Source organism: Mixophyes fleayi, chromosome 6 (genome assembly GCF_038048845.1).
Source record: "Mixophyes fleayi isolate aMixFle1 chromosome 6, aMixFle1.hap1, whole genome shotgun sequence".
Taxonomy (NCBI): Eukaryota; Metazoa; Chordata; class Amphibia; order Anura; family Limnodynastidae; genus Mixophyes; species Mixophyes fleayi.
Genome location: NC_134407.1, coordinates 168440034 through 168512122, shown reverse-complemented (window position 1 = coordinate 168512122; position 72089 = coordinate 168440034). Strand labels below are relative to the sequence as shown.

Here is a 72089-nt window from a genome sequence, read left to right as displayed (position 1 = left end):
CCTGCCCATCTGACTGCCAAGTAGAGAAGCGTGATTCGTCACTCCACAGGACACGTTTCCACTGCTTCACAGCCCAGTGTAGGTGTGCTTTACACCACTCCATCCGACGCCTGACATTGGTTTTGGTGATGTGAGGCTTGCAAGCAGCTGCTTGACCACTGAAAAACATTCCATTAAGCTCCCACCAAACAATTTTTGTGCTTACATTATTGCCAGTGGAAGTTCGGAACTATTCAGCTATGGAATCAGCAGAACGCTGGCGACTTTTACACACCATGCGCCTTAACAGTTGTTGAACCTGCTCTGTGATTTTAAGTGGTCTTCCGATTCGTGGCTGAGTTGCCGTTGTTCCTAAACGCTTCCACTTTCTAATATTATCACTTACAGTTGACCGGGGAATATCCAGCAGGGATGTAATTTCACAAACCGTCTTATTGCAAAGGTGGTATCCTATCACAGTACCATGCTTGAAGTCATTGCATGTTTATTCTTAAAGTGTTGATCTATCTGCAAAAAAAGGCTTAATTCTAGGAAAATGCACCTTCTAAGGTAAAGATTTTCAACAGTAAAATGTATTGATTTAGGATGTAATCTTTCTCTAGCAGGGTCCTCTTTCCTTTTGTTCTCCTTCTAATATTCTATTGCCTTCTGTACCTCTTGGTCTGCTTCCCTAGCCCTTGTTAAAAGGCAGTACAAATACAGATCACTGCTTCTTCTTCACAGGTCAAAGAGGCATTGCAGTAGCAAATAGCACAGAGCAATGTCACAGTTCCCTGTACACCTCAATATTGCCTTAACACTGATAATCCCACACAGTGGCACTTTGCAATCTTATTCTCCTTCAAGTAACAGTTACTTTCTCCAGGCGATTTGATGAAACACATTCCTTTGTCTGTCTTTCCTCCAATTCGAAACAAATGCAGAAAACATTTTACACCCCGGTTGCTCCCTCTCTTCCTCTTAGGCATACGCATTCAGTCACTTTATTAAAAACTGGCTCCTCAACACACAGTTATAGGGCTTTCCCACACATATAATGGCAAAGCTTTTAGAGCAATTTTCCTCCGTTTTAGACTCTTTTTCACTTCACCCTTGTTACTACATCACAGTCACACAAAACGGTATTATAAAATGTTTTTTAGGTCTCCCCAGCTGTTCCCTACCTGACTAGTAATAAAAATACTCACTCCGAATAGATCAATAGCAAGGTAAACATAGGTTACTTATCCCCACTCCAATATCTCTGCTCAAGATGGCTCTTCTCTGCTCTAGTACTGTTAAGAAATAGTATTTCTAATGTTTGTCTGATATGTCATCTATGTCTTACTGCTGCAACCATGTGTAGGATCAATCCTGTAGTTCAATGATTCAGCTGGTTGCTAGGTAAATAGCAAAAGCTTCTCTTCAGCTCCCAGTTTGACACCGTCAGCTGTGCTATTACTTACCACACCCATAGAGCTAATTATCCTGCAGTTTCCGATTGGTGCTGATTCCATTGTAAACCTCTTCCTGGCAGCATACCAATGCTGGTGATAGTTCCAGTTTCACCTAGTGTGCCTTGTATTTTGACCTTTTCTGTTATCAGTATTTGACCCAGATTGTTTTAAGGATTCTGCTGTCTTCTCCACTCCTGACCCTTGTATTCTGTAATGCTCTTACCTTTCCTTGTTTCAGCGCTGTCTCCTTCATGCTGCGATCTGCACTTCCTGGTAGCGGATCACATGACTCAGCTGTCGAGGTGGTTTTTTTAATCTGCCTCTATATAATCTCGGCACTAACACTTGCTTAATGTCAGTGCAATTTACTTGCTGCGTGTCTGACTCCTCTGTGTTGTTCCTTGTGTTCCTTTCTGCCGGATCTTCTGTGTACCATTTCTGCCTCTGTAATCACACTCTGCTGGATTCCTGTGTATCAAACTTGGCTTGTCTGACTACGTGCTGCTGGATTCCTGCATACTGAACTTGGCCTGTCTGACTATGCACTGCTGGATTCCTGTGTACCAAATTCGGCTTGTCTGACTATGCGCTGTTGGATCCTCCTTTGTACCAAACTTGACTTGTCTGACGATTCTCTGTCTGATGTCCCGTGCATCAAGTCCTAGCCTGTCTGACTATCCACCGGCTGATACTACGTGTACCAAATCCTAGTCTGTCTGACTAGTTGTGGCCTGTTATTCTGTGTACCAGATCCTAGTCTGTCTGACATCTCTGCCTGACTATCCATGTACCAGTTCCTATCTGTCAGATCTCCAGTGATTATTCAGTGTGTTCCTGCCTTCTCTCTATACGATCTCAGCTTTGCCAGGACTTCTTCATCCCCCAACTTGGGCCTTGTGTCACATCCTGAAGCAGTCCAGAGGGCCACGACCTGCGGTTCCTGGCTGCAAAATTCATCCTGCCATGCGGTGGTTCTTGGTGAATACTAGGAAATCCCTTAGCCTCTCTATCTTTGGTCTGCTAATGCTAATTGGGGTTGAGACAGGTACCTTTTGAGTTGTAACAGCTTGTTAATCAGATCAAAATGCATATCTTTGCCTGCCCGGACCTCTGGCTTGCTTAAAGGATTCTGCTGTCTTCTCCTGCTCCAGATCTTGGCTTGTTTATTATTCTGCATTTACCCCTGCCTATCTGGCTCCTGCTGTCAACATCCTGGTTGCTCACTGCCTCTTACTTTGGGCTGTTTACTCCACCAGACCAGTGCCAGATTATTTTGTATCAACCCCTGCCTGCCTGGCTCTGAGTCCTGCTACCAACACTCTAGTTGCTCACTACCTCATAAGATGAGCTGTCTCTTCCACCAGGGAAGTGCCAGAATACTCTGCATTAACCCCTGCCTATCTGGCTCTGATCTGCTGTTAACTCTCTGGTTGCTTGCTACCTCTTACTATGAGCTGTCTACTCCCCCAGGCAAGTGTAAATTATTTAGTCAGGGCAGTTATCAAGGTTATAAACATTTTTAGCAAGGCATTTCATGGTTGAGTTTCAATAGAGTTTTGTACTTTTATGATCTTATGCACTGATGTGCTGGTCTCTGTTTCAATGTTGTAATTAGAGTTACTCAAAAATGTCAAACCTGTTGGAAATTCAATTGAATTTCACTGTTTGGATGTATTGTGAACATAATTGTGTTTGTGTCCATTCCACAATTGACCCACATCTGTTGTATAGTCCTTTACAATTCCACTGTGCTAGTCCAAATGGAAATGACCAATAAGTAATCCAAATAAATGGCTGCAATTTGTTCTAATATATTACATTATTATATACTATATAGTACAATATTATATACTATATAGTAATGAAGTACTAGATACCTCCCAACATTTTTAGTAATAGAATTGGAACACAATGCATTTACAAGAAAGGGGACATCACAATGGATTATGACCATAGGAAAGTGAGGATGTGAACATGCCCCAATGGCTGCTTGGGTACACACCTCTCTTCAGCCGAAAGCTCCCTGTGAATTGCAGTGCACACCAGTGGCAGGAGTATGTGGCACATGTTAACCTCTGCTGTGTAAATCAGTGTTGAATGGGACAGATCACCTAACATTCCGACCATCGGGTGTGATGATTAGAATAGACCCCTCAAATCAGGATAGTAAAGAGGTATGGAACTTTCAGATGAAAGGGTCACCATGCAAGTAGCCAAACAGAAGCAGATAGATAGTACTGCAGGTGTCTCTTTACACCAGGCCTCTACTACTCACAGGTACATTTGGGGAAGTTTGAGAAAACCTGGTGAATTTTGAAACTCTAGTGGCCATCCATAGAGCTGGTTTATGAACCACTTTTAAACTAATTTGAGCATCTCTACTTGTTAATGCTTCTAAGAGTTCAGTTTAACCAAGAAGCTCAGATGAGAGGTGAAAGGTAAAACATGACATAAAGTTGGGATGTTGAATTTATTTATTTTTTACTCCTCCACTTAGCATCTCTCATCCAATATAATATTTTATTCATACTATATATTTATTTTATGGGGCACCTAAATTACAAGGTGACAATGAGCGTCATGTGCATTAACAATTGACTATTATAAATGGCTGACTGGCCTGACACTGGATGTGTGATTCTCATCTATAAACTGACTCTATCATAAAAAAAACTAAGTGATGATAGAGATTACAGTTGTTGAGGGAAAACAAAGTCTTGTCTCAATACCATAATTAGCAACTTAAATGACAGTGAATCAGAAACAAGACTTGAATCATAAAAATAATTCCTTTGTAATGCAGTGTTTTGTCCATTCAGCTTGCCTTTCGGCAGCCTTCTGAACAATCTATTCATGGGGTTTATAAATATCTGATTGTAGTTAGGGTTTTCCGTGTCCTCAAATATGATGTCCAATTTTGCACTAGGAATCACAGAATAGTTGATTTCCCAGGATAAATGGAGATAGATTTACTTCTGTTTCATTTATTTGCCAAAAAGGAAGGCAGGAAAGAAAATGGGAATTAAGGGGCTAATAACTCTTGCATGTAGAAGCAAATGTAGGTGCAGTCATTCAAGGAAGACCCTCAATTCATCCAAATCCTCCCTTTGATTTTGCACCCCCATGCACACCACAAAAGTATCCAAGCTTCAATGTTTGTGGTTTGGAAATTACCCTTTCTTACTTGTTTTGAAAGACATCACTAGATCTACAGGTGGAGCCAAGACCTCTGTGAGCTTCACTATGTAAGATACTGGAAAATGTGTGAAATATATATATATTGTCACATGGCTCACCTAAATTTCCACCCCTAACTCACAATTCATGCAAAATTATATATATATATATATATATATATATATATATATATATATATAAAGATCAGCCACAACTTTAAAATCACCTGTATAATTAAAAAGGGCTGTGAGCCATTGAGGTATGGACTCAACAAGACCTCTGAAGGTGTCCAGTGGTAACTTGTACCAGCTCATTAGCAGAAAATCCTTTAAGTCCTGTTATTTGTAAGGTGGGGCCTCCATTGCTCGGACCTGTTTATCCAGCACATTTCACAAATGCTCGATTGGATTAAGATCTGGGGAATATGGAGGCCAAGTCAACATCTTGAATTCTTTGTCATGTTCCTTGAACCATTCCTAAGCATATCCTGCAGGAAGAGTCAGTACCATCAGGGAATACCGTTGCCATGAAGGGGTGTACTTGGCTTGCAACAAAGTTTAGGTAGGTGATACTTATCAAAGTAACATCCACATGAATGCCAGGACCCAAGGTTTCCCAGCAGAACATTGCCCAGAGCATCACACTGCCTCTGCTGGCTTACCTTCTTCCCATAATGCATCCTGGTGCTATCTCTTTTCCAGGTAAACAATTCCATACACATGATGCAAAAGAAAATGTGACTTTTCAGACCAGGTCACCTTCTTCCATTGCTCCATGGTCCAGTTCTAGCACTCATTGTAGGCACTTTTGGTGGTGGACAGGGGGCACTCTGACCGGTCTGCGGCTACACAGCCCCATACGCATAAAACTGCTAAGTCATAGGCAGCATTAACTTTTTCAGCAGTTTGTTCTACAGTAGCTCCTCTGTGGAATTGGATCACATAGGCTAGCCTTTGCTTCCCATGTGCATCAATGAGCTTTGGTTGTCCTTCCTTGGAACACTTTTGATAGATACTAACCACTACATACTGCTATCCCCCCACAAGAACTGCCGTTTTGGAGATGCTCAGACCAGTGATCCAGCCATCATAATTTGGGCCTTGTAAAAGTCGCTTTCCCATTTTTCTGTTTACAACATATCAACTTCAAGAAATGACTGTTTACTTGCTGCCTAATATATCCCATGCATTGAGAGGTGCCATTGCTATACATACCGCCTGGTTACTGAATGTATGACTCTGCCGCTAGTACCCAGAAGCGACACACAAAAAACCTGTGTGGTGAGAGAGTGACAGTCAGTGACCTGGAAAATGATCTGTGACCTGCTACCACAAGGGGCCAGAGTGCATCATGGCAGAGAGACTATGAGGGAAATGGGACAGATTTGAGGGATAAATAATCTCAGAATAACTGTATAATAGAGCGTAGAGCTGAGTCAGGGGGTAATATTTTAAATTACCTAAAAATATAGCAGTATAACTGAGAGAGCCAGCAGCCACAGACTGGTGACATCTCAAGAGACAAACAGCACCAGATTTGAGAGACAGTATTATATGTGGTAGACTGAGACACCCAGTATCTGTGTGAGTGAACCCAGAGACATCCTGCATGGAGCATAGTGGCAACCAAGTGAGTGATGCTACCCTTGCAGAGCAGAGGTGAGCAGGGTTGAGAGAACACTAGCAAGTAAATCTCAGTGCCCAAAAAATAGAGTGGTGCTACTCACGCAGTGTTGGCCAAAAAAGTTGCATGCTCCCCAGTCTCCTCCCAAGCCCAGTTTTCTCCTGTTTGTTCAGCCCCTTCCTTTTGCCCCATCTTATTATGCCCTCTCAGGTTCATATCAGTTGTCTCACCCCTGCCAGTACCCAATACCCTGACCACATTGACCCTTCACCCCCAAACTCCATTTCAGGTGCACTACTTGCCACCACCTTTCCTGGTTTCCCTTCCACCTAGATGGCCCTGCCCCAGCAGGAACACCATACAGGTGTCCCTTTGCCTATCCAATCTTTAATGGTTGAACCCCTTTGACCAGCTTCAGTTCCCCGCTCTCGGCTGCCACAGGTTTGCCGACCTAGCCCTGTCCTATCTTAATATTACTTTTAAAGCGCAATATGTTCCTGATGTTGATAATAGCATTGCAAATGCATTATCGAGTTTTTACTGGGTTAGGTTTAGAGAATTGGCACCAGTGGTAAAAGACGCAGGTTTGTCATGCTAGTCTTATGTTTGGCAGCTTATCAAGCCAACATTGAAGGTCTGATGTCCCTCAGGAAAGTACTATACTGAAATGTTGTAATACACCCCTTTGATACAAACTACAATTTCTCTTAAATCCTTGAGTGCCACCTCACCTGGGATTTATTTATTGTACTATTCATACAAGTAAAGTACTGAGGAAGGCAACAGGGTAATGTACACATGCCAAGCGTCTGGAATATATATATATATATATATATATATATATATATATATATATATAACATTGTTTATGGATTCTGATCCATGCTGATATTTGATTCCGCCACATTCCAAAGTTGCTCTATTTTATTGAGATCTGGTCAATGTGGAAGCATTTGGAGTACTCTGAACTCACTGTCAGTTGACATGTGCTCTCTCTCTGTGCGTTATCATGCTGGAAGTAGTCATTAGAAGATTGGTAGTCTATGGTCACAAAGGGATGCACATGATTAACAACAATACTCAGGTAGGCTGTGGCATTTAAACTATGCTCAATTGATATTAAGCGGACTAATGTGTACCAAGAAAACATTCCTCACAAAATTCCACCACCACCACCAGTTCTGTACCTTTAACACAAAGTTGAATGGATCCATGGATTCATGTTGTTTATGCAAAATTCTGATGCTACTATCTACATATCACAGCAGCAATTGAGGGAAAAGTGCGTTGGCGTCCTTTGCTCTGTTTCCTCTATTACCCGCTGTATATATTTTTGATCTCACCTAATTCTTTGATCACCACCGAGTTTATTAGGGATCTCTCACATATCTGCGATCTAGGTGATGCTTTTGGGAGGTTATTACTTTGTTAATTTCTATTCTGGCGCCAGCAGCAAAGATATCTGGAGTCTTGCTGTAGACCATCTAAGCTTTCTTTTTGGTACCATAGTGTCTTACTGTTACTCAGAGACTTCTCCTATTCCAGATCGCTCCCCAGCTTATAATAGGCAGGGACTTTTTACATATATTGCGATTTATGAGAAATAATCAGGAGGATATCAATTTATCCATCCTCCATTGTGGCACCTCATATATAAGTTATCCAATATAACCCTTTTGTGATCAGAAATGTCTACTCAATAATTTAAAGCTCCAACTTCAGGTAGAGAGTAGCAATACATATTTTTTAGTCGTATCATATTGAAGATATATCATTTTACCACTAAAATTTGTTATTATCAGCGGACTATATATATTTTACTAATGTAACATATTTTGATATGTATAGAGGCAGTGGAGCTATGCAGTTTAGTTTGCATTTTTAACTCAATTAAGCACATTTTAACCTCTTTATGTTTTAATTATTTCACTCTAAAATATCTGACATTTTCCATTTTGTAATGCATACTCAATAAAAATATAAATTTTATCATTTGTTATCCTGACGTGCCCCAAAGTTAAAAGGGGGGGGGGGTAAATGTATCAAGCTGAGAGTTTTTCGGCGAGTTTGAAAAGTGGAGATGTTGCCTATAGCAACCAATCAGATTCTAGCTATCATTTTGTGGAATGTACTAAATAAATGAAAGCTAGAATCTGATTGGATTTTCAAATCCGCTGCAAAAACTCTCAGCTTGATACATTTACCCCCAGGTGTAGGTTTTCCAATCTCCAGCTGTCCAGTTTTGGTGTGTCTTGGCCCACTGTAGCCTCAGTTTCTTGGTGTACATGTGTACCTAATAGATGGCCAATGATTGTATTGTATCTATCTATCTATCTATCTATCTATCTATCTATCTATATATATATATATATATATATATATTTATATATATATACAAGTTAACCCGTGCATGATACTCATGCATTCTAGTCAAATCAAGCTACTTAAGGTGTTAAAAAGGTTCTTGTCATGCATTTGGGCCATAGCCCAGGCCTCAACCACCAACCACTCCCAACTGTCACTTCTCCTTCAAGAAATATATATATATTTTTTTAAATCTTTATAAACACTTTTAACAATTAACAAATTAAATTAACAAATTAAAAAACATCTTAGTATACCAAATTTCAGCCCTTACTGAATTTTTTTTTCCACACACACTAAGAATTTAGTAGGTCAGTGTATAACTCCGCCCAGCAGGTGGCGCTGCAGCTTGGTTTTATTTTTTCCACACACAGACAAACTAACACACGCCACTAGACATTTATATTATAGATATATATATATATATATATATATATATATATATAAATATATATATATCTATCCCCTTCCCTCCCCCTCCTTAATCCCTTTTTCATTTTGTACCCTCTTTTTAATCTTGCACATTTATCTCCTCACCCAAGCACGTTTCTTAACCTTTCTCTCACTTTTTCCTGATTCCCTTCCTCCTCAACTCATTGTTCCCACAACCCCCTTCTCTTCTCTACCTCTCTAACTCAAGATATCCTAATGTAAGGCCCGGGATATTGTTATCTAGCTTCATTTCAATATTTACTATTCCTTGTTTCTCTCTTTCTCTTCCAGTGCTTGTACCCTACCCCTGCTATACCCTTCACTCCTACTACACCTCTGCAGTCCTATACTCACCAGGAAACTACATGGTTCCCCTCTAAGTCGCTCCACTGACTGCATGGTGGCACTATTACATCAGCTTTTGGTAGCTGAGAACAAGTGAAAGGGAAAAATATTGCCTCTGCCATATGTAGTATTCACTGACAGTTTTGTGCACAGCCCCACTGAAGTATGAGTCCCTATGGCACCCCCTGGATACTTGGGGCAAATCGCAGGGCAGCGGTATCTTCCTCGGCTTTGGAAGTGCAAAATGGCAGAGGAGCAGCAAATAATCATCTTCGGCTCCGAAACACACATGATTACAGAGCAAAAGTATACTGTTTGTGGAAAAATAGTTTGCACAGACAGAGGGTAAAGTTGGGTGCACCTACTTTTGTAGAGCAGAGAAAAAACAACCATTCATTTTACTGTGCAAGATGATTGAAATGAGATAAGGGCAACATTTTAGGTGTGCTCCTTTCTGTGTGGAGGGACACAGCAATTTTCACGCAATAAAACTAAAATGGCAGCAATAGACAACTGTTAACCTTCAGGTCTCGTCTTATACTTTTAATAGGACTCATTTTGGCCACCATGTTGCATTTCTGTGAAGGGATGCGTTTCTAGGTGCACTCTGAGCAATGTAATAAAATGCTGCACACACAAAAAACTGACAATCCCCATGTCCTCTCACTCTCATGATTAATTTAAATCATCAACAATGCTAAACCCATTAGTATTTTAGGAGAATAGCAGAACAGATTAATTTAATGAACGGGTTGTTTCTGAAGTGCTAGAAGGCTGGCCTTTAGTGTGACGCTTTCACATTTGCACTGTGCACCTTCATTTCTCTTCATACCTAGGTATACTTCTAGTTGGTGAAGGCATCTCCCGAATGGGCCATCCAGATACATCAGTGCAAAATCAAGGCGATTTTCCATGTGCCTTCAGTACACCTCATAAATTCTGGGGAAATGCACAGGGCTGTATTTCCCCTTGGGCTTGCTGGGCAGTTGTCCTTTGGGCCCACAAGCATAGGGGCCCCATAGTCAGAGCCCAATAGAAAAAAAATATATATTCACCCATGTATCAAGGCCCAGCTGTACAGCATGTTTTTTAATGTTTAAACACTGATTTTTGTTTCAGGTGCCTATAAATATAAACTTAATTTTATTGATAATTTACATTTATATTCCTGTGAATGGTTGTGTAGGTAGGGGCCCAAGTGCACAGCTTTGCCCGGGGGGCCCATAATGTTGTTAAGATGGCCCTGGTAATGTAATATTGCTACACATTGTTAAATGGGACATTTTCCCTTAATTTCATCATTGACAAGCTCTCTACAAATAATAGGACATGTTCATCTTTGGGATTTAAATTAAACACGCCCCTTCCTTATTATAGTATTTAAATGCTTTCTGTCCAGTGCTCATGTGCCCAGAGAAGGATGTCAGTTTTTGTGGTCATAGTGCATCACACTGCTTATTGCTACTTCTCCTTGTCAGTGATATGCTGTGTAGTAATATCACAGAGTAGAGCCGTGCTCTCAGTCACCAATGCTGTGTACAGCATCAAGCAGTGTGATATGTGTGAGACCACTGAGATTATCATTCCCCCCCCCCCCCCGTGCCCGCATCGTCTACAAGGCAAGAAGTGGTAATGACGAGTGAATGACATGCAGGGTGAATGGGGGAGGGAAGGTAGGGGAATAAAGTTCAGGGGCGTGAGAAGGGTAATAACTTCTAGAGGAAGAAAGAGAGGATTAATTACAGGGGAGGAAGAGGGGAAAAATAAATGATTGGATAGGCTGAGACAGGGAAACATGAATTATAGTGAGAGTGCGGGAAGGGGATATTAATTAAAGGAGAACAAGACCGTGGGGGAGAAATGAAGGGGAAGGGGAGAAAGATGGGGGAAAATACAGGACGATCGAGAGGTCTATGGTGGACAATAATTTATATGAGGTGGGGTGGGGTATGGTAATAATATAGGAGTAATAAATTACATGAGGAGTGCTGGGTGCCACAGTGCTGGGCTAAACAGATGAGGACAGAGTTGGATGGCAAACCATCATTCCATGTCATTGGCACCCCCCCTCCAGAGATGGGCAGAAGCTTCGCCTAGAACCCTAGCACCGTCCGAGATGCTTGTGGACAGAGATGCTTGAACAAGTTGCAAATTGTTTTTCAACCTGGTTCGGCGAATCCAGTGGAATTTCTTGAATTATAGATCGATTTAAAAAACTTAGCTAACATTGGGATGGTAGAAAAGGTTTGACACGTGCGAACCAGCTAACTAGAATGAATATACTTTGACTGTTTTTAATGGTGAACCTCAAATGTGAAAATGAAGTGTTCGTGTTCAAATAAAACATTTTTTTGCTATTTATAAATATTTAAGTAGTGTTTAAAAAAAAATAGTATTTTTAAATATTGTTATTTAACGTGAAGAGCAAACCTGGAACATAAACAGCAAATTGTGAGCTGCAAAATGTTCATGACCATCTAACTAGTGAAATTCAATGAAATGTGGAACCAGTTCGAAATTTTTGAGCATTTCTATTTATAGACTTCTAATGACACGGACACACTAGAAGAGGGTCTTACTTTCCAATAAGGTGTTTCTTTAAATTGGTTATTATCTACACATTAACTACTAAATTATTCTAATGATACAGCATCTCAAGTTACAGTATGACATGGCATAGTTCTTATAATAAAAGAAGGCATTCTTCATATTAAAAAAGCATGGTGAGTAACATTAGAGAAGCACAGATTTATGTTAAAAATGTAACCAAAGATTATGAAACCAGCTATGTTATGCAAAGCAGAGTGTTAAAGAAGTACAGTCCTAGAGAAAAAGCAATTGCAATTAATATTTAAGCTACTAATATCATTATGTCCAGGATAAATTAATTATTCAGACATTCATTATGTAGATTTAAAAATATAACATGTAATTATTTTACATAGATCGTAATGGTATATTAGTCATAATTGGACAATCCTGTTTTTCTAGGTAGTGAACTACTGCAGAAATCTCCAAAATACTAACAGTTCCTCACTGTGGGCTGGGACATCACAGTGAGCAATGGGAGAAATATGTAATAGAGGCTCATCATCCCATGATTGCTTTTAATGTGTAGAATGATGTCAACAGTAAAAAGAATCTATAGAGAACGTCACCTACCTGGGGGTATAGAGTGTGTGAAGGTAACACGCTTTACAAGGCACATAAAATGGAGATTGTCATGAGAAATGTCTTTATTTTTACAGCTTAATAAAGATACTATTGTAAATGGGCACTTGTTCCTATGTTTTGGAATTTAGTGAGAGGTAATGTATATGTTTGTTTGTCTCTTTAGTGTAAATTAACCACATCAAAAAAGATGGCTCTCAAGCAGGAGTAAAAGCTGACAGGAACGTGTCTTTTATATATATATATATATATATATATATATATATATATATATATATTTATATAAGACAGAAAGACAATTGTTGTCAGCGCTTATCCTTGACAATACATATTTGTGTGTATCTAGCAGAATGATAACATGGGGCTATAGTTCATATTTTGATCAAAACATTGAAGCCTGCATCCCAACATCAAGGGCACCTCATTATGAGCAGGTCCTATATATATATATATATATATATATATATATATATATATATATATACACATATGTATATATATATATATATATATATATATATATTATTACATTTCTCATATGCTTCAATGCTTTTGCATTCACCTGCTAATATGAACTATGTAAGAATGCAATTTTGCTTGGTTTTATATTTACAAGTACGCATTGTTGATTTAGTGTAGGAATGTTGGATGAGCAAAGAGATTTCCAGATGTACAGCATGTTGTTCCCGTATATAGGAAAATCTCTGCTGTCTTTGTATGAAGTCACACACACTAAGGTGCAAGATACATCATAACATGTCAAAGAAATAAAATCCTTAGTATGTGTTCAGCAACAAGCTAATACACTTAGTCAGTGCTGCCAAATATTTAGTGACAGAGAGAAATACTTGCCCTATGTCTTATTTAGGGTTAAGGGATTTAAAACACAATTGTTGAAACCAATTAGGACTGGTTGCTAGTCTTTCTCATTAGATTTCCTTTTCAACCTGTTTTAAATTAAGTAATTTGGCAAATGCCCAATTTCTATTCATTTTAATGATTCACACGTGGTAAACCAGTGCACAATAGCCAAGCTAAAATAAGTTGAAAGAAATATGTTCAAGGAGTGAAAAAGAGCCAATCAGAATGCAGGGATTAATCATATGGGCACAGATATTAATAACTCCTGATCCCATAAACACATTACCATTTCAGAGTACAATAGTTCTGTTAACATGATTTTATTGCAACTTAGCACAGCAGACACCCATCCATAGAAGGAAAATGATATTAGAAAATTTGTGTGCATGGATAAGAATAATAAAGGAACTTAGCGGTTTGTATATGACCCTTTACATTTTCTTTCCGTTAATTATCATTTCTTATAGCATTGATAAGAAATTAATTAATGTATATATTTCTTAAAATTCTTCAGTCTGGAAAACATCTCTGATAGGAATCTATCCCAGCAAATAGTCAGTTAGTGACCGCTATCGCGATGACATTACCTACGGGTTTTTATGGCCTTAGTACATTTTGCGATAGGAAGGAGGGGAAGAACAAAAACTGCTGGGAGGATCCTAAGATCCTCTCCTGCGATGATCTCCCTAAAGGATAGGACGGCTATTGGCATCCTCAGATGACGTTAGTTGTTTGGATCCAACTCTAAATTCCGGAGCTTGATAGATAGGGTATTTTTGTAGTCCCCATAGACATCCGAATATGCTGGGACAGCAGCAGCAGATATCTCAGATAATATCTGCTGCAATCCTTGAGTAATAAATACACACAGTACTTTAAAATGTGGCAATCCTCTGAAAACTGGAGTTTTCAGGGGATTTGCCAGGATAAATAGTCATAAATAGGCTCCTTAGTGAGATAACGATATTGGTAGCACTAGCCGTCATGACAGCACAGACCTTCATAATATTTTTGTATAAAGGATTCAAAGTCCTTCCTTCAGGCTCCTAGTAGAAAGGTTTGGGGTTAATGTCAATCTTAAATCTATACAAAGCTAAATTTATATTATCTGTCTCTGCTATAGTGCCCTGTGGTTGTGTTTCTTAGCCCTCTTGTATTTTACTGTCAAGAAAGAAACTTGTTTGGGTCTATGTCTGGCTTACCTCATCTGTGATAGTCACAGTTTATATCTAATGGAAGGTAGAAAATGTGTACAACAAATATCTGCAACTGTTTTTTTTTTTTATCCAATTTCTTAATATTAAAGTTATTCTAGACTTCAAAAACAAAATTTGAATTGGTATGCAAGCCAAATAAGATATTTCCGTCTTAGGCTAACTTAAGTATGGCATGCCCTGAAGCTTTTTGTTGTACGAAACAGACACACTACTTATGTCTTATTTATAGACTGGCATCTGCTAATGCAGACATAACATTTTGAAAACCTTAACATATCATTAACAATGTAGAGAGAATTAACTTTTGATGTAATGATGGTACACTTAGTTTATTGTGATGATCATTTCTAGGTAATAGATATTACTCTACCAGTGGCTGAATAGTTTTGTAGATTTATTTTTTCTTCATAATGAAATAACTTGGACTAACTAATACCCAGCCATCTTGGATCATAGGGCCTCATTTAAAACAAGGAGAATATCATTTTTTGAAGTGTGAATATATCAGCATAATTAGATGTAGATACATCCCTAGATATGCAGCTACTGGAGGGCTGGTGCAATGTTATGCACTGATAACGATGACTATCAGCGGTACTGTCTACTGGCCTCTGATTGGTTGTTTGCATACTGAGCTCTCTAGCTGACTTACTACCTAATGTGTTAACATTGCGGCTCTTATACATCAGGTCGCAGCTGTCAATTCACATTACTTGTTTGTCATTTCCATTTGGACTACAGCAGGAAAGAAGATTCCCATTTAGTTGTTAAAGGGATAAACAAGTTGTGTTTGAATTTCATTAATTATAATATGAAATATGTGACTTTTGTGTTTATTATATCTGTCAAGGCCCTATTCTCTCTTGTGTATATGATATATTATTACATTATATTGTGTGCAAATAGGGTAATGGGACTTTAGCAGTATTACAAACACTGTCAAGCTGCATTCATAAACTATCAATTGGCGTAAGCAGCGTCGGCGGAACACGCTAAGCCCGGGAGTGTGGCAGGAGGGGGCAGAGTGCCACCTTAAGTTAGGAGCAGGGATGGACTGGCCATCTGGCACTTCTGGCAAATGCCAGAAGCGCCGATGGCAGTGTGGGCCTATCCTGCTCCCTGCGATCCTCATATTAAATTATATTAAAATATTTTTTTTAGCCCCGGTGGAGCTCTACTGGCTGTAGAGGGCGCACAGTGGATTCCGGGAGGCTGCTTCTGATAAGTGTTTTTTTTATCTTCTCATGGAAAATGGTGCTGGGGGGAGAGGAAGAGGACCCGACAATGTGTGTATGTGGGGAGAAGAGGACCCGACAATGTGTGTATGGGGGGGGGGAGAAGAGGACCAGGCAATGTGTGTATGGCGGGGGGGAGAAGAGGACCAGACAATGTGTGTATGGGGGGGGGGAAGAGAACCAGACAATGTGTGTATGGGGGGGGAGAAGAGGACCCGACAATGTGTGTATGGAGGGGGGGGAGAAGAGGACCAGGCAATGTGTGTATGGCGGGGGGGAGAAGAGGACCAGACAATGTGTGTATGGGGGGGGGGAAGAGAACCAGACAATGTGTGTATGGGGGGGGAGAAGAGGACCCGACAATGTGTGTATGGAGGGGGGGGGAGAAGAGGACCAGACAATGTGTGTATGGGGGGGGGGGAAGAGAACCAGACAATGTGTGTATGGGGGGGAGAAGAGGACCCGACAATGTGTGTATGGAGGGGGGGGGAGAAGAGGACCAGACAATGTGTGTATGGAGGGGGGGAGAAATGGACCAGACAATGTGTGCAGGGGGGGGGGGAGCTGAAAATGTCTGCAGGTGGGGGAGGGGCTGAAAATGCCTACAGGGTTAATGAAATGTCTTGCGTGGTATTTAAAAAATAGAGCAGCTTTGTGGGGCATGATATCATTTTTGCGTGGCAGTTACATGGCTGCTCTCTGGTCTCATCTATCACTAGAATATTAAATACCAGTGAGATGGGGCAGGTAGAGGTAAATAATTTATTTACCACAAATGTTCAGATATTAGTTATATATGCCTGTACAATGGGGTAGTGTTATCTATCCATAATGGAGTGGTTTTTTTTTTAATTAAAGAGCCTAATCATTCAGGGTTTGTTAACATTTTGCAATATAGTAACATTTTTGCATTTTCAATACAGGACTCCAAATTTCCAGAGGTCAGCGGGAAGACAACAAAGCAGCAAGAGAGACGAGCAAGAACAGGTAAGAGACAACGGCGCAATCAATCTAAATTTGAATGCTGGAGAATATTTCGGAATATTTATATTTAGGAGTATTCCTATAGATTGGAGACGGGGGTAGGGAGGCGCTCTTGGTGCATGCCTATGGTGACCGAAACCCTTAATCAGGCCCTAGGTTTTCTGTAGTCGTTTTATGTTTTCGCACACAGTCAGAACAGTATGCTTTTGTAATTCAAGCAAACTGATTTGCACAACAAGGGAATTGATCAGAGTGGGCAGAAGACAAATCGTGATACACAAGTCTGTGCTGCTGCTTAACATGTTGGACTGCATCAGCAACGCCACTTCAGCGTGCAACAATATCGCGCATGGAGCCCACAGCAGGTGGGCCTGTGTGTTTTTAATGCCAGGGCTGATTTTTAGTCCCAGTCCGGCCCTGATGACTATAATTTGTGTGGGGGACAGTATATGACTATAATGTGTGTGGGGGACAGTATATGACTATAATGTATGCTATTAAGTGAATGTGGGGCTGTTTGGGGAAAATGAGGTCTATTTATTAAATGTGATTATGAATTATTTAATGCCTGGGATGGTTGTGGGAAATGGTTATTTTTATTAAACATAAATGCTATTTAATTTCTTGCTGAGGTTGTTTGGAGGGAGGGAAATAGATTTATTTATTAAATGGGAATACTATTATTTTAATGTTGGGGCTGGAGTGAGGCCTAATTTTATAATGTGGGTGCTATATTGAGTTAACACTGGTGCTGTTTGGAGTTTTCTAACTTTCATGTACCCATTTTTTTTTTCCAAATAGGGCCCCCAACTTTCCAGGATCCAGACAAGCAGCAACTTATCTAAAGACACCAGCAGCCACAAGACAGGTAAGAGAGAGCAGGACAGTCTGCCAACTATCCTGAATTTGGTGGGTGACTGTCCCGCTTAGTCATGATTTGGTCTGACTACAAGGACAGTTGGGAGGTATGTCCTACTTCACATTGTACTGCTTGTGAAGGCAGAACTGTATGCACCTAACAGTAGTGCTCACAGTATTGCCTCTGTATTTGTTGAAAATGTGTCTAATAACCATATTACATCATAGGAGCCCCCTGTCTTAAGTGCCTAGGGCCCCCTGAGCCTAAATCCAGCTCTGGTTAGCAGGAGGGAGCGGATAGCTACTCCCAGTCCCTAGATAGGACACAGCCTGCAGAGCAAGCTGAGGAGCTCTAAGTCTCATGAGATTTATTAAACTTATGAGACTAAGACTTTCCCTGCTGACTCTACAGGATGTCAACAGCATCAGAAGCATAGATAAGTACAGTGGACTGGGGGTGTTGTAATGTGTTTCTGGGGTGGGGGGGCGGCATTATAGGGAGGGCCTGATAAATGTAATGTTTTATTATAATGTATGTATCAATGCCCCATGTTGAGCATGCCCCCAACATAATGTGGCCACGCCCTTGGCAGCACCACTGCGCAGCAGCGGCACACAGTTTTTTCATGCTCATCAACAGAGATGGGCCTGTATGCTTGAAATGCCAGGGCTGATTTTTAGTCCCAGTCCGGCCCTGGTTAGGAGTCCCTGCTTTGTGGAAAACAGAGCAGGCATCGGAACAAGCGCCAAAGGGGCTTCAGTTCCAGGTAGGGGGCCCTGCTCAGGAGGTCCCACACCAGACTGGGGCATAAATATACACACCTGAAATATGCCTGGCGCAAATACTTTTGTTTTTGAGTTGAACGCATTTTGAGATAAGTGCAACTCAACATACACATGTATATATGTTGTTTTACAACAAAACTTTTACAGTTACACACAGAACAAATGCATATAATACTAAATGATGCCCTTGATGTCTAATCATAACTGTGTGCCTTGACAGGTACTGCCAGGCCTTCCAGATTTTGCGCACACAAGACAGACTCCTTATACATCCTTTTAGTGAATCTCATCCCTGGTTTCACCAAGTACAGTCAACTTTTAACTAAGCAAAACATAAATATAATATAAATTTAGGCACTTTATAATATATTGATATTGATATTAAGTTAGGCATAAAGAGATATGTGGGATAGATAAATAGCAGCAGTAATATACAATTATGCTGTTGACATCTTAAAGAATAATTATCTTCCTTGGTAATGCACAAGTAGGAATGCAAGCCAAGTGTTTAGAGACTGTGTGAACTGTATTTCTAATTAATTAGTTCTAAATCTGTTTGTTTAGCTTCCTCCCATGCCTCCCATGCCTCTGCCTCTGATTAATCATTGTTAGTAAAAGTGGTACTGGAATAAACACAATTGGGCTGATGCTGAATTATTGGGAAGATAAGCGTAAGATATTGTATTTGCACCCATCCGCAGAGCATGAGATGTGTCCACCTCCACAACGGCGGCATTTGTAACTGGTTTAAAATAAGTCATTAGTTTATATTTGCACCGGCCCTGCAGCAGGTGCAAATGATATGCCTCCTAGCAGGTATAGATGTGCCTCTTCCATTCCACCTCTTCAGATATATAGGGATTTTTCCTTTAAGACTAAGAAGATTTCTAGAATAAGGGGAGGAGGACTGGAAGTAACATAAGGAACATAAGAGGAACTGTTTTAAAGAAAGGGTGATAGATCCATGGAATAGTTTCCTTGCAGTTGTGTTAGAGAGTCATACGACTAACATATTGCTATAATTAAGAAAATATTTAAAAGTAAAACAAAAACACACAGACAAAATGGGCAGTCTAGACAGACCTGTAGGTTCTTTCCTGTTATCAAATTCTTCATTCTATCATTAAAGCGAGCAGGGGCGGATTGGCCATAGACCTTACATGGAAGTTTCCCGGTAGGCCGATGGCCTAACGAGGCCATCTGGAGGCCACCTCAGATTTTCCCGGGGGGCGCGTTTGGATGCGGTGGGGGGAGGCACGTACAGGAAAGCAATCTAAAATATTGGTGTTCAGTGGGCAGCAACAGGCAGCCAATTGCTAGGCTCCCATGGTGCTGTTCGGCAGACATGAAGTCTGACTTCACTTCCTGTCTGCCTGATGTGAGAAGAGACGCTGCTCAGAGCAACTGAAGGTAAGTGAGGGGGCTTAGTATACTATACTATACTAAGGGGGGGTCCTATACTATATTAAGGGGGACTACCTATACTATGCTATTCTAAGGGGGGCTGCCTATACTATACTAAGGGGTGGATGTCTATAATATACTAAGGGGGAGCTGCCTATACTATACTAAGGGGGGCTACCTATACTATACTAAGGGGGGGCTGCCTATACTATACTAAGGGGGGGCTACCTATACTATACTAAGGTGGGTTACCTATACTATACTATACTAAGGGGGGCTACCTATACTATACTATACTAAAGGGGGCAACCTATACTCTACTATACTAAGGGGGGCTACCTATACTATACTATTGGGAGGCTACCTATACTATACTATACTAAGAGGGGGCTGCCTATAGTATACTATACATTTGTCCTGCATGGCTTTAGAGATGACCCACTGTGTGTAAAGTCATCCTAAATGTTACTACAACCAAATTCCTGTAGTTCTAAATCCCGCCTACTTTTGTGTTGGCCCCACCTACAGTTATTTTGGTCCCGCCGACATGAGGCCCCTTCAATAATTTTTTCCAGGGCCACTTTAAGTTCCCAATCCGCCCCTGAAAGCGAGCAACCGGTTTTCAATAAAACATAACATTTAAATTCAAATGACTTCTTTTTTCAGTCATTCTCGTAGGTGTTAACATATAATAGGGTTATTTTTTTTTTCAGTGGGGTTTGCATGTTCTCCCCAATTCTATGTGGGTATTTTTCTGAGTTCTCTGGTTTTCTCCCATTGTACAAAAACATACTGGTATGTTACTTGACTTTTGCACCTGAGTTGATGAAGTGGAGAAATGTGGGTCACCTCATAGTCCCATGACTAGTATAAAGACATAGCCTGTGACCATGTGCTTTAAATGATCATGTGACTGCTCTATAACCTCTAATATCCTTCTAACTTACATTAAAGGGTCCAGCTGTGTCCCCAGCTGTCCATTGACCAATGCAATTTGTCCTAATTAGAGATGTTCACTAACTCCCATGTTTTGGTTTTGGTTTTGGATTTGGATTAACCTCGGATCCTCTAAGATCGGGTGGGTTTGGTTTTCAGAAAACCGAGCCCTAGCATCTCTAGTCCTAATTAATAAATATTTCAGCACCACTGTTACTGCGTCTTCAAAATTACTCTATACATCTACACAATTTGAAAGATATTTATATAGATCTACAGAGTGCAAGGATGCAATGAACTTTATAATGATGGGGCTAATTTAGAGTTGGATGTGTGTCTTTTTTTTGCTTAAATTATGCATTCTCGTACTGCGTATATGTACAAGAAAAGCATACACATATGTGCATATCTAGATTTGTGTATCTTCAATTTGCACCTGGAGAGATTTGTTTCTTATATTTTGAAATCAACCCCCCATACACCTGGAGAGGTGGAGTTGAGTACAGTGAGGCAGTGTTAATGTAAGTGCTACTTAATAAGACATTGATACATCCCCAGATATGCCTTTAAGGAGGTGTATCTCATGTAGGTAATGGAGCGCTGGTGCAAATATATGCACTCATGATGATGATACCTATTAGCGGCACTATCAGGAAACACGATTGCATATTGCCCTCTCCATCTGATCTTCATTCATAAGCGATGCATATATTAAGTTGTGCCTGTCTGCTCACAACACTTATATAGTATCTTCTTTTGGACAACTAAAATGAAACCATTGCCATTTTTGAAGGACAAATCAAGGGATGTGTAGATATTTATTCCATATTTTATGAAGAAAATGTAACGTTTGCATGTATTAATAACTATCACAACATTCTCTTCTGAATATGACTGCTAACACTTAAGCCATATCTCACAAACATATGCTGTAACTTCACAAACATCCAATTATTATTATTATTATTATTATTATTATTATTAATAATAATAATAATAATAATAATAATAATAATAATATCACTTTTTTGATATGCATACTTACCAGCATATACAAAGTCAAGGATAATCTTTATTTAATGGTATAATGCATTTATTCTATACAGATGGCATGTGGTCAAGATTGGCACAATAGAGTTCTATGGTCATGGGAAATAGAAAGGATGGCAGCAAAAGCAGATTGATAGGCTTATAAGTGAAATGTAGACCTGGGTGGGTACTCCGGCCCGATGCTGCATAGTTTCTGCTGGTAGTTAGAAGGGGATAAAAATGCAAACGGAAGCCCAGTCAGTCAGTAGCTTGGAGTGATATATTTTGAGAATGGTAGCAGCACTATTATTTGTCCTTGTACAGTTGTAAAAGGACAAATAAGTCATTGTACAACTGTAGATTTTATAATAAAAAATAATCTAAGGTGGGCATCCCTTTTCATTCTTGTGTAATTATGTAAGTAAATTGTCAGTAAGTGCTCACCAAATTAAAACAATTATCAAACATTTACACTACATTTCATTCTCTGTACCAGCATTGAAGACGTTAATGCCTTACACAGTGTAATTATACTCTGAGTCTGGAGCACTGCAGTAGAATTCTTTGTGACCGAGTTCTGAAAGTACATTGTTGTTATACAGTATAGTACTTGTACATGATTACTGTGAAGTATTAACTTAGCAGATCAGCCTCCACCTCAGACACACCTTGTTGGTTAATATGAATGAGTTAAAAAAAAAAAAAAAGGAGTGAGAGAGAGAGAGAGAGGTTCAGTTGTTATTCAAAATAATAACACTGAGGTGCAGGATTGAGCAATGGGAAACGTACTTAATGAGATGACACAATCCTTTTTGCCTTGCTCGGCAACTCCCACTCTGAAAGACATAAAGTAGACTAGCAAAGATACACTTCTACAACAAAGCAGCAGTGCTGATGAGAGTTGACGTTTGTTAAAGATTTACAGCTTGTGCTATCATGAGCCTCTACACTAGTAGCTACCAATCCTCATCCAGCTCAATTAATGGAGGTCTAGAAAAGTCCTACAGCTCATCTATGTACAGCATGGATGGTAAAAGTCCGCTCTCTATGTCTAGATCCAACTCCCATTCATCCGGAATGGGGGGCTATAACTTTACAAAGGATTATAGTGAAAGTCTACTGTCCAATAATGGTAAGGAGACCATGCAAAATTTAAATGACCGCCTTGCCTCTTACCTGGAAAAAGTGCGCTCGCTAGAAGAGACCAATGCTGAGTTGGAGAATAAGATCCAAGAGTGGCATAAAAATAGGACACAAAACAAGAAGAGAGATTACAGTCTGTATGAGAAGACCATCGCTGAACTACAAGCACAGGTACGAGATGCTAAATGTGTTTTATTAGACCATAATATTTCCCAAACTCTGCTCAGTTGTCAATGTCATACAGAATCAATGAGCCTAAAGATATCACAGGATCATTTATGGTACCAGACTGAATTATGTGATGTACAGAACTTTAATAGAGAACAATGTTCTATCACGTCTGCATCTTTGCATTTTTCTCTATACTTTTACTTTTAGGATAGTCTATTATCTTTCAAACAGTGGCATAAATGTTATCACTATTAACTTCTACCTCCTTTTAAGTCAGTTGTTTTTTTTATTATACTTTGTCAGTCCTCACTGTGTGAAGCATGACGTATTCTTCACTCCCTTCGTTTGGTTAATCCCTTAATATGTGAATGTTTCTATTACAACCTGTCTCTCTTCCCTCTTCCTGGCTGGGTTTATTAACATCCTTTCATCTTTCTTGGGCAAACTTGTATAATGATGCACAGTTTCCAGCTGTCAGATTTCTTACACGTGTTTTCTCATGTCCGGTTTTTGGATGGAGACAGCACATTCTGTTCCTTACATTTTGTAGATCTCATTAGTAAACTGAATGCAGATTAGCCGTGCCTATGACGTAGGAATCAATTGAAAAATATGATATAATGTTACTACTTGGGCCCAGTCTATTACAAAAGGTTCTATTACAATAGTCTGTAACTTCATCTCACAGTGAAGATGTCAGATTAAGCTCATGCAATGAATGTTAAAAAGTGTAAGCAAAGATTTAACAGGTTCTATCACATTACATGTAATACGTATATTTTAATGTCCTATAGTAAACTAATCCCTTTTTAATGACTGTTGATGACATCTACAGTACAATTAATATTTACTCTCAAAATGTTAGACCTGTGTTCTTTGTGCTTCCATCTGATGACATCACTTTAGTCTGACATTATCACTGAGAACATTGTATGCCCTTGTTTGCAGTTAGTAAAGAATCCATTTTTCTATTAGTTTCATATTAATTAAATACCTACACTGTAGCAGAAGCTCATTCTGGTGGTGTTAGAAGACCCAGAGTTACAACTGAAAGTCCCGATCATGTCTATGGCTGCCGTGGAGAAACATTGGTACGGTTTGCAAGGACACCCCCTTCAGAATTTCAGTGGGTCTCAAACCTGCAGTGTTGAGAGTACTACCATTTGTAAAAGCTTCCCCATTCAATAAGGGGAAGCCATGAATCAAAACTGCCAGCTATATTACAGGCCTTATGGGAGTCTATATCTTCTAAAGTAAAGTTCCAGAAAATAAATAGTAAACAAATCCTTTCAAGAGCTTCCATCCTCCTCTGTTTGTGTGTTACAAGTAGAAAGGAAGAGAAGCCTATTTAAATAATGTAAATATGAACACAGCAATTTCAGGTTTGTTTGTACATACAGTGAAAGCAGAAAGGATGTCAAAAGTTCAAACTTCCATCTTGAATCGTATTGGTCAAGTGTTTTAACCAAACCATGAAACAATTAAGAAAATGATAGATGTGAGCAGGACTGTTTCTATGGTTTGAATTGAGTTACATAATAAATGTGGGATGGTTATCTTTAGGGGTCTACAAACTTTCCAAAGACTGCCTACAACTATGTTTAACTTACACACATGTGACAAATTAAATCTTTAATATACAGTGTACTATGTTGTAAATATATGGGAATAAACAAAGTATGACTTGTTTACTATAATTATTACTAAAATGAGACATTGCATTATTGCCCTAATAAACATGATTAGCCATCCTTTGTACTATGTAGTAAATGAGTCACTTCATAACAAAAACAGTTCTGTTCATCTGTCATGGAAAGGCCAGCATGCTTTTTATATTTGGATTCCCACAGCCCATATTATTATCAATAGATTATATAGAAAAGGGGAACATTTATGAAAATTGGTGCTACCATATGTGTAATATCCTTTCCTAACCTGGACTAGATTACAGAACCCCTAATTGGCTGTTTTATGGAGCACTAAATGTGTCCTTTGTATTATTTTTTATAAATACACCGCAGTATGTTGGTTGTGAAGGATGGTGGGATACATAGGGTCCTCAGAGTGATAGTGGACATCGCTAGGGGGTAGATATATCAAATGCTGTAAAAAAAAAAGAAAAGTAGATGCAGCCAATCAGATTCTAGCTAGAATTATACAAGTTCTAAAAAATGATACCTGGAATCTGATTGGTTGCTATGGGCAACAAATCCACTTTTTTTTTTTAGAAGGATTCACCTATCTCTAAATCTAATACAGTTGCCCTCAGTAACATGATGGATTCTTTGGATACTACCTCCTAATCCAAACATTGTTTTAAGGACATAGTAATAAACTTAGAGGGTAGAGGGTGAGCCACGTGACTTATAATTATGAGTGTGCAGTTCATTTGTAATTCCCTCCTGGTAAAACAAGGCGAGCTATGCTGCCAATGGTGCAGGCGGCTTCCTTCAAGGTAGGTTGAGGTAACACCTGCACATATCAAACCTGAAATCCACCTACTGTACTCAAATTATAATGTTATCTTCTGGCACCCAGAAATTGCTGAACTTTGAAATAGTTCCCACCAGTCCATGAAGTATGGATGTGCATATTGAGTTAAGATTAAAGGGACGGAGTCTCAGTATTAATATTGAAGTAATTATTATCGTTTATTGTAAGGCGCCACAGAATCCACAGTCAGCATACAAATCTCACAAATACATATTAAACATAATAACAATCATACAAGTACAAATTAGAAGTAAAGTCCATACAAGTACAATTATAAGTTGTACACATGCAGGTGCATATTCCACAAACACAAATTACATAAAAACATAACAAATACATTTGAGGTAGACAAATGATGTGCAGACATTAGCCATAGAGTAGAGAGGGTCGTGCACGTGAGATATTACAGTCTAGAGGTAGGGGGAAGCAGAGATTTTAGGAGCTAGTGGGACACACTTGCATGTGACAGGTAGAACATTTAGGGGCAGATTCAATTCCATAAATATCCGTGCGATGTGCCCCTGGACCAGATGCAAGACATGAACATTTTTTACTGAAGTAATGGTGATTTCTGATCACGCACTCTAGAGGTCCGAGCAAAAATCTGCGTTATTTTTTTCCCATACTGGCAGTAAAAATGTGCATCCGCGATGTTCTTAGGAACATCGCGGACAATTGAATCTGCCCCTTAGAGGGAGTAGTCTAGCAGGGGGCAGAGAAGACTATAGTGAAAAGATGAGTTTTCAGCAGTGATGTTCTGCTGTTTTCAACACAACTAGTCTGTTGTGTTTAGTTGGATTTTTGTGTAATATTGTAAATGTTTCATTTAAGATGTATTTTGGAGTTATTGTCCCTAGTCTTTTTGTTTCAGTTGTGGTATTTTATCAGTTCCTTAAAATATTAGGTGGCTATGATATCATTAATATTCTTCTTTATTTTACCTTTGTGCTCTATACTATTTTCCTCTCTTATCCATGGAAAGCCTTTGTTGTTTAAGCCGCATTTTATCCAGATACTCTTCTTATAAAAACCTTTAATGCAGGCCACACATGTTACATCAGGTCATTTAGACCAGTCATGACTAACTGTGTCTGAGCAATTGGACTATATATTTGGGGGCCAAATTACTTAATCTCAATGTAAAGCTGGTCACCTACGTATGGTTACAACCTCTGGGGCAGCCGATGACTCACATAACCTCATTGATCAACCATATTAAATATAAGGTTTTGATTTGGCCTCACACAAAACAATTCATGGCCAACTTGAAAACAGCAATATTGGCCCACCAAATCTGGCCAGAATTAATTGCAATGACCTTTAATGCTCTACATGTTTCCACTTATACTCAGAACATGTGAATCATATATTCATAAACTTGTTTTGGAGAGCAAATAGAAAAGTGAACATTGGCCTTTATGTACAAACAATTAGTAATAAAAAATAAATAAATATATATATATATATATATATATATATATATATATATATATATATATATATATATGTATACTCTGTATATCCTGTTATATCTGGACATCTGCATACTGGTGGTTGGTTCGAGTGCTCACATGTAAATCAACTGTCTAAGCAGTCACCTTTTTCTTTGTTATCTGACTTTCCAGAGAATATGTTCATGTAAATAAACGACCTAGTAGGTAAGGTAACCACATTTTGTACATATCAAATTAACTAGAAACTTGCAACAAAAACATTTGGCATCCTGATTCCTGGGACTTCCCCAAACTGACTAGAATGTGGTCAGTCGATCCTTACTAAAAAACAGGGCTGAAATGTAACTATTGAGAAATGTCTGTAGTCCTTTGTGTGTGAAAGTCCTCTGTACAAGGATGTAATTTCAGTTGTTCAGACATAAATTCATAGCACATTAACCCAGCACCAAGGTATCATGTTGACACAACTTCTTAATTTTCATAAATAGACAATAACTTCTGCTCCAGGCAGAAACTCAAAGAAGTATATTTACAGTGGGAAAACGAGTGAGGAAAACAGCACAACAGGAACATAGGCAATGAGTTATAGTATACTGATACTATGATACATAAATGTGTTATCTATATGGAGGTATATTTACTAAAGTCTGGGTTTGAAAAGTGGAGATATTGCCTATAGCAACCAATGTAAATTGTGTTGTTTTCCATTTCTGACATTTTGCTGCTGCTAATAATAGCCTACCTGATACAACTGCTTCAGTATAGGCACAACCATGATGGTTTAGGATCCCTTGTGATTTTGAAAGTGGGACTAAGGGACATGACTAAGCGCACATTTCCCCCCTTATTCTTTTAAACATATATATTTGTCAAATAGCTACTGACAGAAAAGGAACATTCAGCCAGCCTTTTTTCCTAGTGACAAAGTATTTAGTAACCTTTTGTGAAATACTTCAATTAATATGGCATATGAAAAGTATTCCTTCTTCTTTGACCTGCAGTGTCAGGTAAAATCAGGAAAGCCTTCATGTCTGTCAATCTTCAGCTCTGCCAGATTATTGAAATAAGTTATTCTGCAAAAGCAAAATCTAATTTTGTGTATCTAGCTCAATTTTAGATCCATCTTCTTGTCTATCGCAGTGGTCCAATTACCGACACAGCAGTGAGCCGTTATGTGGGCTGGCCTATCAATTCACTTGAAAATTGTGACATCACTGATATGATAACTGGTCCCAGAAACTTTCTGTTTCAAATAGTTTTCTGATATAAAATGTTCCAGACTTTTAGTAAAACACAAAAGATGCACATAGGTATGTTTTCCATAACTTTTAGTGCATACTGCTTCAGGGATAAATTCTTGTAGATTAGTTAGACTTTGTTGTTAGAATACCTAGCCTTGCCTAATTAGGTAATAAAAAAAATGCTATTGCTTATTACACCAAGCTCAGTATATGAGCGGTGCATAAGGTATGATCCAGGACAACATGGAATGCTGTTAAGTAGTCTGCATTTTCCAGTGTTACCACATATGTACAAGGTGACCGTGCCTTATAATTAGACTAATTGTATACACTTTTAAAAGGCCAAAATAGAAGATTAGTCATAATTATATTTTCATACATGGTTTAAGCTTATAGAGAGATCTTCTACTAATGCAACTGTCATTTGAGTGTGTGACATATAACTTTAAAATCAGAATAAAATAAACAAACATTTATTTAAACTGTATGTGTGCAGACTTTCATTCAGTTTGTATCAATTGAAGCTTTTGATAAGACAGAATAGATATGGTAATCCATCTTAAAATCCAATAATTGGGATATTTTCTTCTTATTGACTATTATTTTTTTTAACTACATCTCAAAATGTCTTTTTATATTAAAAGCTACATTGGAGTGTGAGCTCTTGACCCCATCACAATCCATTCAAGTCCATTCCAACAGCTCTTAGTCAGTGTATAAAAAGGGGACTGTCGAAAAGCATAACATGACAAATATTCCCCTTGAAAACTCGCTGGATATCACTGGCCATTTCCCTGTGCACGGTTCCGCCAGTCTTTGCAAAGCAGTTCGGTTACCTAGTAGTCTGCAAGTGTGCTACACAGACTGAAGAGTCTTAACTTCCCCAGAGTGATGCAAGCTTGAGAAGATCCTCCTAAGCAGCTTACATTTAGCACCTAGTATCAGGGGCGGATCTAGAAAAGTATCCTACCCCGGGCGATTTAGGGGGGGCGATTTAGGCCCCGCCCCCTTTTTGACTTCAAGGCTGCCGGCGGCTGCACAATATGTGCAGGTCCGCTCGGCAGTGACAATGTGCTGCCCGGCTGCTCTGATTGTGTTTTAAACACAATCAGAGCAGCCGGGCAGCACACTGTCACTGCCGAGCGGACCTGCACATATTGTGCAGCCGCCGGCAGCAAGCCCCTGCTAGGGTGGGCGATCGCCCCGATCACCCCCCCCCCCTGGATCCACCACTGCCTAGTATCATATTAAATTTATCACAAACATGATGGACTGATTTATTAATATATAAAACTGCAGTTACTGTTCAGATGGTGTATATTTTAATGAGATAAACGAGGTGATAAGGTGCCATTTACACAGTGTCTTGATTGTTTCCTTCACACTGAAAGGAGGAAGCGAGCAGGGTTATTGAGATTTGGAATGGCATATCATGATTTTAGATCAAGCAAGTCTTGGTATGAAGAATGGCCTGATCCTGTGCATTTTTTCTGACATGTCACATTCACATACACTCTATTGGCCTGTTTCAGATGTATGTCCATTTGCGTAGCGTATCTTGCATCAAATAACTCTGTGTGTGCTCAGAAACGGACCTTACGCCAATGAACACAATTACATGCAATTCATGTCTGAATGTATATGACACTTACGACAGTCTACGAATTCAGGAGTGGAATAGGGGAGAGAAGGGGTGGACTAACGTAAGCCACGTACAGGAGAGGCATGCCAATGGTGCTCCGATGCAGATAGGACCGATTCAAATCTTGGGTATCTCGTAAGTACCCTTGATTTCAGACGTATCATTTGCACCATCTCCAAGACAGGTGTAAGTGCTGACTGATAGTGATGACTGACACAGCATAGTCTTTATTTTAAAAACTACATGTATGCATGTCACAAGATAGCTCAGAACATGTCCATTTTAGTAAGAGAGACTATAAAAAGGCATTGCATGTACAGTACGCATTTAAAACATCTTTATTTATATATTTAGGGATAACAAAATATTTAAAACATTTTTTTGAAATACATATTTTTATTAATGATTATTCTGTTAACAGTTGCTCATTTATTTTATAATGTAACATTTATTGCATGCATTCTAATGTGACATTATATTGCACATATGCTTGTGCGTATACTGCACTCTGTTATGTGTCTACGTTGGTCTTGCAATGCAATCAGGTACATGCTTTTTACTCCAGTAGATTGCAACATTGATATTAGAAAACTGTTCTTCATCTATAGCTCATTAATATACAAAGTCTGATCTAAATTAATGTCCAATAAAGTTCACATGACATTTTAGGGCTTGCTCACATCTATCAGCTTTGTTTGTTCTTTTCATATATTATTAAAAAGCATGGGAAAAGCATTAAAATTAGGGAAGCAAAGAGTCAATGATGCCATTATCACCACTGTATGCAAAAAGATCAATGCCAGGTTTAACATTTTAGATTGCAGCCCTATTTCTGTTGCAGTAACGCACACTACCAATGTCATAGATTATTATCGACAAAAGCACAACGCATGAAAAGCATGCATGGAAAAAACACATTAAAAACACGTATGTAAATTTTCATGTGTTTTTACTTGTTTTCCCAGTGCATGAACGAACCCCAAAGATAAAAAAAAAATGCTTAGGTATAATATTTTAAAGGTGCTAAGAAATCATTGTGTTCATTTAGCCAAACGTAACGTCTTTAGATGGATGAATTTTAGGTAAATGGTGGTTATGGTGCAATATTCCCTGTACTATACCATTTCTATAATATTTCAAAATAGTTATGTGGCTTTGGAACCTCTTTAATGCAATTCAGCAACACAAGATCACAAGTATGTGATTTATGAGTACATTTTACCGTTAAAACAAAGTGTACCAATCACATATACACAGTAGAAGCAGATATTTTGAGTGCTAAACCAATGTTCATGATAATGACATAATTCATTTCATTATGAGCTATTATTTATTATCCTATTTTATATAGCGCTTTACAGCGTGGCAATATTTATATGTTCACATGCCCCTGCCTCATTGGATCTTGTAGTTTAAGTTTCTACCACACAAACACAGGCACTAGGGTCCTTTAAGTCAGAAGTAAATTAACCTACCAGTGTGTTTTTGGACTGTGGAAGAAGATCTATGCAAACTTGGGAAGAACAAGCAAGCTGTACACAGTCCTAGTTGGAATGGAAATCATGGCTACATGGCTGTGAGGCAGTAATGATTACCACTGTACTATTGTGCCACTATGCCTCTCATATCAACATTACTGAGCTGCGAGGCTGCCTTCTATAGCTGACACAACATTTGACAACCAACAAATTCCAAGGCATAATCCCTTCTGAAGAAAAGAGAAATGTAAATTAGACTTTTATTTTACAGTGAGATTATAAGAAGCAATATAGTACACAATATGTCATCAAACTGCAAAATAAATATATTATATTAGAGAAAAACAGTTAACTGAGCAATCAATTAAAGCAATCATGATATACTGTATTAAGGGTAATGCACATGATAAAATGTACTATAGTATGGCACCACAAAAATTCTACATTAAAGGACAATTGAATTTTATATTTGCATACAAACTTATTGCAGTGTAGATGTGAATACTTATCATATACGCTATGGTAAAAGGATGTATATTTCATGTGCATGGAAGATATTATAATATATAATAATGACATTGCATAGTCAATATGTCCCTCATATAGCTAGCATGCCCGTATAGTTTAATATGCTCCCATATAGTATTTAGATGTTTGAAACAGTCCTATCCCTTTCCCTTACCCCTCTTCCATGACCCAAGGTGCTCACTAGCACTTAGTCATCAGTGGAAACAGCAGCAGTTGTCCGGCCTCCCCAACCCTCGCTCATGACTCTGCACAGAGAATGGAAGAAGATGAAATCACAATAGACTGTGGGAAAAGAGGAAGGCCAATCTCAAAAAAATCAATCAGTGGAGTTCCCTGTGTGAAACTCTCCAATCACTGTGAAACCATGACACAAGAGCCCCAAAAAATGAGGCTTACAGCGGAACTGTGAGAATTGGAAGGTATGTGATAGCATGGCCACTGTTGCGTCCGTATCTATCATCGGCAAAAGATCGCTGTGGTTCCAACGCACATAGGTTTTATTCGCAAAGTATTACAAGGCAAAGTTTGGCATACGCATGCGTTTGTTAGCACTAACATAAGCTTCTATCAGAACGCTCTGGTTTCCAAAGCCAGAGGTGAACAATTTATACACTGTACAGTTGTAAAAAGCAGTGCCATCACAAAGATACACAGTTATAGTATAAAGGTCCATATTAATAGGCCAAAGGGTCTCGACCTCCCAAGAATTCGACGTGCCATTGGATGATTTCTCTGGTCATTGTTCCTTGAGATTACCAGGTGTCCTTCTTCAGATTCCCGCCTCTAGACCTGTACAAACTGGTTTCTTTATGTTAGCTGTGAACTGGCTTTTTGGTGTATGAAAAGTGATATTATTTATAACTAGCATTCGCAAGGTGCGAACGCTAGATATATAACATCGGAACCGTTCTCATGTAATTGCAAACAAAATTATACCAAACTTGATGTAATTTAGATGTTGGAAACATTAATTAGCTTCTTCACCACTTTATATTTTTATATTAAAAGACAGAAAATACATGAATCATATTTAAATGTTATGATAATAATTACGTTGAGTATGAATACATTGCAACTGATTGTAGTGTATACAAATTAATTACTACCTTTGCCCAATTATTAAACTTCAACACCGCCAAGAGGAATTTCGGGCCCCAGTGCAGCAACTTCTTTCAGCCCCCTTCATAGATCATTAAGGCAGCGTTTATGCACCACACTAAAGTACTGATGCGCTGAAAAAAGGGTGCGCAACCACACTTTGTTGGGAGCTTGGTTACTACACAGGCAGGTCTGCCTCCCAACCCTCTTGGCATCTAGAGAAATATTAGGAAGGGGTATAGTTGTATAGAGAGAGGGTGACAGATTTGAATTTAAAGGGGGTATAGTTGCATAGGGAATAGAGAGGGTTGATAGATTACTATTAGGATGGTGTATAGTTGCATAGGGGCAGGAGAGGGGTGATAAATTAGTATTGGGGAGTATCATTCATGGAGACAGGTGAAGGTAACACATAATATGTCTCGCCAGTGTAGATGGAACAGTCACTTTCTTTCTTTGGCTGTCATATTCTCCTTCTATCTATGTTACTATCGGTCAGTGTGCAGAAGTATATGATAGCCGGGATCTGCCAGGTCATCCTCTTGTGGCATTCTGAGGGCAACACCCGAGGCAGGTCACACCATTTGGGAAACTCCGGGTACAATGTGAACCCGGGCCAGGGAGGAACATATGGTGGAGGGGGAGGAGTCAGTTATAAGACATCTAAAGATTCTGCCCATCCAGTCATACAAAATCTGGTCTGCACATGTCCATTCCTCTCCCACCCTGACTGTCTCAAAATAGTGCATTGTTTTACACTACTGTGGTTGTTTTGACCTGCAGAAAATATAGTTTCACCTTTCAGTCATTGCTGAATGTGCAATTATTTGACCTCACATATATACTGTTTAGCCCACATTGCTCTTTCTATAGATGTGCACTGTCACTACATGTCTTTAGTTTACTAATCAGATAATTGTTATAATTTCATCAGCACGACAGAGATGATTCTGACGTAACCATTACTTGATTTCTTGAACAAGTACTGTATTACTGATGAATTGTGCCAAACCTCTCACTGACTCAGTCATAGCATTCTTCAGATGTCTTCTGACACCAGTCAAATGAAGTCATTCAAATGACTGGATGAAAGAGACAGCTTTTAGGGTGCATCTCTTGGAGAGTGACGTTAAGCATGTAAACAATTACAATAAGTGACTGGACATAATATTTAGTATATTTTAGTGGCTGTTTCATTTGTTTATATTCAAGCTATAGGGCTTGTTACTAATGTAACATCAAATATTATGGCTTTATGTGGTTCAAAACTGAAAATGTGTAAACATACATTCCAAAGCAGGGATTTTTATCATTGAAAATTGACATTATCAAATCCCATGTAATTAAGGTTTGGCCCTGGAAATGTTCTCATTTCTGAATATTGACCGAATGCAAATACAGGGGTGGGCCAATATTAAAGTAGTTATCACAGAGTCAGGCAGCAGGTTTTAGGGAGCTGCAACATAAACTCAATCTCTACTCCGAGTCACATTTGTTCCTTTTGTTTCAGCTGTGCCCTCTTCCACTTAGAATGTAAGCTCTCTAATGAGCAGGGTCCTCTATACCCTTTGTTTTACTGCCTGCATTTATTTTGTCTATCTTGTATGTTCCTGTTTTATGTATGTCCCGTTTTCTCTATTGTACAGAGTTGTGGAGCACTGTGGCGCCTTACAAATCTACGATAATAATAGTAATAACAATAATAATAATAAATTAGCACAATGTTTAGTTAAAGTGCACGCAAATCATATACACATGTTCATTTTAATTTGTATATTGAACATGCTTTCCAGTTTGTTTTTTCTACCCTCTAGGGCCAAAATGTCACGACTTGTAACAAATCACATCATGGAGGCTACTATCCCGCCCACTTCACTAGGATGTGGAAGAAAGGTCTGCTACCAGGAGACAGGGTCGCCATCAGAAATCATGGTGCCCAGTATGCCCCCCCCCCCGGTGAGTGCCTCCCCTGATGAGCACCCCCCCCATGAGCAACAGCGCAACTCAAACTTACCCTGCGATCATGTGATCTGGCTGCAGATCACATGATCACAGGGGGAATGATTCCTCCACCCCTGTGACTGGTGCCTGGCTGTCACGGTGACAGCCAGGCTGAAGACATCAGCGCAGAGTAGCGGAGACCAGCGGACTGCAAGACAGCGGTCCCCCTGGTAAGTATGTGTTGCGCTGTTGTACCAGGCCCCCTGGTGAGCCCGGGCCCGGTACAACAGTACCCCCTGTACCCCCCCGATGGCGGCCCTGCCAGGAGACATACGCAGAATTTGTGAGTCTCCCGGAATCCGTAAAGTGTGGCAAGTATGATATGGAATAAGAAGGATGCTAGCCGCAATCAAAAGATTGCTGCTTGTGATTGGTCCTCCCCCTCTGCCTCTGTTTAAATCTAGTTTGCTTAATTGATTTTTCAGTGCTGTATTACAAATCCAGCGTAGTCTTGGGACAAGTGTCTGCATGTAGCACACCCTGGGGCTCTGGCTAGGGGTTGGGACACCTTAGTAAAATATTTTAGATGGTAGTGCAGCTTTATCTTATTTTATATAAACACATAATACAATTTTAACTAGATATTCCTATTCTCTGGGCTTTCAAGGTTAAAGCTTGATCACCTCCTATGCCAGGTATAGTCCTTGCAGTCTTTTTTTTTTTTTCAGGCTTCCATGGGAAAAAAAGCAACATTATATCCAAGTTCAGTGAACATATCATATTGCTCAAATTCAGCTGGTAAGAAGTATACTTGGCAAATTATTTTAAATATAGCAAAAGTAAAAAAGGAATTCAAACTTCCCTTTTTGCTAATAAAATGACAATGTGCAGAATTATTGCAATGGTTAAAGAGTGCACACTAAATATAGCAATTATGAGGTTTTATATTATGCAAGTTCATATTTTCTTCATATTTTGATCCTTTCACAATGAAAACATGATAAACTGAATGCAAATTGCGCTTTTGGCATATAATACGCTTTATTGCATCTGAGCATGCACTATTTTCAGAACTAGTGCTTTGTGCGCTTACCCAGAAGGAGAAAAGCCCATTATAAACCAGAGACACAATTTAACATAATGAGCAAATTTCATATGCCTAAGGTATACAAATATTTGCTAGAATATAGTTTAAATTTTCAAAGTATCCTGTATATCTATTTAGCTATTTTACATATGTACTTTGCAGGACGATGTTGCACAACATGCCGTGTTTTGTTGTTTTGTTACTTATATTAATAATGTTGTTTTGAGATTAGATGGAATTAATATTGTTGGAGGGAGTCTCCCCAGCTTGACTTATTCCATAATGAAGATCTTGAGTGAGTGTGGAAGAGGAAGTGTTTATTGTCTAGACCCAATTAACTGTACACCAGATTAATGAGACTTGTATTGAAGACAGGCTATACACGCGCATTCTTACCTCTTCAATGTAGGACCTTTTGGATATCAGCATCATACTTGCCAATATTTACATACTTTTTCCAGGTATTCAATGCTTGTGGTCTGGTATACTATACATCACATACAATGTCCCCAAAGGTTCTCAAGCTCAGTCCTTATTTGATGCACGTAAGCCATGCTCTTCTGCAACTTCAACTGTACCACAAATAAGCAAAAGGGTGCCATGGAACATTTACCGCCACACAGTACACCATGCATTTGCTTTATTTCATCAGAATGCTTTGCTGTGCAATGTTCTGCAAATTAGTTTTTCCTTTGTGGAGCATTCTAAAGTTATAAAAAAGTGAAAATGGTTGAGTGTTGAATGGACTGAAAAATTGGGGACTATGGCCCTATTCAGACCGAAAACGATAGGTGAATGCATGTGAAATTTAGTACTGACAGAGGTTTCCACATTTCTTACTGATCTCTAAGTTTTTATTGATTGACAATGTAATTTACTGATGGTTGGCAATAATGATTTAGCTTGTGGCAATATAGATCATTCTAGTAAAGAAGAAAGAGATATTTAAATGAGCAGAAAAATAATTTTTGGGACAAATTATTGGCATTCCCTTTGTGTATCATCATCATCATCATCACCATTTATTTATATAGCGCCACTAACTCAACAGCGCTGTACAGAGAACTCACTCACATCAGTCCCTGCCCCATTGGAGCTTACAGTCTAAATACCATAACATATACACAGACTAGGGTCAATTTGATAGTAGCCAATTAACCTAATAGTATGTTTTTGGAGTGTGGGAGGAAACCGGAGCACCCGGAGGAAACCCACGCAAACACAGGGAGAACATACAAACTCCTCACAGATAAGGACACGGTCGGGAATTGAACTCATGACCCCAGCTCTGTGAGGCAGAAGTGCTAACCACTGAGCCACCGTGTTGTCCACCGTGTTGTCCACCTCACCGTGTATGAGGAATTGCATTTTCAAAATACCAATACCATGGCTTCTAACATTGTCCGGCATGCACCATTTACACCCGCTCACTATGGTGAACGGACGGGACTGTTCCACCTAAATTTGGATTTGCAAGGTGTGAAATACTGTAAACTGAATGTTTACACAGAAATTTTAATGAACAGCTGTTTGTGCACTGCTACTCGCCAGCACTTGTGTTCATTTATAATTCAAGTATGTAAAAGATCAAACCTAAAAATACTACACACATACAGATAATACAATATCTCGCTTATCATCATGAAGATAATTTGCTGTTTTGTGCTACATTAGTGATTACATTATTGAAGTAGGCATTGCAATAGTCAAACTATGTGATAAGTGGAGGTTCTTATTATCTGTCTGAAAGAAGATCTCTACATCTGTAAATTAAATCCAAACTAAATTAAATTCATCTTCATACTTAGTAATATGTAGATACTTTGAGTTAATTCTAATTTAATGAGAGAGATAGTCCAAAATAACACAGATACAGAGAGTGTCTTGGTGCTATTGCTCACATTCAGAGAATCCAATACCATTTTAGACCAACTGCGAGTGTCACGCAAATGTATACGCATTGTGGTCATCTGACTGCATACATAACAGTATACACAAATACATAATTGCACTGTGCTTGCTTGTCTAAAATAACACCTTTTAATAGTCATTTACCCTCTGCAAAATGTGATAATGTGTAGTGCATGTGCAAATGCTCTACTTGTTATCTAGGGCATACATAGATGCAGGGCTACTTGCTGGTTGGGAAGTACCTCTGGGCAAATGGTTTGTGTGACTTTTGTGGGATGGATGGAAGATGTGAAAACGTAACTTCATATTCCTGTCTGTTAGCACTTTAGTAACACATCCATGAAAATATCAGATTATGTAAATATAGTCACATGATATCACAAAACAACATTTGTACTGGGGACCCACAGCTTTGCACTGTGTTTTGTCCACCTTTCCTTACGCCTACATCCAGTGGAATGAATTTTTTAACTGTTTTCTAGTGTTTTATGTAGGCACAATTCTTCTATAGGAAAATAATCTTGGGCCTGATTCATTAAGGATCTTAAAATAAGAAGTTTCTTATTTCAGTCTTCTGAACAAAACCATGTTACAGTGCAAGGGGAGCAAATTAGTTTTCTGTTTTGCACATAAGTTAAATACTGACTGTTTTTTCATGTATTTATTATTATTATTATTATTATTAATATTTATTTATAAGGCGCCACAAGGCATCCGCAGCGCCGCACAGAGACAAACAAAATCACAATACAATGGGAGACAGCACAGTACAGTAAACACAGCAACTCAGTACGCTCAATGCACAGCTAGAGAGGGCGGGGAAGGGGGAGGGAGGATCCGAAAACGACGGGGCCCAAGAAGGGGGGCGCGGAAGACAGGGAGACCCCCAGGGGGGAGGAGGGAGCGAAAGTGGACGTGGGGTGGAGGACCTTTGAGGAGGAGGGCTAAGTAGCTGGAGAGCAGAGTTAGAAGTGGTGGAAACAGGAGGAGAGATGGCCCTGCTCAGAGGAGCGTACAATCTAAGGGGAGGGGTGGACAGACAGAGAGACGCAGGGGAGAGACAAATGTAGCACACAAATACTTGATAGCTTATTTGTACACTGAAATTTAAAGTTGATATTTGTGTGCTACATGAAAAAGCAGTCAGTATTTAACTTATGTGCAAAACAGAAAACTCACTTGCACCCCTTGCATTGTAACATGGTTTTGTCCAGAAGACTTAAATAAGAAACTTCTTAATTTAAGATCCTTAATGAATCAGGCCCCTTTTTTGTGAACATTTATCTTTATTTTCCAATTGAGGTAAATGGAGGTATCCTAAGGATGCTCAAGGAAGAGTGTCTATCTGGATACAGTTTATCATCTTGTTTTATTGACAGCAATCAGTGGTGGAAGTGGAAATTTAGAAGTAGAGTTATGAAAAATTTAAGTGAATGAAATTTGGTAGTTTTACATTTCGGGTGGTAGGAGAAGTGGCGGTATAGCATACCACCATATATACATTACCACTTCTACCACTCACACCAATGATATCCTACTAGCAGTGCAGATGACAGACATACAAATTACATTCTTTCCTTTTTCATTATGCATTCCAACAGATTTGCACAAAATCCTCATTAAATTAAATGAATACATTTTCCATTTTTGTTGCTATAAAGGACCCACCCGAATTACCCATTGTATTATTAAAACCCTAATCCTGAGTTTAAGACTGAAAGAGCATTGTACACATTTGACATTAATTATGATGTAGCAACACAAGTGGGCAGTTAAGTGTGGTATCATTTGGGCTGAGTACAGTAGTTATTGAGGTCAGATAGATGTTTTGTTTAAATGTTCATATGGCAGCTTTAGATGGGTCCCACCCTTGATCTCTACTAATATTACAGATGGATTAACACATTTACATTAGCAAGTTATTGCTGGAACTTCAAACATGAGGCCCACGCCTTGTCAGTGACACAAACTACCAAAAAAAATAGGCTGTGTCTCCAGAAAATGCTCCTGAAAGCTTAAAGGAGACATAGCAAGGTTGTGATTACGAGAGATTCATAGTGGCCTACTAATGCATAACAATTTTAGTCTGGTATATGGTATAAAATGTTCTTCCTGTCAGAAATCACATTTATTTTGTTCTGTCCAACTTGGCTAAAATTAATTTCAGAGACTATTCTAGTGATACAATATATAGGGAATTCTCATGACCCCTCCTGACACTCTGGATAATGTATGATGGCATTAGTTCATGACCATGTCTGATGGTGGGGTGCAAGGAGAAGATGCTCCACAACCATTCCAGTTCAATTGAAAAGGCTGGGGGGGATTGTTAGCCTCACTCTCGACTGTGTCCACGAATTGTGCAGCTGCAGGTGAAGGAGCCCAAGACAGTTTAAATTTTACACCTCTGAATATAGGCGATATATAACAAATTTTGACATGCAAATAGTAAACCAAAGCGTCAAAGTTCAATAATTGATGTAATGAAAAGTGCGTGGATGTGGTTTGTCTAATGTTGTGGTTTTTATATAGCCAATCATCATCATCATCAACATTTATTTATATAGCGCCAGCAAATTCCGTAGCACTTTACAATTGGGAACAAACATTGATAAGACAATACTGGGTAATACATACAGACAGAGAGGTAAGAGAACCCTGCTCGCAAGCTTACAATCTATGGGAATAAAATATAGGATTTTTTTTTATATGAAAGAGATATAATCAAATACAACACAGTCCCATCATGAATTATTCTAGGGATATCTATGCAGTACAGAGTATTCTAGTGAGTTCTCTACAATACAGAGAATATTCTAATGACCGCTACACAATGCAAAGAGCATTCTATACTGTCTACCTATTAAAATTTGATTCATAGGAAAGAGTAAAAGTAAAAAGTGTACAAAAGAATAGGAGGACAATTTATCTATAGAATGAAGTCATTTATTTATAAAAGGTGATATAGTACAATACACTGCTGATTAAATACCAAAAAAGCTACAGGTGATTATCCCTATCTTCTGGGAAAATGTCTGGTGCTGATGCATTCCCATTGGAATATTCAATAGCTATCTCAAAAGCTCCCATATATCAACAATTATTTCTTTATTTCTGTCCATTGTTGTCATCTTAAAAGCTTTGAAGCTACCCATTAATGTGATTCTTATTGTCGCTATTTCCCTTACAAATGGACATGCTGTTTTTGCTGAGATTCTGCCCCTTACTCTTCCCAGAATACATCTCTCCATAATTCAATTGACATTAGATTTAGGCTGGACACATAAGTTAAGTTCTGCATCCTTATTTTCTGTTGCTATTGAGCCAACTTCATTTAGTGCAAGTGTCTTCATAGCAAATACAGCATTTAGTTTTGGTCAAATTGAAGAGCAACCATCTCTCTTTAATGCTATACATTGCAAGCCAAAGTGCTACACTTCATACACCGCTATACAATGCAACTGTTTGTTAAAATGTGGGCTGTCTGAGAACTCATCTAAATCAATAATCCTTTGGATGGGAATGAACAATCGCCTGTACATCCTCTGCATTCTGTAGGCAGCCAATGTAAATATGATAACATGTCACAGCATGGTGGCTTAGTGGTTAGCACTTCTGCCTCACACCAGTGGGGTGATGAGTTTGATTCCTGACCATGGCCTTATTGGTCATTATTATTATTATTAGTGTGGAGTTTATATATTCTCCCTGTGTTTGCATGGGGATAAAAATAGATGACGATGTCACAATGGTAGATTTTGTAGATACACGGCAAAAAAAACAAACAGATTCAGTTGTAAAGTGTATCAAGCTTGTAAAGGTGAATTTCAAGGTCTGTACCATAAATTACATCCCAACAAACTATAATAGGCATTAGTATCAGTTTTGCAATGCTCTTCTGGCCATAGAAGTTAGACAGAATTGATTTATATAGAGCTGGAATAAAGATTGAATGTCTGGGTATCCAGGGCCGGTGCTAGGGTCCATGGCGCCCTAGGCATTTTGAAAAAATCGGTGCCCTCCTCCCCCCTCACCCCGTCTTTCCTTACCTTTTCACACCACCGCCGCCTCTCTGCTTCGTCTCCACCCCTCCACTCACTGACACTAGTGAGTGGAGGGGAGGAGACGGAGCAGAGAGGCGGCGGTGGTGAGCAATAGCCTCTCCCCCCTCCCCCGTGCATCTGAATGCTGTGCGGCGGCCGTGACAGGTATGGTCAGCGGTCGCCGCACAGTTTTAAAGTAATTTACATTCTTGTGGCGCCCTCCAGGCGCCCTCCAGAGCCCGGCGCCCTAGGCAAGTGCCTAACCTTGCCTAATGGAAGCGCCGGGCCTGTGGGTATCTATGTACAAACCAAACGAAAGGCTAGGACCAAGTCATAAACCCAAGTATTTATGTTTGGACATGGATGTCTGATTAGGGTTGGTGCTTGTTCAAATCAGCAGATCAGGTGCATTAACAGTGTTTTAAAAATAAGTGAATTCTTTTTTTTTTAACTTGACTATCAATTATGCAACTGGTTCCCTCTGACAGACATCATCAAAAAAATTACCCTGGGAGGATGACATGTAATACAATATGGGATCTGTGCATTGAATGTTCTTACATTAGTTCTAGGGGTAAATGTATCATGCTTCGAGTTTCTGGGGGTTTGAAAAGAGGAGATATTGCCTATAGCATCTGTGACAGGATGGACCGCCTAAACAACTGTCTGTTGCTGGGAACCGACTGGGCTTACTCTGCCACCGTTCCCTTTCGTTCTCCCAAATGCACCCTCTAACCGCAGTAGGAGGGACTTACAAATGCTGCCAACACTGGACTCCTTACCGGCATCCAGTACCGGGTTCCTTCTAGGTAACTGTACTGCTAGGGTACCCCCTCGCTGGGCTGGTACCCCTGACCGCTTACTATGAATCAGGGTTGCTGTGGATGGATCCCCTCCTGGCCTATCACACTGGCCAGAGCAGTGGTGCTGGGAAGCTGGGTCCAAACCTCAGACAGCCGGAAATGGATTAGATTTTGAGTTTAATCTGTAGGCCACAATAAGTTATTTCTACATGATCCAGCCACAAATAAGTTATTTATAAGTGATCAAGACACAGCAACCAATCAGATTCTAGCTATCATTTTGTAGAATGTACTAAATATTTTCTCATCTCTGCTTTTCAAACCCTCCAAAAACTTGCAGCTAGATACATTTACCCCCTTGTGTCTGTCATCGCCTTTCTTTTTGTTTCGGGTTCTCCACCTTTTGTAGTTTTAGATTGTCAAATGTATAAATTAAAGTTATGATTAAGAACATATTCTACAACTTTAAATATAATTTGTCATTGTTGCACTGAAATCTATTAATAATCTTTAATGATACCTCTGCAAAAAGAATGGCAGCATCCACCCAATAACAATAATCCCTCAATGTTCATTAAATCATGCCCCTAACAAATACATGATACTAAGTCATAAGGTAATGGAAAGACAAAATAATTAGGATAGTACAATGCATTGGTATTATCCAGTTAAGTACACCTATTTAATGTTTTTTTTCATCTGTCCACAGCTCATCAACGGACATTTACATAGCGCTAAGTTGACACTACAGATGGAAAATGCCAAACTTGCCTCAGACGACTTCAAACGCAAGTATGTCAATATTGTCATTTCATTTGTCATTATGACCGGGTTCTACATCAACCACCCCAACATACTGCCCCTGTGTTGTGGTCAATAATCAGCTAGTTTTCCTGGTTAGTGGGGTGTATTATATTATAACTAATTAATGAAATTACGCTAAACCCAGCAACACCTAATATCATCTAAACTTGTGATACCGGCATACACACACACACACACACACACACACACACACACACACACACACATATATATATATATATATATATATATATATATGTATATATATATATATATATATATATATATATGTATATATATATATATATATATATATATACAATTTCCTCATTCACAAGGACACTTGAAGAAATTATTCAACCTAGTAACAAATAAGTTTCTGTACAAGTATCTACGTAATGTGTGATACTCAATGTTGAATTTTAAAGAGAATTGCAGGTCTCCCACGATTTCAAATGGCTAAGAAAGACATTTATGGTAACTAACCTCTAATTTCCAAGGACAGACCCAGTACTGTTCCGGGATTTGAAAACTAGAGATAAGTGAAGTTTCAACTGTAGACCAGGGCATTTTGCAGAGGTGGGATGTTCCTACAATACAATTTTTGAGTTTTTCTTTGCAGTTCTGTGCAATGCATTCCGCACTGTTTGTAAAAACGCTTTATAGTTTATAAATAGAGCTGGCACAGTTAGAGTCAATTCATTCAACTGTCAGATTTCTAGATTAGACATTGTTTTAAGATCAATTCACTGCACAATACAATTTATCTTGCTCTGCATGTTGAATGCATGTATCAGTATCTGGTTTATATATTAGATAATACTTGAAGGAAGATTTTAATGATCATTTCTAGTAGTAGGGTGATGTTAGATAGGCTTACTGTTTTATGTCTGCAGAGTATAATAGATGTTTATTATAATAACCATATCCTGTGGTCAGATTGTGTTGAGTAGGTGTAGTTTTCTGTCTGTATAATAGGATATTATTATGATGATTATTATGTATAGCAGACAGAACATGTTGGGTAGGCATAGTGTCCTATGTCTGTTTAGAGTATAACACAATTGTATTGTCTATGTGTATGTTATGGAATTTAGACTGTAAGCTCCAATGGGGCAGGGATTGATGTGAGTGAGTTCTCTGCACAGTGCTGTGGAATTAGTGGCGCTATATAAATAACTGGTGATGATGATGATTATGATGATGAATTGTATTATGTTCATGTCCAGTGGTCAGGTCATGCTTGAAGGTGTAGGGTCTTATGTCTGTGTAGAGTGTAATATAATTGTATTACTATTACATAATTATTTAGTTGAAAAGAAAGAGGCGCATATGTCAATTAAGTTCAACACTTCATCCTCAAAATCCAAACCTTTCCTGTAGTCTAAATCTAACTTTGGATAGTCCTTCTTTATAACTGTGATTTTGAGATATCTCATTCATAAATTTTACTACTCTCTCCAGTTGCAGGATGCCCTTTTATGAATTGATGCACACAAATACAATGCATATTCAACATGAGGCTTTACAAAGTGTTTACACTTTAAACGGCCTAATAAAGTGGCACATTTATATATTTCTCTCTTCACTCTGACTTTAGATGCTGTAAATTTGAAATGCATTTGCTCTCAGGCCTATAAGACCTACAAGTACCCTTACAGTATATATTTTATCATGGATTCACCCAACAATTCCCCCCCCCCCCCACCGTGGTGCAAGCTGCATGCATACACGCGGAACTTTTTGTCCACCCGGCGCGGCCGTCTGCGCATGCGCGTCCCGTTGCTAGGCTACTCGGGACTCCCGGCGGCAGCTGATGACAGCGCTGCCACCCCCTATAACACTAGAAAGTAATTGATCTGATGTGGCGCTCCACTCAGTGTGCAGCCTGATGTATGTAAAGGAGTATCCACTATTCTCCACAAATTAAGCACAAACATAAAATACAGTTAACATACACTAAGCGCGCACCTTTTCACATACCCCAGGAAAAAGGGGATTTCTGTATTCCCTTCACTGGATAGATGACCCTTGTTTCTCTCCTCAAATGGAGTTCCTATAGTCTGAAAATCAGACTCATGGGAATATAAAACAAATGGAGAAATAATAGTGCAGATTGTCTAAAATATAGATATATAAAAGTCCACAAAGTTCCCGGTCAGTAAATGTATTCTTCAACCTCGTGATGAAAACGAAGAAATACCACCGCAATTCATGTGACTTTTTACACCATCTCCCCCAAAGATGTATGCTTACAAGATGTTAGCTTTAATAGGGCATCTCTGATAATCCTTCCTGTATATCGCTTACAAGTTCCTCCACAGAGTATGAACATGATATGTCAGAAAGAAAAAATAAGAACCATCTGGTGCAATATCATAAAACACCATTTAATAAAAATATATTATCTCCAAAAACATAGAGATCTATACATATAAAACATGACATCAAGGTTATCCAAAAATGGTAATGTGTAAACTCATACCAGATGAATTCAGGATATTCACAAGAAAATCTCCTCCATGATGTCAGTTCACCAATGTAACGAAATCCCGCTTACACTTATCCTTCCAACGCGTTTGGACTCTAGGTTAGAGTCTTTTTCAAGGTAGGATAATAGTGTATTATCGCCTCTATATATATCCATGTTTGTAGCGTGATTTTCATAGTAAACTACGCCCTACTTCCTTTGCCATCATAACGAGGCTTGGAAACAAGAATCCACGTCACTTCCGGTATACGTGCGTTCCATAACAAATCTAACTATACTTCCTTATCAACCTGGAAACGAGGCTTGGATATATTCCAAAGGCACTCGTCACTTCCGGTGTAGAGTATTATACACCTGAGAACTTTATTAACAGGGAACAAAAAAATCCTAGTAGATTTCCTGTTGGCTCAAAAAAACGGGGATAGAGACAGCTAAATCAGCTGTTTCAATTGCTGTCATAATTTGGACTACTTAAAAAGAGGTTACTATGCAATCTTCCTTGATTTCATCTGAGGATACACATTTACCATGTGCATGCAATAATAAAATACAGAATATAAAATACAGAATATGAATCTTTATATTTAAAAACAAGGTAAGTGTAAAAAAAAGGTTAAAGCACACCTATATCAACAATCTGAGTGCAAAAGAATCTACACAACAATACACATGTATAAATATACATATACAAATATGAGAGTATAGGCGGGTAAGTAAGAATCCGGATCTCTTAAACTCTGTAGATCTTCCTTTTTCTCTTTAATTCTCGTCATATTTTCTAATACATTTCAAACAGATTTTCTCAGACAAATGAAAGATACATGGAGAGAGGAAAAAAACAGGGGCTTAATTAGAAATGCAGACAAAAGATTGTTTATATCATAAAGCTATTCCATTCTTTATTAACTCAAATAGAGGTTGTAATCATATAAACCACTTCAATTCAAACTCTATATTGAGACCCTTAGGGGTTAAAGTCTTCAATAAAAAAATCCATTTCATTTCAGCCTTTGAAAGGGAACCAGCCGTATCTCTATTTTTCCAACTACTCTCTATTGCCACAAAATTGTTTGATATGTTCTGGATTACACATATGTTCAGTTTTAAAATGATTTGACACTGAATGGGTGTCCAGACCTTTTCGAATGTTGTATATATGCTCCCGAATTCTGGTTTTTAGAGGGCACACCCATTGGCTCCTCAGCCTTTATAAAGAGTTTCCTATTTGCACCCCAGTGTCAGAGTATCAAGTCTCCTTACCTGCCTCCAGCGTTCCAGTTTCTTGTAGCCTTGTTTGTATTGACTCTTCTGCCTGCCAGCGACCCTTTGACCCAGACCGTTTGACTACCCCCTTTGGATCTCCCTGTTGTACTTCGCTTCTTGAACGTTACAGACCCGGCTTGTCTCACCATCCCTCTGAATACTCCTTGTGTACCTCCACTGCCAGCATAGTTACCGACCCGGCTGTCTGACCACTCTTTTCGTGCCTCTCTATCTGACTCGTGGAAGGACTCCGACCTGCACGTCTCTTGCGGCAGAGTCCATACCTCCTTGCGGGGGTCCCTAGTGAACACTAGGGGCACGTTAAATTCTGCACCTTCCTCCGAGTACTGCCAACAATAGCAGGTACGCAACACTTAATTGTGACAACCAGACACCAGGGGCACGTTAGATTTTGCACCTTCCTCCGAGTAGTGCCAACAATAGCAGGTACGCAACACTTAATTGTGACAACCAGACACTTGCTATGGGCTTACTTAACTTTGTGCCATCTGCAAGCATAGACACACTGCTTTTAATGATAATGTCTATACTACATGAACAAACCAACTGGCTTTGATTCCAAAATAGATCTCTGGGTATATTTAGTCCAATTAGAGTATGATTGGTCTATTTTCTAGACCAATAGACTTAAACTTACTTACTTACTTACTTACATACCTTGAGGAACAGTTTCAAATACTTTTGCAAAGTCTTAAAATACTTCCACCACTGCCATGCAACTTCCCAATTTTTCATAAAATGTAAATAGATTTGTTTACCAAGATTGGTATTTCATAAATCCATGTTGTCTGTAACTGACTACATCACATGGCCCCTTATTCGTTGCACTGCCAATGACATAGGAGCTATGATGTGGCCAATGACATAGGAGCTATGATGTGGCCTGTCCCACTCTTAGGTGGCCAATGACAAACATTATACATCACTTAGCAACTGCACACACTGCATTGTCTATGGCTACAGAATCAGATACCTTCTGTAAGCCAGAAGGTATCGGATTCACATATAAATGGTGATGAGTTACACTCAGAGCCGGTGCTAGGGTCCATGGCGCCCCAGCACATTTTCAAAATTGGCGCCCCCACCCTGCACACTTACAAAATAGTGTGTAAGTGTGCAGGGTGGGGGCGCCGATTTTGAAAATGTGCATCTTTTCTTACCTCTTCTAACTTGCCTCCTCTCTGCTCCGTCTGCTACCCTCCACTCACTGACACTGTCGGGCCGTGATGATGATGTCACGCCCGACAGTCAGTCAGTGAGTGGAGGGGAGGAGACAGGGCATAGAGGCGGCGGTGGTGGTGAGCAATAGTCCCTCCCCCCCTCCCTGTGGATGTATGTGAAGCTGTGCGGCGGCCGTGAAAGGTATGGTCAGCGGTCGCCGCACAGTTTTAAAGAAATTTTTAATCTGTGGCGCCCTCCAGGCGCCCTCCAGAGCCCGGCGCCCTAGGCAAGTGGCTAACCTTGCCTAATGGGAGCGCCGGGCCTGGTTATACTGTTGGATACCCAGTCATTAACTAGACTCATAGAAAAAGTGATCTAATTCAGATCACTATCTCCATATATTATAATCGTATGCCGGTTGGTAGCAGAAAACTCCAGTGATAACATGGCTGTCCTGCTTGAAGAAGATGCCAAAACCGCCAATAAACTACTTCTCTAAATCTTAATAGTCACAGAATATATAAAGTGTATATTTCATAGGTTGAAGTAATTTTGTGAAAATAGCTGAGGAACGATAACAAATAAACAAACTTTTTAAAATTTTGTTTTGTGTTTTCCCTTAAGATGCCTGTAAATAAACAAGATATATTTACTCGACTATAGTACCAAAAGAAATCCCAATCTGGCCTTAATATAATTTTGTCTCGGGAGTAAAAAAAAAAGCATAAAGCTGACATAGAGGTAAAAAGCATAAAATAGTGAATAGTGAAAATTTTTGAATATTGGTAACACATTTGCTTTCTGCCTATCCATCAGTTCCTTACCATTAAGTGGGAGGCCTTAAACATTAGAAATAATGGTTGCAAAATAGCTTTTTGTTCATTAGTGGGTATAAGCCATCTGGTTGAGATACTTTTTAATATTTGTCGAATCTTGTTTTGGACCAATCCTTCTGTAAGCCACACTGGATAGAACAGTATCAGTGATATGACATACTTGCCAATTCTCCCGGAATGTCCAGGAGACTCCAGAAATTCGGGTCCGTCTCACTGACTCCCGGGAGAGCTGGCAAGTCTCCGCATCCGGGGCTAATATGGCGCGATTCGTGGTGAATCGCGTCATTTTGGCCCCGCAACAAACCCGCATATTTGTCGTGGGGGCGGGGCCAAAACAACTCATTTGACCGCACCCCGCCCCCTCCCGCTTTCTCCCGGATACAACTTGCCAAAAGTAGGCAAGTATGTTATATGAACAGTGTTCATTCTCAAAATCACATACCTTAATTAGATTAGAATTCTTGCAACAAGACTAACTAATATAGTGTGATACAAAACAGTGCACTGAAATGTACATAATGTATTGAAATATAAAAAGATATAAAAACAACAAATATCAATACATCTAATTTAACCTCTGTACTACATATCAGCAGTGCAATACTGTCTATTCACTTTGTGAATGTCATATCTTCAGGACTTACAGAACGTATGAAGGATTGTAAATGTGAACCAGGTTGTACAGATAGATAGCTTGTCCCATTGATTGAAAGCTTGCAAGCAGGGCTCTTTTATCTCTCTGTCTGTATGTATTACTTAGTATTGTTTTATTGCTGTTTGTTCCCAATTGCAAAGCACTACGGAATTTGCAGGCGCTATATAAATAAATGTTGATGACGATACAGAAATAAAATCTGAAAATGAGATTTGAGAATAAGCTTTAACTGTAGTTTTAAATAAGCTAAAGTCTTAAAACACAGAATTGTCTTAGTATAACTATCACATCACATGCAAAGAACATATGACACCACATATAAAGAGGCAACACAATAGTATTTACTCTTTGCACCATTTAATAGATGACATCTTAGGCACATTTAGTCATAATGATATGCTACATTACATACAGTGATTCATGACACTACACAATCTGACACACCTAAACTTTGTGCATTTACTTCCTGATTTCTTATTTACTTTTGCAAAGTCTGCAGCACATCAATGGCAACTGCATTGTTATTGGTAAGGCTGAAGTTTGTAGTGCACATAGGGGCATATTCAATTAGCTTTCCGATTCGCGGTAACACGCGTTACCGCGAAAAGTGCGCGTTCTTGCCGGTATTACGGTACCGCATTAACGCGGATTTTCGTACGCAACCCTATGGGCTGCGAACGAAAATCCACGTTATTGCGGTAACGTGTATTACGTTTCACGGCTGTTCCGGCGCGTTACTGCGATTTGGAAAGCTAATTGAATATGCCCCATAGTGTCAATAGAAAAAAGTAACACCACTTATGTATAACCACTGAAAGCAACCCTGCAAACTTCTTAGCACATTTGAACAATACTTACTTAATTTCTTTTATAAATAAAACACCTTGAAGAAGAGTCCATGCAATTATCATGTGCTCACAATAGTTTTACTAAATGCCCTATTAATATTTATGTAATGGCTTCAATTTTTTTTTTTAATTATATATATCCTTAGATATAATGTTCAATATCTACATGTACTAAATGGCAGACAAGTAAACATTACCTTAGAGAACACTCTTTACTCCTGCCAAATTCCTACTAGAGGAATGTTACACATTGGCTTAAAATGTAGCATTATCCTCATATATGATCTCAATAACGCTAGGGAAATATTTGTAGATCTAAATAAAGATTTCTAAGAAATTGACCATGCTTGGTAATGGTCAAATATAACTATTGCTGTAACTTTATATTTGTGTACATTGAATATATTATGTGACTTGTTAAGTGACCTAAGGATATATGTATTAGCAGACATAGTAATGGCAGAATATCATCTTTCTGTCTGCCATTAGGATTATTGATACCTAATTATAGAGCCTGTTGGGTTCTCAGTTCGCTCAGGCACAACCAAATTATTGTCAAGACCATGCCCCTAAATTGTTAAGCCCTACTTCTTGAAGTACAGGACAATTGTAGATTGCTGATTGCTTCTTCAATTTATGTTACAGCAATGTTCTAATTATATTTACTGATTTAAGAGGGTTTCTAGAGTACATTTTGTCCAGAAATGAATGAGCCAAATTATGTTATCAAAGTATCCCTAAAGAGCCATCTTTGATTTGTGGTCCCAGGTATGACACGGAAAAGACCTATCGTACGTCCATGGAGGTAGATTTGGAGGGACTTCGCAAAGTGATGGATAATCTCACTATTGTCAGGACAGACTTGGAGATGGAGATTGAAGGATTGAGGAAACAGCTGATCTACATGAGAAAGAGCCATGAGCAGGTAATGTAATGGCCCATTCTTTCCATAGTCTTTTTGTATAAATGTATTATTAGGGAGGTGCAGACAACATAAAACACTCTGGGTGAGGCTTCACAATTACCTAAAACACAAAAAGAAAAAGTAAAGCAGCAACAAAAGACATCAATAATTTATAGTGAGAGTGAAAGTTATATAAATATAAATTAACAAAAGTGACCAACAGTTCACAGGGCTGAAACATGCCTAAAAAGAGGACATAGAATAATACGTTTGTAGACTGTGTACAGTTAGTCTGGTTTCTGTCTATTGTCTTCAATGCTAAACTGGAAATGGGAATTAAACTATGTATACAAACAAACAATAGGTCAATTAAACACACAGTATACAAATGTAATAAATAGGAGATTGTAGCAGACTAAAAAAGGAATGGCTAATGTATTGAGCATTATTCAAATGTTTTGTTTACTAGTTTGGCTTGTTCACATGGTTTTTATGCACCTGGCTGGTTGGTTATCAAGTTAAATGATCTTCACTTGTTTTCAGCTTATGCGTTGTGAAATAATGCATTAATATTATATGATGATCTTCATTTATCCTCTATTTATTTCACTTTTGACCTTTGCTTGTCAGTCCACCCTTGTATTTATAGTAGACATGGATGCTCTTAGAACTTGACCAGCCTTAGTCACTTGATATCCAGTGAAATGTATCTTAATAATCACCCCTTTTGTAGCCATCTAGCAAGTATTAAAGGCAATAAGGTCTGTTTAACAATTTACTTCGCAACGGAAGAGCAAACAACTGATTTTAAAACAGAATAATAATAAAACATAATATAGTGTACATGTCTTCCACTGCTGCAATATAACACATAAATAAACAGGAAATATATATTAAAGGATTTTACTCATCACTATTAAATTATCAAATTGTGTGTACATTCATTTGATAATTTAAGGTATTACAGAAGTATTTAAGGTATTACAGCAGTATTTCACTGCTTAAACCTGTTTCTTAAGTTTGCTCAGACTAGGTCATACATTCATAAATTCAGAACTAACCAAAATAGAGTCATCATGGAGTTATATATACACATAATGACAACAAACATATATGAGAAACTGACAAGCGCTCCTATATACCTAGACATCTGGGTGTGTCAATCGAATAAATTATACACAATCGTCTAAGGTAAAATGCAGTGTGTACACTTGTAACCCATAGGTCATATAGTCCTCAATGGATAGATATAGTACTCATAATCCTCAAACAATATATATATAAATCCAGCGGACAAAGGTATAAAACATGAGCAGTAAAACTACATATGACCCATAAACAATAGAGTTCTTGAGAAAGGCTCAGAGTGAGCCGAAACGCGTTGATGGTATAAGTGGGAACTTTTACATGTTATCATTGAACTGTTTTCCTGTATTCGGTTGCTGCATGTTGATCCGTTTAGCCTTACCCAGGAAGAGCTTTATTTATTATATACTCGTTGAAACTGCTCACCAGGTACGAGTCCATTTTATATTTTAATAAACAAAAATCTTTTTATCTGAAGATAAGGCACTATGTGTTCTCTTCTTTCCTAACCCTTTTACACACGATCGGAGCCGTGGACCTATGAGATGGAGCCGATTACCATTAGAAGGAGTGGCCATTTCCCGAGACGCCTGAGTATTGGAGGTAGAGGGAATCACATCCCTGTGAGGCATTCTGGGTGCTGTTTTTGAGTTTTGGGAGTCGCGTTACACGAAGAAGTTTTTTACCCACCCAGTTATTGATATAGCGGCAATCCATCTCACATTCCACCGTTGGATTATTTGATCGTACATTTGAGGACATTTTACCAGATGATAAGTACTGTTTCACATCTATTGTCCCATATTGTGTGAGAACTCTACTGTTTATGGGTCATATGTAGTTTTACTGCTCATATTTTAAACCTTTGTCTGCCGGATTTATATATATTGTTTGAGGATTACGAGTACTATATCTATCCATTGAGGACTATATGACCTATGGGTTACAAGTAGTAAACACTGCATTTTATCTTAGACTTTTGTGTATAATTTATTCAATTGACACACCCAGATCTCTAGGTATATAGGAGCGCTTGTCAGTTCCTCATATTTGTTTGTTGTCATACTGTATGTTTGGGGCTTATTAGGTGTTTTTGCCCAGAGGTAGCTACAAGCAGCTCTAAAGTGGAGCGCCATATATTGATTCTTTTTACCTTTTTTATATATAGACATAATGCCATTTACGGCTCAGCTGCTAATGGTGTTGAAGTGAGGGAACATTTCTACTACAGCCTACTTTTTCTGGACATACATATTCATAGAAGACTTGTGTCTTATGTGCTGCATATTTCCTCTTGTCATCCTTAATATAGGCCCAACTGTTTATATTTTGTGCATCCTACGTGTTATCACTATTTGCTTATTTTTATTTTGTTATTTGGTAGTACAAGTGCCATCACTTCAGTACTTGTAATTGAGACACCCAGTGTGGAGTCAGGGAATGTTCTATAAGTAATATTATATAATACATCACTTCCAGTAGCCACAGTTTTCGCACATGACAGTAACCCTTGTTCCACCCAAATTTATACTCACTATACTTATTTTTCCATATTTTAATCTTCTGATGGACCCAAAGAAACAGCAAATAAACAGCATAAGTGGGAATAGGTTCATATAGCTATAAAACCGTATTCTGAACCTAAAAGGAAGTATGTGGTGGGTTTTATGGCCTGGTGAGATTTCAGGTCACATGGGTGTCCCAGTTATTCATTCAAAATTATGGCAGCCCAACTGATGCTAATATAAATTTAAACTGCTGTAAATAATATCAGCATCAACAGTGGGCAGCACGGTGGTTTAGTGGTTAGCACTTCTGCCTCACAGCACTGGGGTAATGAGTTGGATTCCCAACCAAGGCCTTATCTGTGTGGAGTTTGCATGTTCTCCCCGTGTTTGCGTGGGTTTCCTCCAGGTGCTCCGGTTTCCTCCCACATTCCAAAAAAAACCATAATGGTAGGTTAATTAACTGCTATTAAATTGCCCTTAGTCTGTGTGTGTGTGTGTGTGTGTGTGTATGTGTGTGTGTGTATGTTAGCGGATTTAGACTGTACGCTCCAATGGGGCAGGGACTGATGTGAATAAGTTCTCTGTACAGCGCTGCGGAATTAGTGGCGCTATATAAATAAATAGATGATGATGATGAGTCCTGATGTCATTGACTAATATGTAATACTCATCAGTGAGAACTTTCGTCACCAGTCCTGTATTCAGAAAATCATATGCCTCATAAGAACGCTCCCACTACTGTATATAAATGTGGATTAAGAAGTTACTCATTGATCTGTATAGATGTACTGAGCTTGATTTTATATGGTAAGCTGTAATGTAAAAATACAGATGTATACATGTGGACTACTAATACTGCTCATAAATAAAGTCAAACAGAGAAAGTGAAAAGAAATAACCAACAATAAAGCACACCCATTTTATAGATGAGGATAATCATATGTAATACAAAAGCACAATGATGCTCTAAACAAATAACTCCACCCAAATAACAAAAAGACACATTCCTGATAACATCAACAATAATAATTGACATGTGAATAATGAAGGATCGGGTTTTCATTGTTAGTAGTGTACAGTCCTAACAATATGTAAATTTTCAACAACTTACAAAGTGTTCCACTGTGAATAGCTAGGGATATTTGAATTAATTGGAAAAAAGCTTTTTGTGCCATGGTGTGCCATTTACTAAAATAACCTCCACTACTGTATGTGCTATTTCAGAGAGGTGTGTGTCAAATAACAATTAATTCCCCAAATTAGCGTTCAAAATCAATGGGATGTGGTGAAGTTTAATGTAGAGATGAACATATTTAACCAAAAGTCCTATATTCATTGAACAGTTTCCAAAATTTTTATTTCTTGATTAAGCAGAGAGTTATTTTAAAAAGTAGTCATCTGTTAACTTTGTTGCTATTATTTTTTAAAAATATTTTAAAAAAATGATTTTAACAATCCCACATACAAAATAATGTTCAAATAATATTCAAGATTATTTAATAAAATTGCTTAAATGTGCACATCTGTGATAAATTCATAGCAAACAGTCAGACATTTGATTTCATTAATGCTCATTTATGACCCATAAAAAAATTGCAGCCTACCCTGCTTCTTTATTTGCACAAATGTGCCAACTTGAACACCAAGCGCGAGAGAGAGTCATGAGAGTGAGGGAACATCGTGCTAATTTGCTCTAAAGTGCAATTTGACGGTCCCATCAAAATATAGGACAAGGACTGTTTTACATCACCTCTGAGTAGGTGGAAAAATCAAGTCCTTCTGCAAAATGAAAAATGTTGTGTTCCCACCCATAAAACTGGGAATGTTTCTCTAAATGTGGCTTCTCTACACCTGCAAACTCTGTAGATAATCCTTGATAGCAAAGTAAAATCTCGTTTTTCAATGTGGGGGTAAAAATAGGCACATTCCTACTTAGTAAGGCACACCCCAATCCTTTCAACTCCTTCCATCATAAAACTTTCACATTCACATTTTAACCTTCATATCCATGCTGACTTCTTTAAAATTGTGCCCAATTTCGCAAAAGTAGGCCAGAAGACGTCACAAAGATTGTTTGCGCTGAGTATTTGCATTTTTGTACAGTCAGAAATTATCTTTATTGTCTAGCTTGCACTAGACAGAAGAATTGGTTGCTGATTGCTTGCTAGGGTTTTAGTGCAGGTTTGCACTTTTCAGAAGCTTTGCTAAATAATCCCTTAATGATTACACTTAAAACATTTTCATTATTTAATTTATTGTTAACACATGGAACAGCCAAGATCCCACAGATTCTGAAACATGCCAAATTACTTTACTCACCTTTAGTCATAAGAACATTCATTTAATAATTTCAGCCACCTCTAGTCTCACTCATCTGTCTAAGAAACAGAGGCCCTATACTTAATTAACATGTTATATTTCCTTTATAGTGCGCACCACTGCAGGTTAATCACTATGTTTTAGCAATATGATGTTGAACTATTTCTGTTTTAAATCTGCTTAAACTACAAATGTAACTACTTTTACTAGGGTATGTCACAATTTATTTGCACTTACAGTGTTTAAGATCTTAAAACTCTTTACTAGTCTTACAATGGAAATGTCCTTCCTTTAGGCACAAGTGATGACCTTGTGGGCTTTGTCAACACCAGTAAATAAAAACAGTATATACATGGGATGCAACTTGTAAATCATTTTAAATCAATTTTTTCTTATTAAAAGTATAAAAAGGATATAAAGAGATAAAGCTGTTTTACTTACTGTAATAATTCAGGACATGATGCTGGCTCAAGCTCAGAAGCAAGGCTCAACTGTCAATGTGGAAGTTGATTCCCCCAAAGGAGTTGATTTAGCAAAGATCATTGCCAATATGAGAAAGGAGTATGAATCCATCATTGAGAAGAACCGCAGACAAGTTGAAGAGTTGTACAAACAACAGGTAAGATGAGTTTACGTATATGGTGCATACATTTCTGAAGATGCATTGAACCCATTGAATAAGTTTGGTCAACAACCGGCTTATTTCTATCTATTCTAGTTTCTATACTTTCAATTCTCTAAATATTTTTGACTATTTATGCTTTTGGAGCCCACATAATATCGTCAGTGATCCTTGGTAGCAACTTATACTTGCAAGTGATATGTAAAATATATCCAAAGGCTCCTGATATAACAAGCTAAATTCATTTGAATAGCCTATGTAATATCTATCTATCTATCTATCTATCTATCTATCTATCTATCTATCTATTAATCTTTATGTTTTCTTAGCTTTTTAAAGTGGTACAGAATAGAAACATAAATATTTTAAATATTATAAATAGCTTATGCTATTAGTTTATCATTCATTGACTTCAGTAAAGCTATTTAGGCAGCAAATAATTATATCCCTCATGACTTACCTAGATGGGTAAATAGTACCAATATATGCTACAGCAGACTTTTTCTTCTTTTATGTGTGTTTAATAGACAGAGGAAAGCATTCCCATTATGAAAACATGGCTATTTGCTCTCAGTACATATAGCATACATGTCTACACTGTAAGTAATCAGCATGGCAACATCAGTCAGGAAAGAGAGGGTAGAATTATATGTGCTACAAGAGGTAACAGCCCTGGGTAAGTTGGTTGGAAGGAGAAGACCATGGGAAGATACTACTGATTTAAGGCTCTTTGGTCCTGTTGCTAGCCTGTGTGTGCTACAGACCTGCTTTGAATTCTCCATGGAAGAGAGACTTGTTATTGACTAATTCCTCAGGATCAGCTGACTTCTTGGGACTATTAAACATGAGGGTTTTGGGGGTAGCTCTTCAAATATTTACTATGGGGCCAGTAGCCTCTAGTTACACCCCTGAAAAGATGTAAATAACCAGATTTTTAACTAATTTGCACTTTCCATTTGCCATGGTGGTTTCATTTATGTGTGTGATTATCTTTTGTGCTTAGTTGACTAATGATTCCCAACCAGTGTATCGGGACACATTTGTGTGACACGATAAGTGATTGGATGTATCACCAAAAATCTTACTGGTCTATTTAACAAGCTTGGGTGATATGGAAGATTTTCCATTGTTGCTTATCTCAGAGATAGAAAATCTTCAATTGCTCGATTTGACAATAAAATTTAGCGATGCTGGTCTCCCCGACGACACTGGTGCATTGTCGGCTCACACATGCGCAGTGGAACTGGAAGCCCGGACTTATAGCCATTGTAGTCCAGCGCTGTCCTTGATAAATAGGCGTCCTCATGCTTTGCATGCCCAGTGATAGTCTTCATCGGCCAGGGGGCTTTATTAAATAGAGAAAAGTCGTTGTTGGATTAGGACTTTTCTCACAATGTTAAATAGACCCAGTAGTGTTATTGTAGAAATGTATTAAAAATGAAGTTGAAATGATGCAGTGGGGATCATATGCAAACTATATTTTAATTGAAAAGTGAATAATTTAGCCAAGTGTTTATATTTCCTTGTTTTATAATTGTTATTGTTGTGCTCAAAATTTTAACATTGTTTTTGTCATACAAAAATTAGCACATGTGAAAGCTTATCAACAAATATGTTATAGCAGCAAAAAAGAACCATTTAGACAATAGAAGTATTGTTTACAATACAAAAATAGCACAAATCATTCTCCATATTCAATGGAATTATATGCATAATATATTATTTCCCTCCATTTTTACACATTATTTAAAATAAAATTAAATTCAAATTAATCATTAATAAAGACCTGCTCAAAAGCACATTTACTTTTTCTTACCCTGAAAGCTCAATACATGGAGTTGGAATGAAAACCCAATGTTTGACTGGCAGAAATACAATTATATTTTCACACACACAGTTGGCACGTAGGTAAAAGCAGTCTTGTACTCATCAAGACTTGAAGGAAGCTGATGACAAGCCACGGCTTGCTTATCGCATATATTACCTTTCTCTTAGTTCCTGTGTGAAATTTCAAATATAAAACTCTAATTTTGATGTATGTACCATGCTAGTACATGCCCCTCCAGATTAGGTTTATAGGAAAACTGTTTCATCTGATTCACACATTAAGTATACTACACTACATAAACATCTGTACCCATAATTTCCTTCTAATAAAATGAGCCTCCAAGTGATTCTGGATGTAATACACTTAAGGAATTGTGTTTGACATGGAGCGTCAGAGATTACGGTAGTATCAGTTGTCAAAGTAGAAATTTAGGGTGACCGTATGGACATTTAGAAGTGGTATAAAAGATGTCATGGAAATGTAAGTTAATGGAATTTGATAGCTTTATAATGAAAGTAGTGGGAGAATTGGGAAAATGGGGGTATATACCACTGTATACACCCCTACTTCGACCATTGGGATACCGTGGTGTAATCACAAATATAATATAATAGGAGAAAATAGAGTAAAATCCTCATGTGACCTCCTCAACAAATATACCACAAAATAGCTGTTATGCCCTCAGTTTATGAAGACTAGTACTCCTGTATGTTACTTTTTGGGGTATGTTTCCATTGAGTAATAAATATGACCGGTTTATCTAGTGTAAAAAAACTAGTTTTTGTTTTTTTTCTGAGAAATGATGAAAAGGCTACTTGTGAACTTTGATATTCCCAATGGGAATTTGAAGAACCTAATAATATTAAAACTAACATTTATAATTACCAACATTACAACTATACAGGTACAGGCACATGACTTGGCAGATACCTGGATACAAATAAAACACACAGTCTACTATACAGAGCAAGAAAACTGCCAACATGTTTTGCAAGATGCACAAAAAGTCGAATTGTACTTAGATTTAATAATTATACTGTATACTACTCTCTTACAGTCAACAACAGTAGAGCAGGAAGTGAATACAAACACTGAAGCACTGCAAAGTAGCAGAAACCAGATCAAAGAATTAAAACGTTCACTACAAAATCTGGAAATTGAACTGCAAGCAGAGATCAGCAAAGTGAGTATCATTTTTTCATGGTCTATATTTCATTGCTGTACAATTCTGTTTGGGTTTTTTTTTTCACTGTAATGTCCATGTGAAGTGGTCAGGCAAGAACCAATCAGTTGAAACTCAAAGAACTAGAACATACAAAAGGCTGGACCAACCACCAGTCAGAGCACTAGAATGTTAACATGGCTAAGATATCCTACAGTGCATCAAAGTCATTCCTATAGCTAAACTAATCAGTAGCCAATCAAAACATTACAATATTCATAGGTTGAAAAGAACCTGTAGTCAATCATTTAGAACTTTCATGAAACCAAACTAGCATGCAGTATATGAATGCATTAGAATCTTCATGGTAATTCATCATGTTACAAAACTAGCCTGTACCCAATCCGAACATTACATTTTTCAAATTATAAGTTAGCCAACATAATTGACAGCCTCAGTAGAAACAGTGAAAAAATGCATAAATTAAAATGTGTATATAGCAAACAAAATTTATATAATTCATCATAGAAGGATAGCCATTAAATTCTTCACTTCGAGGATGTTGCTATTTGAAATGTCTTCCATTATATGGGGGATATATACCGTAGGTTTGAGATGAACAGCATGATCAAGCACTAATTCTGACTCTTCCTTTCTACTAGTTTGAGGAGGAAGCCTAATGCGCCATCTGTATTATAAAGTGTCAGCCTGGATAACACTGATATTATGGAATGGTCAGCAACATCATGTCCTAGTGTGGAACTAGTTCTGGAAACAGCATGAAGATAGCCTTAACATACATGCTTGATGGTCCTTTATTGTTGTAATTGTTCAATGTTAAGATCTCTTTACAGTATAGATATATGCCTGAAGAGTTATTTATTGATTTAGTATACAATGTTGCCTATAATAAAGCTATGCCATTAGCAGTAGAAAACAGAATACATCTATGGTTAAGTCACTTATAGTGTGTACACATTGTGCTGGATAATGACCTACTTCCTGTTTCAGAAACATGGACTGGAGAACACATTAGATGAAATTCAGAATAACTCAGGAGAACAACTTGAGAAGATTCAGACGCTCATTTGCCAATTGGAGGCTGAACTGAGGAACGTTAGGAATGACCTAGAAAGGCAGAGCAATGAATACAATATTCTTCTGGATATAAAGAGCCGTTTAGAGAATGAAATTGCCACATACCGACAACTGATTGATGGAAATAATAGCAGGTATAAATGCATGTATGGGGGGAAAAGATCAATGGTGACAGTAACTGTAACTATTTCATTTAAACATAGTGATACATCATTATCACTACTTTAATTTCTGTTCCCAAAACAGATATAATAGAGGACAATAGCTCTAAATCACTTATTAGTGTAAAATAACAAAAAAAAAAAATCAAAATCATCAAGCAAATGATACTGTCCGAAGAAAAAGATTCAGTTTATCAAAAGATGTCATGTTATCACTAACCATTTACACCATACACTATTTACATAGCACTAATCATATTACGCAGAACTATACAGAGAATATGTAGTCATTTACACTAGTCCTTGCTCCATTTGATTTTACAGTCTAAATTCCCTATCTTACACACAGACTAGGGACTATTTTGTTAGAAACCAATTAACCTACCAGTATATTTTTGAACTGTGGGAGGATATCGAATTAACCAGAGGAAGCCTACACAAACATGAGGAGAACATACAAACGCCACACAGATATTGTTTTTATTTTTTAGCTTGTATAATACAGAATATAGGCAGTCAAAGTGATTTTAATTGTTGACTGTTATTCCAAGCCATAGCTTAAATGCCATCATTGTCTGTGTGTTTGTGATCACCCATTCCTATCGCTGGAACAGCACCTTTTCACAATAAAGATTATCAATCATGACAGACACCCAAATTCTTCATTGTGTGGTGAGTCAGACAGACTCTGACATATGTACATTTGACTAGTCCAACTTGATGCAGTCCCACTTGCTTTTAGTTCAATCTTAATAAGCAAATGTGAAACTGCAGTCTAATTTTTGCACTAGTTGAAGAAACATGTGTTTGTAAATGTTAACTAGGGAGAACCGTGACAGTAAATGAGTAAAGTCCATTAACATTATTCATGTTTCCATGAGAAATTACCATTTTTCAGTTTTAGATTTCGGTTAAATACTAACTGTAAAGTGGCTAAGGGAGATTGGTTCTACAATGATCACATTTGCTCTAGCTGCCTAGTAACACCAGATCTAATAAAGGAAGCTTGGGATTTTTTTCAAATCCTTTTTACCTTCCCTGATTCAGATTTTCTCAAAGACATAATAAAAGGATGGAAGTCTGATACTTGCAAAAAGGCAGAAGAAATGAATCCTGCTCTCTTTTCTCTTTTTTCCCTCTCTCCTTATCTCTCTCTCCCTCTATTTCTTTCCCTCTCCACCTAACTCTCTTTCTATCTTCATCTCAATATTTCTCTCCCCTTTTCTTTATATTTCTCTCTTTTTCTATTACTCTGTCTCTCCCTCTCTTTCCATCCTGTTTCCACCACTTTGTCTCTCTCTCTGTCTCCCGCTCACTCTCTCTCTCTCTCTCTCTCTCTTTCTCTCTCTCTCTCTCTCTCTCAGTCAGACTCTCTCTCATTTATATCAGCTTTAAGCAAAAATATACAAAATAAAGATTCATTTATTATGTACAATAAACATATTGGGCCTGTTTCACTAAGGAAAGTTAAGCAAAAAATTGAGTAAATTTTCTTACTCAAGTTTTCTGGACAAAACCATGTTGCAATGCAAGGGGTGCAAATTAGTTTATTATTTTGCACATAAGGAAAATACTGGCTGTTTTTTCATGTAGCACACAAATACTTGATAGCTTATTTGTAAACTGAAATTTAAAGTGGATCTAAGACATGCCCTACCCCCAAATATAAATCTGCCATCCCATTTTAAATTTACCACCCCCTCCAATGCAACATGTTTTTGCCTTACTTACTTTTGCTTAACTTTCCTTAATTAAGCAGGCCCATTATCTTTGAATTCTTATCAACAGCGAATGAAACATAGCTTTCAAAAAAACATAACATTTAAAAATTATTCCCGTCCTCTTCGAAATATTTTACTTTGTTCTAATATTTTAATAAAGACTCACAATTTATTCTTTGAATTGTATTTATTTGTACAATATGTTCTAATAATGTTTATATAAATTATGCTTTAAATTAATTTTAGAATAGTCAAATGTTATCTGTGTTCACATATATCTGTATCTTTTCTTTCAGCGAAATTAATGCTCAATCAACAGGTAATATTTTACATTTTTGCTATTTATGACTCTTATCTTTATATAATTATCTATGCCTAATATTATTACACATTTACTAGAATTTTCTAAACAGGAGTATGAAAAATTACAGAAATTTATATTTGAAATTGAATCTAAATATTATAGTTTGTTGTGTAAATTGACATTCTTACAAAATTGTTTTTTGTAAGACTTGAGTTGTTCATTTGATTGAAATAATTTGCTTTGCACAATTCCAACATTGCAAAAGTAACCAAAGATTTCAATGAAATGTCTCATAACAAAATGCAAACTGTTTCATCAATGGCTGGAGTGCAAAGAAAGAAGCAACATAATTTTAATTTACAATCTGTAAATTAAAACATTCCTAAATTGACAAACAAGCCTATCTCAGAATCTTAAAATTTGTTATTCTTTAAAAAGATATAGAAATGTGTGTCACGGGCACTAGGAGTCTTTACCCAGGGATCACCAGGTGATGGACTTACCAGAGCAGTATAGATGGTAATATGGTACTCTGGTAGCGGGGTGATCACGGAACAGGAGACAGCAGATGGTAGAGAATGCTCGGGGAAAGTCTATGACTAGCAGCACTGGTAATATATAGGTAGTAGTACACGAGGAACTGAATGGACAAGGAAACGTGAGGGTAGTCAGTGGTCTGCGGTAGCAAGTTGTACCAATGCTATAGTGAAGAGGAATGTCCAGAAATAACGAGGAGGTGATGAGAGTCAGCGGTCTGCCTTTAGCAAGTTGTACCGCTGTCTAGGTGAAGGAATGGAATCCAGGTGGAGGTATCCGGGAAGTCAGTGGTCTGCGTTAGCAAGTTGTACCACTGCTATAGTGAAAGGATACTGGAACAGGTGACTCAGGAAACAGGGATCAGTGGTCTGCCTCTAGCAAGTTGTTCCACTGAATATATATGTGAGGAGGAGCACGGGGAGAGAAATGCAATGCAGATTATACACGGGCACACTGAACTTGATCCCACGATGATATGCACAATATAGTAATGACTGAACAGCACTGCTCAATAATACAAAGTCACAGGAACTATCCGGGCAAAAGGTAACACAGTCAAATGATGGCAATAGTCTCAGCGGATAATAAACTCCAGAGGAGAACAACTCAGTCCAGCAAGATATGCAATACACCAACACAGTCAATGAGAAGTATGCATACCGTGGTTCAGGAGCAGGCTGTCAGACAGGAGTGCAGAGATACCTGAACGGCTGGAGGCCGGCAGGATGCGAAGTCCCAGGAGGGTGGAAGCGGTAATCAAGTAGGTGCAGCGCACAGGTAGGTAGACCAGCAGGGATAGAATCAAATACTCAGGAAGCAGTAGTATGTAGAACTGGACTCCTGGAGAACCCTGAAGAGTAGAGATGGTCTAGACGAGATGAAAGCAGCGAGGCGTTGATCCGATGCAGACTGGCGAGTTGACACCGGCAGGAACACTGTAGAAGCACGGAGAGCGGATCAGCTGCTGCAGACACGAGTAGAACTGAAGGGTAGCGGCAAGTAGGACACTGCAGGTACACGGAGGTAGCGGATAGGAATCAGCAGGTGCAGTCACGATGAAACACGGGAGAGGAGAGCTGAGCTGGAACTGTTGAGCACGGAGGCAGCAGATAGGAATCAGCTGGTGCAGTCTCGATGAAACACAGGAGAGTTGAAGTGAGTAGATAACTGTAGTGCACGGAGGCAGCGGATAGGAATCAGCTAATACAGTCACGATGAAACACAGGAGAGTTGAAGTGAGTTGATAACTGTAGTGCACGGAGGCAGCGGATAGGAATCAGCTAATACAGTCACGATGAAACACAGGAGAGTTGAAGTGAGTTGATAACTGTAGTGCACGGAGGCAGCGGATAGGAATCAGCTAATACAGTCACGATGAAACACAGGAGAGTTGAAGTGGTCTGGAAACCACAGGAGAGTTGAAGTGGTCTGGAAACCACAGGAGAGTTGAAGTGATCTGGAAACCACAGGAATCAGCTGAGCTGAATACACGAGGAAACACAGGAACACCTTCAGAGGCTCATGGGGAATGAGACTCCAAGATCAGGCCACGAGGTATGGAACTCAGGTGCTTTAAATAGGGAGTGTTGCCTGATCAGCCAATTAACTAAAAGGAACAGGTACTGAAGGTTTGAAAGGGCTGCGCATGCGCAAACCCTCAGGATGGTGGACGGCCACGGTTCCTAAACACACGGGAAGAAGCACTCACAGTCTGGTGAGTGACAATGTGCGTTTCATGTCAAAAGAAGGAATTCATTTTAAGCATATTTACCCCTGTAAAGCTTTTTGTATATTTTTTGTAGGCCATGGATAAGTCAAGGCTCTTTAGTATACAGAAGAATATGTAATCAGCACAACAAAGGACGTGTCCTCTCTTTAACCCCTGACATGAAAAGTTGGAGGAATTTTTTTAAATTGTTTTTTTTATATAAATATTGGTTTTGGCCCACAAAATGACTGCATCCATTTTGTTTAGGTGATGGTGGATCTTTAAATAATTACATGAATGTGTTTAGCTTCCATATATTATCCAATAATAATGACAAAAATACTTATTTATCACAGGTAAAACATTCATCTATTACAGCTGAATTTTCATAATCTTTTTGTATTTTTACTTTTTCAGATACCAATCGTAAAGTCAAGACTATAGTCCGAGATATGGTTAATGGAAGAGTGGTAAACTCCAGAATTTCTGAGATACCCCAGAAACTGTGAAGATTCTAAAGATTTGACATTTGGAATGCAACGCGTTTTACATCATTAGTGGCCAATTGATATCCTGTTTACATGTGCCAATATTTATCATTGTACAGTGGAACGAGTCTAATACATATATGTTAAGATATTTATTAAGAAGAGTACAGGGAATCGGTGTGGATGAATTTTGTGATTCACAGCCACATTAAGAACGTTAAGGAAGGTGATTTTTAAGGAAGACTAATACTAGTGCTACTTATTCCATACCTTTTAGCGATTGCAAATTATAGCATGTTCCCGATATTAGCATGTTCTCAAAAAATGTGACACTGCAGAGCTTCATCAGTTCCAATAGTAGTAGATGGCACTGTTATCGTATTAGGACACTGATCCTACAACATCCATTTCCTTTGAGAATGATTTAGCTAGAATTCATCTATAGAACTTAATTTCACTGGCATCTTCTGCTTCTGTAAAGCAACCAAACAAAACATTGTCTATAAATCGCTGCATAAAATGTTGGTGCTATATAAATAAAGGATAGTAATAAAAATAATAACAATAATATAATTCCTGACTACTAGCTAATATTTAATTTAATAAGATACACAACATTGTTTCTGCTGTTGTAAATATCTCAGGCCATTTTTAAACCTGATTCATATATATTTTTTTATTTCTAATGTCAGGGTTTACATCCCAGGTTTGCTTGGTTGTTTGAATTTATTTATTTTTCAGTCAAGGATAATTATATGATTTTGTCCCTCACATAGCTTAACTTTGTTGCATCTATTTAAAGTAAAACTAAACCCCCAAAATTAAAAAAATAATACATGATAGGCTTGTAATTTAATGTTAAATTTACACACTTAGCATGCAATCACTCAGATCAGTGAAGCCATTGCAGTTATCAGAATAATTCTATTTTTCCACCCAAGTGGTTGACATTAGAAAGACAGTGTAAACAATATGGAACCATCAAGTGATTTTTTAACAACCTGGGAATGGAAAAAACAGTACATTCCACCCATGGCCACAGCATATAAAGAATATTTGTTTTAGGACAGGTCTAGACCACCTGTGACTATCCAGTTGTTGTGAAACTACTGTTAGCTAGCAGCTGGTTATCTGTAGGCAAAGCATGCTGGTTTTTGTAGTTTCACAACATGTGAAGCGCCACAAGTTGACCAGGCCTGCTTTAAGGGAGTATTCACCGAATGCTTCATGCCTCCTACACTTTGGTGCACTGTGTATGCACAGTCAAATAACAATAAATGCACAGAAACTCTGGAGGGGATATGTTAAATCGCCCTTAGAGTTTGCTCTACTTTGAAAAAAAAAAAAACAGTAGATGGTTTAAGCATGTCACCAACCAATACTACATTCAGTATAAGGTAAGGCAACAATTAGAAGAGAATTTCCTGGTGAAGGTAGAGTGAATGGAAATCGCAGGTGTTGTCACACTATTTAAGTAAAGAGGATTATTATATTTTAATGATAAATTGATATTTTAATAGATAGATTTTATAGGAAAAAAAAATTGCAGGACTATCGAGTGCATGCCTTAATTAAAACATATTGTTCATTAGTTTATATGTTCATAGCTTTATATTATGCAATAACTCACACATATAGATGTCTTTGAAGTGGTAACTTTGTCTGCAGTTGTTTTTTTCTGTTTATTTATTTTGTATTGATGTTTTAATCAAATGTTGTTATTTTTTTGTATATGCTAAATCATTTTTCTCATTTGATTTTTTTTTTGCTTTTTTGCTTTATTTCTAAGTGACATTTAAACAACATTTTTGACTTATCAGATACACTGTTTGGTGCAAACAGCAGTTCAGCTAATCAGGCTGTAAAACAGGCTCTAATGGTTCTTACACAAAATGTCAATTGTGTATTAGTAACCGTCCTCATACTCTCACTTATACCATATACAAAGGCATTTATTAATTTATCTTCATATAATGTGAATGATGTTTTTCCAATATATTCTATTATTTGGGGCTCTGACAAAACTTGGGTTAAAGAAGTCCACTGAAAACATTAAATTTAGTTTCTTTCTTCAGCTAAAATCAAAGTTGCCTACTCTCCCAAAATATACGGGAGGCTACCGAATTTCGGGGGGGGGGGGGGGGGACCTCCTGGACCCCCAAAAGAGCAGTCACCCTCCTGGACCCTTGGCGGAAGCAAGGCTTAATGATATTATTTGCATAATTAGGCCCTGCTCTCCACTATGCAATGCCGGGCAGGGCTATGGTGACACAATCGAATTGCTGCATCTCCTCCCTACATTTGCCACTTGACCTCCCATCAGTGATCTCCCAAATATAAAAGCAGACAAGTATGACTAAAATACATTACTTGGGTTGCAGTATTTCTTGTTATCCAACATAACTCCAATGTCTCCATTGGACCAGCACTTTACATGCTAAGCTGCTACGAGTTGGCTTGCTTCAGACAGGCAGCTGTGTTATCAATGCCTCTCCTTTATGATCTTCCTGTTTACATAAATTGTAGATTCACAGGGGAGTGACATTGATAACACTGCTGCCTCTTGGAAAGAGACAAAAGATAGTAGTATATGCTGAATCATTTGGGGCATCGGATGACCCTCCAAATCAGGGTATCACCACACTTCAAGTTAGTAAAACGTTGTATTTTAGTTTATCATAATGAATTCCAGCCAAACCTGCATGCTGAGCTTTGGGGAGAGTTTTTCAATAAATGACATGAAAAAGTTACAGCATGTGATTGGAATTCATATCAAAACATTTAACTGACAGCCATACATTTAGTTAGATTTTTATTTTTCTGTACATAATGATGGCACATAAATGTATTCTACAAAATAATAATAATAATAATAATAATAATAATAATAATAATAATAATAATAATAAAGTATCATGTAGTAATGAGAAAAAATGTATATGAATAAAATAATATGATCAATAAAATAGAAGGTATGAAAGAGACTGATTGTTATGGGTTTGATGGTATAAAAATGTGAGACAAATAGGATGTAGGCAGAGAACATTCAGTATGTATGGAATTGGAATACTTGGATCATTTTTCAGTTGTGGTTCTCAAGAGATACTAATGCTGCTCATGCACATACAGATAAGGTCACTCAACCCAATTGTGGCCAATTTTACAACAAACATAAATGGCCAATTTGATAAGAACTGGGCACAGACCAAGCCAAGACGTAGTCTGCTTTGCATGTAGACTGGTTGACAGATTTATCTTAATACATAATGATGGGGTCATTCAACAACCAGAATTTCATGCATGAAATATGATATGATTTGATTGGACGGATTTGATCATTTTGTGCATAAAGACATGGAGATTAAACAATTTGTTATAAAACAATCAATTTGGAAGTTTAGCTATAAATGTGTGCACGAGAACAGTAAAATGTTGCATTTTATTGAATTCTCTTTCTTTAACACATAAGAGTTAAATAATTTATTAAATTCATATTAATGACCTTAATTAACATTATTCGACTCAACTCTTCTTAAACAGAGGTAACATTAAAGTGAAATTATGCAGTGTTAATGCAACCTGAGGACCAGATCTGAAATATGCTTTCCTAAACTATTAAAGGAGAATAATCATCAATATGTATTTTAAAAGGCTTATATAATGCAGATAAGTACATTATTTCTTTAGAATTCCCTGCATTGTTTTGACAATGTTTAGTATATTTTGTTCATACTCTCTTCCTCTTTTATTATAGTATGCATCAAACTTCATAAACCACAGCAATTACTACTTTGACAACTGTAGATTATAACAATATATACTTACCAAATCAAAGGTTGTAGCATTATAGCAATCCAACAAATATAATAACATCTTTTTTTTTCTACTGAAGTGATTTTTTACATTTCATTTTACTATAAAATAAATATAGATGATTGTTTTCCTTTAATTTATATAGTGCTATTTGTTTGAAATGTTGAATGGTCTCTAGAGGTTAAGAAGGTTAGAAATGTTGCTTCTTTGAATAGTTTAAAAACTTGCAAGTGTAGAGGAAATATTACAAGTGATTTTTTTATGTTTTTTTGAAGTGATTAAAAAGGAATTTAGTATATAGTTTGAGTAACAATGATGATCTAGCTTTGAAGAAAACCTTATACAAATATAAAAGTGTAAAAAAATATATTGTTTCAGTATCATTAGCATGTTTATTTATGTACTGCTATTAAACTAGTGAAAGTCAACTGCTCAGTTATTCTTTTACTTAAGCACTTAAATGTTAGCTGTGAACTTTATTATATGTCTATGTGTCCTCCTCACCTATTATGTTTTTCTATCTGTAATCTGAAATAAAGCAGCTATTCTATCGCATTGTTGTGGCATGTGACAATAATTATAACTATATAATTATCATGAGGAAGTCTATGGTGTATCAGACATCATAGCTGGGAAAAGAAACAATAGGATAAGGAAAAAACATATCTCAAAAATTGGGCTCCATCTCCAAGATAGCCTTTAGTTCATTAAGTAAGGACCTTATATAATTAGCTATGCTGCTGACAAGTTAACTCTTCTAAGCAAAGTCTATTACTTAAACCTTACATAAGGCTTGAGCACTACTTAAGGTGTTTATGTTAGGCTGGGCACACACTACAGGCTTTTAGGATGATTATTGGGCCAATCACACAATAATAGACTCGATATCGCATTAGTGTGTAGGCTCCAACGATGAACGATTATCGTCCAGAGCACATCGCATTGTTTGATTTGATTTTAAAGCTGGACTAAAAATCTTGTTCAATGATGGAACGATTTTGTTCCAATTCTGCAGTGTGTAAGCACTCATAACCTGCAGTGTCCATGGAGTGTGCAGAATCACGATCTTTTCAGCCGATGGTTATGACAGATGAAGAGCACAGATATGAAGGTAAATTTTGTAAAATGTGTTTAGTGTGTACACATGAATCTGCATACTTTTCTTTCTTTCAGTGGGTAAAATTGTAAACTATATCGCATTGGGAGAAATTTTCCTGGGTGTCCCCAGCCTAAGGCACTCTTGTTATTTAACAACCTCTTCAGCACTCTGGTATCACTTAAGTTATCAGTAGTGAGCATGTGTACAGTAGAACTGATCAGTGTAAAGGGCTGTGATATCCCTGTCCTTGCAGAGAGCTTAAGAGCTCTTTGTTGTGACCGCTAATAGCATGGGGTATGTTAACTCTGCTAAATGACTTGCATGACTGGCATTCTGGCACTGATGTGTCAGTACTGCATTAAATACAAGGTTAAGGAAAACTCATCTCTGCATGGTGTATGCCATTTGCCATACTACCTAAATGAATCATTTTAACTGTAAGCATATCCTACAGTAAAATGCTCTCAATTTAATACCATGAATACCTTATTAAGTTTATGTGTATTTGACACTCAGAAAAAATTGTTATGCCTACTTGGACCTTGTAATTTAGGAGTAAAACAGCATTATTATACAATGGACATACTGTGTTGTGGGCATCTCAATTTGTCAACAGAAAAAATGGGTCACATCTTTGAGATAATGATGATAGCGATGATGATGCATGAGTATGATGAATGATAGATGAGGATGATGATGATGGATGAGGATGATGATGATGGATGAGGATGATGATGATGGATGAGGATGATGATGATGAT

General features: G+C 38.0%; 1 protein-coding gene across 1 annotated transcript; it reads left to right on the top strand.

Annotated features, from left to right (window-relative positions):
• The first annotated feature begins 22696 nt into the window (after positions 1 to 22696).
• LOC142094726 (keratin, type I cytoskeletal 42-like) lies at positions 22697 to 70784 on the top strand. The gene is made up of 8 exons (XM_075177153.1): positions 22697 to 23172; positions 43601 to 43683; positions 51739 to 51895; positions 57242 to 57406; positions 60295 to 60420; positions 61411 to 61631; positions 63676 to 63698; positions 66346 to 70784. Exons 1-8 carry the CDS (start codon positions 22795 to 22797, stop codon positions 66435 to 66437), a joined length of 1245 nt encoding a protein of 414 aa, XP_075033254.1. The 5' UTR covers positions 22697 to 22794; the 3' UTR covers positions 66438 to 70784.
• The last annotated feature ends 1305 nt before the right edge of the window (positions 70785 to 72089 follow it).

What these genes read in the sequence shown, in the direction of transcription:
- LOC142094726 (XM_075177153.1), top strand. Translation starts at nt 22,795, where the DNA reads ATGAGCCTCTACACTAGTAGCTACCAATCCTCATCCAGCTCAATTAAT. An exon ending in TCGCTGAACTACAAGCACAG is followed by an intron (nt 23,173 to 43,600) that starts GTACGAGATGCT and finishes ATCTGTCCACAG; the next exon opens with CTCATCAACGGACATTTACA. An exon ending in AAGAGTTGTACAAACAACAG is followed by an intron (nt 57,407 to 60,294) that starts GTAAGATGAGTT and finishes ACTCTCTTACAG; the next exon opens with TCAACAACAGTAGAGCAGGA.